The sequence below is a fragment of the Crinia signifera genome, chromosome 4 (genome assembly GCF_055691185.1).
Source record: "Crinia signifera chromosome 4, ASM5569118v1, whole genome shotgun sequence".
In the NCBI taxonomy this organism is placed as follows: domain Eukaryota; kingdom Metazoa; phylum Chordata; class Amphibia; order Anura; family Myobatrachidae; genus Crinia; species Crinia signifera.
In genome coordinates this window covers 304,462,004-304,534,092 of record NC_139220.1, presented here as the reverse complement: position 1 = coordinate 304,534,092, position 72,089 = coordinate 304,462,004, and the positions used below count along the sequence as shown (strand labels likewise).

The 72,089-nt window shown below is 42.2% G+C and overlaps 2 protein-coding genes across 2 annotated transcripts in view; both read left to right on the top strand.

The window, feature by feature from the left end:
• LOC146073283 (uncharacterized) overlaps positions 1 to 1,319 on the top strand; it is a 58,739-nt gene extending 57,420 nt beyond the window's left edge. Inside the window, exon 6 of the mRNA XM_083180463.1 lies at positions 1,072 to 1,319. Within this exon, the coding sequence (XP_083036589.1) occupies positions 1,072 to 1,139 (68 nt within the window). The 3' untranslated portion in view covers positions 1,140 to 1,319. The remainder of the gene's footprint in view (positions 1 to 1,071) is intronic.
• Positions 1,320 to 17,811: 16,492 nt separating this feature from the next.
• On the top strand, positions 17,812 to 59,028 carry LOC146073282 (uncharacterized). Its single transcript, XM_083180462.1, has 5 exons — positions 17,812 to 18,625; positions 25,252 to 25,418; positions 26,543 to 26,605; positions 32,323 to 32,385; positions 58,151 to 59,028. The coding sequence occupies exons 1-5, from the start codon at positions 17,812 to 17,814 to the stop codon at positions 58,919 to 58,921; spliced, it is 1,878 nt and encodes a 625-aa protein (XP_083036588.1). The 3' UTR covers positions 58,922 to 59,028.
• The last annotated feature ends 13,061 nt before the right edge of the window (positions 59,029 to 72,089 follow it).

The window sequence follows — 72,089 nt, the reverse complement described above, 5'->3', positions numbered from 1 at the left end:
GAAATACATTTTCTTGATATTTCCATATATGTAGAAAACAATGTAATACAGAAAAGGAACTATAGCAAGTCCACTGACTTGCACGCATATATTCAGGCCACTAGCTGCCATCACCCAAATTGGCTCAAATCGATACTTGAAGGCCAATTTAGGTGCTTAAGAAGTAATCGCACAGAGAAAAGTGTGTACATAGACCAAGCAGCAACGATGGGGAATAAATTCAAGTCATCAGGGTATGAGGGGGAGAATATTGACTGTATCAGCAATAAAGTGGCTGAATTGGACAGGACAAAACTCCTAAAACCAGCAGAAACAACTAAAGAAGAGAACCCATCTAAATTCCAGTGGGCCTTCATCACAACATTTAACAGTCAGTACAAGTCTTTTGAACGGACACTCAAAAAACATTGGGGGATACTGAAAAAGGACCCAATAATTTTGAAACTCATACCCGATCGGCCCAAATGTATATATAAAAGAGCCCCCACGATAAGGACGCAATTGGTCAAAAGTGCAGTTCCCCCGAATAAGTCCATGACCACGATAAAATCTAAAGGTTTCTTTAGATGTGGACTTTGTTTGGGGTGTAGGGGGATACCTGGAGGATCATCCAAAACTACAGAAATAACTATTAATCACAAAGTATTCAAAATTGATAATTTTGTGACGTGCAATGTTATCTATGCAATAGGGTGCAAATGCAACCTGTGGTACATAGGCATGACATCTAGGCCTTTGAAGGGGCGAATTAGTGAGCACCTTAGAAATATAAAAAATGGTTTAAATACCCACGCATTATCAGAATATTTTAGGTTGCATCACAATTGCAGCACAAAATATATTGTGACTTTTTGTGGGTTAAAACAAATTAAGGAGAATTGGCAACAGAAAGGGCTGGCAAAACAGCTAGCAAGGGCAGAAATGCAGATGATCTATGATATGAATACATCGATGCCCGGAGGCCTAAACTCTGACTTTAAAATTAAATGGTTTCTTTGATTCATTGTGTTTTAATGTATGCCATTTTTATGTAATATTAATTGTATTTTTGACATTTGTATTTTTGCCTAGAGAAAATTATCCATGCATATACAGATTATGTAAAGAAACCAGGGAGTTTAGCAGCGGCTGCAATATAAGAACGGCACAGAAAGAGTGGTTGCCTAGCAGCCGGGAGTGATAAACAGGAAGTACGGCGGCAGTAGAAAAGGCTGCCGGGATTTGAAGTCCACTCCATCCCACAGTGACGTCTAAGCCGGAAGTGACGTACCGGAAGTTAGGTAGCGGCACCCGACACTCTGCTACGTCAGAGAGCCGGGGTTGCCGGGGTTACCCTGGACGCTGCCATCGGGCGGCGTCAGGAAGCCCGCGTCCCAGCAAAGGACTATGGGACATGTAGTCGTTTGTTGGATTAATTAGAGTCCGGCTGAGACGCGGGAAGGATTTAGTATTTAAATGGACCATATGCAGACTTCTAGTACACCTTGAAAAGTCCTCTGTTTAGAGGAAGAAACGCGTTGGTAATTTTGCATATGGACTGGTGAGACGGACTGGAAACCGGGAGAGTGCGGCAGCACCAGGAGCCCAGCTGGCATACCTAGACAGGACTGCTCACATAAACTCATTTGGAACTGCTCGCATACCAGTTCCTTTTTATCCAGTAATCCTCAGTATCTTTCTCACCTAGGATTCTGCTCATGCACTTTAAACAGTGCTGTGTTTATCGTTGTGTATTTTGGATATTTTATGTGTTTTTCTGTCATGTTTTATCTGAAGTGTATTAAATGAAGTAATGGTTTGAAACATACTTCACTATTGCATGTATCTATTTTTTCACTTTTATGTGAATTACCACCGGAGAAATCCAGGTGAAATCAAGACTCCAAGCGTATTCCTATTTTCTTTTTTGTGGTGTTGGTGAAGGTTTGAATGGACCTGGTTATTGGAATATCAGGCTATTGGCTGCTGGATGCGCGATAGACCAGTCTATTAATCTATAAATTATTTTTTTAAATTGGTTCACACATTGGTCCCTTTGCATTTTTTGTTTTACTCTATATATCTACCACGGAGGGATAAAGGAGATCACCTTGGTGGGGATGTTTAGGCTGAACCGCAGTAACCTCTTGAGCTTATATGAGCAGGTGAGAGATGATTTGGAGGCTTTTGGGGCTGCCAACTATGCAGTGTCTGGGTTGCAGAAATTTAATGTGTACCCTCCACTTCTTGGCAACTGGCACCACACATTTTTTGAGCTCATGGTCATTGTTTGGTGTCACAAGCCACTTTCTCAAAGAATTTTAATCAGGTGTTATAAGCTTTGAAGAAGCTGTGGTGCACATATATCACATTCCCATGTTCTGAGTCCGAGTGGCAGGACCTGAAGGTGGCATTCAATTGGCTCTCAGCATTCCCTAATGTGCTGGGAGCCATAGACTGCACCCGCTTTGGGATTTGGGCACCACACAAGAGGGGGTACATCTTCGTCAACAGATGATGGTGTCACTCCCTCAACATGCAGGTGGTGTGTGACACTAACCTCAAAATATTCAGGGTGGTTGCAGGCTGCCACCTGCCATGATGCCTACATGCTGTGACACTCATGTAAAGAACCAGTAAGTATATTAATTAATTTCCTTTTAATTTCTTCTAGCAGGTAAGTGTATTAACTGGAGGAATGTCAATGGAAATGTTTCTTTCTTTTATATATCAGGTATTTTATTTTACAAGTTAAAACATTAAAAGGTATATGAAATAAACATTATATTAATACAGTAACAAAGATAGTTACGATTATAATGGACACAAAATACAGAACTATAAGCCAATGTATATATAGATATTCAACATAGATATACTGTTACCATTTTCAAATGACATAAAAAATGAATATATTATCACTATTATTTGCTAAAATACTACTTTATTATTGCGCAATAATATACCTGCCGCAGCTGTAAACTTTTATTTAGTCTCTCTATGTATTAGGTAGTCCCTATAACGTTAAGGGGGATACAAGGGAGGGGGGGTAGTAATCCGCACACTGTTGGATTTTAATCCTACTGATTTAGAGGATTTTGAAGGCCGCCTATTTTTTTAATTTTCTGTAGGGGGGTGCTATCCTGGCAAGTTGGGTACAATATATGAAAAAGATGAAAAAGATTTGCGCTATGGATGCACACCTAAGAAGAGGTGATTTTTTTTTAAAAGTGGGTAATTTATTAAGTTTTCTTTAAAAGATAAGGGGGAGTTTGATCTGTGTTCGTTTAACCCCTTCCCGACATTTGACGTACATTTACGTCATGGCCGGGAGGTACTTCCCGACACATGGCATAAATGTACGTCATGACTTCTAACTGTCACTGCGTCTAGAGACGCAGTGACAGTTAGGTGATGTCTGCTGTCCCTGACAGCAGACATCCCCCCTCGCCGCCCAGGGGGGGCAGGGGTGCCCCCCCCGGTCGGCGATCGCTGTGATTGGCTGTTCAAATCTGAACAGCCATTCACAGCGTTTCCTGTGTTACCGGCGGCTAAGCCGCTCGGTAACACAGGGATCGGTGGTGATCGGTGCTGTCAGGTACAGCACCGATCACCACCGATGTGCAGCCCACCCCTCGCACCCGCCGGGCACTCACCCGGCAGCAGCAGCGGCTCCCACGGCTCCCCCGGAGCGTCTGGAGCGCACGCAGCGCTGCCATCCTCCCCCCTCCCCCCCGCAGCAGCAGCAGCAGCATCAAGCTGCTGAAAAAGTTGTAAAATAAAATATATGCACTGAAAATATATGTATATATATATATATATATATATATATATATATATATACACACACATATATATATATATATATATATATGTGTGTGTATATATATGTATATATATAAATATATATATATATATATATATACATATATACACATATATATATATATATATATATATATATATATGTGTGTGTGTGTGTGTGTGTGTGTGTATATACCCCACCGATCGCCAGCCCCCCCCCCCCTCCCACCCGGCAGCCCCCCTCCCTCCCACCCACCCGGCTGCCGCAGCGCCAGCACCCCTCCCACCCCCCCGCCAGCCGCAGCGCCAGCCCCCCTCCCAAAGCTGGTGACTAAAATGGGGTCACTTGTGGGGGGGTTCCACTGTATTGGTGCTTCGGGGGTCTTGCTAATGCGACATAGCACCCACCATTCATTCCGCCACCAAAAATCACTCCTTCCCTTCTGAGTCCTGCCATGCACCCAACTGGTATTTTTTGGTCACACGTGAGGCATTGCCGTACTCGGGATAAATTGGGGCACAGATTTTGGGGTGCTTTGTCTCCTTCATTCCTTGTGAAAATAAAAAATTTTGAGCCAGAACTGCATTTTTGTGTAAAAAATTACATTTTTTTACACAAAAATGCAGATCTGGCTCAAAATTTTTCATTTTCACAAGGAATGAAGGAGACAAAGCACCCCAAAATCTGTGCCCCAATTTCTCCCGAGTACGGCAATGCCTCATGTGTGACCAAAAAATACCAGTTGGGTGCATGGCAGGACTCAGAAGGGAAGGAGTGATTTTTGGATTTTGCAGCACAGATTCTGGTTGAATGACCCCCGAAACACCCATACAGTGGAACCCCCCCACAAGTGACCCCATTTTGCAAACTACACCCTTCAGGGAATTCATCAAGGGGTATAGTGTACATTTCAAACCCCCAGGGGTTTCACCAATTTTGATACAACTGAGCTGTGAAAATGAAAAATTTATTTTTTTCATTTTCACTGCCCAGTTGTACCACAATTGGTGAAACCCCTGGGGGTTTGAAATGTACACTATACCCCTAGATGAATTCCCTGAAGGGTGTAGTTTGCAAAATGGGGTCACTTGTGGGGGGGGTACCTAACTTTTAGCATCTTATGGTGCCTAGAAACCTACATGGTTCCTAAAAAATAATCTCATAAAAAGGAGGCTCCAAAATCAAGTAGGTGCTCCTTCTATTATGAAGCCTGTGGTTTGGTCACCGTGCACACTAGGGCCACATATAGGATATTTATGAAAACCAAAGAATTGGGGGAATCAATTTTTAGTCACATTTCTCTAGTAAAATGTACTGTGTTCCTTAGAAAAATGTATTAAATTTGCAAATCTGCAAAAAAAATGAAATTTTGAAATTTCACCTACACTTTGTTTTAATTCCTGTGAAACACCTAAAGGGTTAACAAACTTCCAAAATGCTGTTTTGAATACTGTGAGGGGTGCAGTTTTTGAAATGGCATCATTTATGGGGGTGTCTCACATACAAGTCCCTCAAAGTCACATCAGAACTGAACTGGTCCCTAAAAAAATCAGTGTTTGAAATTTTCTTGAAAATTTGAGAATTTGCTATTCATATTTGAAGCCTCCTAGTGTCCAAAAAAATTAAAAGGAAGTTGAAATAATGATGGCAACATAAAGTAGACATATGGTCTATGTTAGTTATTAACTATTTTGAGTGGTATGATTATTTGTCTCACAAGCAGAAAATTTAACATTTTGCAAATCGCTAAATTTTCCATTTTTTCACGACATTTTGGTATTTTTCACAAAAAAACACAGACTGTATCGACCCAAATTTACCACTAATTTGAAGTACAATGTGTCACGAAAAAACAATCTCAAAATCACTGGGATAAGTAAAAGCAAAAAAAAGTTATCCCCACTTAAGTGAGACATGTCAGATTTGAAAAAATGGCTCTGTCAGGAACGCAAAAACTAGCTCTGTCAGGAAGGGGTTAATCTATAGGCTCACGGATAATGTCCCACCTTATTGGTTGTGAAAATGTTTAAGGGGTTAAACATATTGTGACACACATTGGACAAACATACATATAGTGTGAAGTGCCTATACCGCACTTATAAAGAGTGAGAAAAGTGTGTTTATAGATTAAAAATAGGCCTTTGGTTCTAAGTCTATTATGTTCCTGTTTGCCACACAGCAACAATCTACCTATATTCCTATGTGGTTTAAAGTAATGCACTGTTTCAAATGAGTGGCATGCAGCCCAAAAGAGTATCTATTGTGTTATTTATCCCAAAAAATGTATGGACATTCAGAAAATGATGTAGGATCTCTCTTATTATGGAGATCACTTGCAGTGCTGTTGTTCTAGATGTGTAAATGACACCTGTATTAGATTTTCTGTTGGTGCTTTGTTTATAATATAGCAGTAGTCCCATGTGAGTTATAATTAGGTTATTGTATATGATTTATGTTGTGTCTATTCTGCTGGTTTTGTTATCACTGGTCTTGTACCTCTGCAGGCTATCTCAATAGTTTTATATGCTGCTTTGCAATATGTTGGAGAGAGATAATCTTTATGCTGTTTTGGTAATAATCTATGGCCCTCTTGTGGCCAGGGAACACAATTTCACTAGCATATATATTGTAACCTTTTGTTGCATTAAACTCTATCTGTATTATGGCTAATTACTCTCTTCTGGATAGGGTTAATTGCTATTCACAATATAGGGGTTTCTCCTTCCCTTGGGAGGGTATACCTTTATTGAGCACCGTTTAGGTGACACTTATATTAGAATTTTCTGTGGGTGCTGTTATTTGTAATGCAGCAATAATCCCATGTACATTTTAATTAGGTTTGTTAAATATGATTTATGCTGTTGTTGCTCTGCAGGTTATATAGTCACTAGTACTGATTTTATGTATCTGCAGGCTACTGTATCTCATTTGTTCTGGTCACTCTTTACACAATTTAGGATATCAGCATGTAATTTCTATGCTGTCATCCAATATATGTTGAGGGAGATGGTTCTTTCACTTTACTGGTGGTAGTCTGCTGACCTCCTGTGGTCAGTGTACAGAATTACATCTACATATATATTCAACCTTTCATAACATGGTCTCTATCTTAAGCAAATAGCTCTCCTCTAGATAGTTATGCACCATTGCCCTCAAGATTATTACATGTGAGCTAGTACAGTTTATATCATACACATCTGGTTATAATAACAGTATTGACTTAGAACAAAGGCCTATTGTTCCTTCCGACACGTGTTTCACAACATGCTTTATTAAGGCAATGATAAAGCATGACTGCCCTGCCCAGTTGCTCACCCTCCTTCTGACACAGGTCATGTGACATGCTACAGACTTTCTGTGCAGCTTCTGAGGCTGCTGGGAATTATTCACCACTGTAAACAAATTCACCATAGTGTGCTTCACCATGACAGTACATGTAAACATTACATTACAAGTACAGTATACATTGTAAAGTAGGTTATTACACTTGTATTGTGTATTGTTTATGCACACACATATTACACTCAGCCCTCTGGGCCCGCTTCCATCAGCTCACCATGCCCGAGGGCTGGCTACTTGGTAAGTACATTTTCACTTTATATCCATGTATTTGCCTCTATCTATAGTGTAAACTGCAATTGTATAACATGTAAAAAGTAGGGAAAATTCCATCCTAGTGATATACTTATGTAGTGAGTTTTACTATAAATCATGTACATATAAATTATATTTTAGATGGCATGTTGCTAATGGCAACCAGGGTTGGCGACAGTGGGGTCAAGGTGGACAAGTATGATGGGCTCCAGCAATCTAAAGTGCCCCAGAGCTTCCATGCCCCGGCATGGCCATCACATGTACTAGCTGGCCTATCAGTGACCTTTGCTGCTCGGCCGTCTATTGTGCACTATCTGTGTGTGGTTGAGTCTGACTGACTCACTGTGTGCCACTGCTGATTGCACTGAGGGATCCAGGTGGCAGCCCAGACTTTTAATACAGGATCTGCTGGTAATGTTTAAACACGTATTACCCCTGATTGCTCTTTGAACATTACCAGCAGATCCTGTATTAAAAGTCTGGGCTGCCACCTGGATCCCTCCTCAGCCTTGCAAAACATCTTGCTGAGTGTGAGGGCGGACTGAGCATTGGACTATACCAGAGTTAATTGTGGCTTTTCATCTATAGCCCAGACACCTATATTTCTGAACGGGACTGGTAACTATACAACATGTATATAAGTTTGAGATCTGAGCCCATCTATATATATATGTCAAACATTGTTTGTGTTAAATGTTGTCTGTCGAGTCTGTCTTGTTTTATTCATGAAGTGCACTTCTCTCATTATGAGTCCTTTTTATTAATTTCATGTATACAACTGTCTTTTTAAAATAAAAAATTTCATACTTTGGAAGATTAAATTGCAATCTGTTTATTCTCTGAACACAGCTGCTCCTCCTGTTGGTGCATGTCAGCCTAGGCTGCTTGCACTATTAGCTGTATCCTCATTTACAACAATAGGAGTGTGGGATGTGTCATATATTGGTGAATGAGAATGAATGAAACATACATGGACCTGTTGGCAGAGTAAGGATTATAAGTATATGACTACAACTGACAGAAATATTAATCTTCCCTGTACTTGACCATGAAGAGATTTCTTTTGGAATGATTAATATGTAGTAGATTGAAACTGTATGGGATTGCCCAAAGGCTACTTACCTTCCTTGATATAATGGTATATTGACTTATGGGCCCCATACATCAGCAATTAATTGTGACAATCCTCTGTTCTGGAGATGATTGTCACAATTAACCTTTAATGTGTGGGCTCCCCCTTTTGGCAATCCCAATCAAAAATTAATAGGGATCACCAATCGATTGCTGAATCAGATTTTTATACATGTTTAACAACATGAAGTTTTATTGAAGTTTCATTTTTGTATGTGTGGGAATTATAACAGGAAAAATCTGCCGATCACTGAAACAAATCTGTAATGTGTGGGCAAGTCAAATAGATTGAATAAACCATTTATCTGGGGGGGGGGGGGAAATAACTGGATCTGAGAAGCAATTAATTGTGATTGCTGATGTATGGGGCCCATTACTATATAATCAGCACCATTAAAGAACCCACAGGTAATTGTTTTGAAGTCCCATTAAGTATACGAATCTTTAAAACAGACTAGATTCTCATAGAACAAAAACACAGTGCGTAAAATTTCAATCTCAAAAAAATTGAATTATTTTCAACACTTTTCACATTCTACCCTATATTTTGCTGGCTTTTATCAATTTTAGCATATGTACTAATAAAAGTTACATTTGATAAAGAAAAGTATAATTTTGTAATGATTCCATACAAGACGAGTCTTACAAATATAGATTAATCCAGTAAATGCCCCAAGATAGGAACCCTTTTTTCTTTTGCTTTTGGGATATTTGCTAACCAATGTTAATAATGACAGCTTGACTAGATAAGCAGTTAATTATCTTCTTCCTCCTTTTATTGTCCCATAAGCAAATTTTCAAATCTATTGGCAAACTGTTATGCCTATGGCGGTCCCATGTACTTGTAATAAAAAGTATGCATCAGACAGAAAATAATTATTTAAAATAATACATTTTAAGTAATCCATAATAAGTCTGCCATATATATCTACTGGTCCAACATCAGAGTTTAAGAAGTAGACTAAAGCTGCCACTCTATCTTTATGGAGAATATTAGTATAAAGTAACATTACATGTTAATAGAATATTGCTTTTCCTTTCAGTGCACAAAATTGAGTTGTGGTCACCGGCCACTGCACCCAAACCTAGACATGGTGAGTTCAGTGATATCTTGTATATAGATAGAAAGATAGATAGATAGATAGATAGATAGATAGATAGATAGATAGATAGATAGATAGATAGACATAAAATATATGTATGTTTGTTATTATTACCAGTGATTCATTGTAGACTTCCTTCTGATATGTATAACATTTTAGTGCTGACTTTCTGCCTGGACAATAGGTGACTGCTATACAAAAGCTTCCATTGGTGATATAACAGGAGGCCAGAGGCTGCTGTGATCTAATTACAATACAAGGTGTTACCCTGCCAGGGTGTAATTAGCATTTCCCATTGTAGTAAGTGACTTTAGGAATATTTATACCTCATTTACAAAACGAAGAGCTGGGCAGGAGGATCAGCTGTGGTGAATGACTATATACTAATGTTATGTGACCCTAATTTACATGTCACCTCTCAGTGTAAAGCTGGGTACACATATATACAATTGTCGGGCCGTTCTTTCGTTCTGGGTCGGACAGCCGTTCAATTGTATATGTGTGTACACTGTCCCGTACGAGCGATAAATGACAAAAAACTGTCTTGACCGTCCATAGTCGGTCGGTCGACAGTTCTTTGCTGTTTAATTTTCATCCGACAGGATGGCCTCATATCGGTACAAAAGTGCAGTGTGTACGCACGTTCGACCGATATGCTGCCGTCCTTGCGACTATACTGCCAAAGCAGGAACGCCCATGTGGGCGTTCCATAGCTGCAGCATCTCTGGCAGGGTGACTAAAAAAAAAAAACAGCGTGGGGTCCCCCCCACAGCCGTAACCAGCACCAGGCTGAAGAGCTGGTATTAAAAAATCAGGAAACCCGACAAATAGGGCTTCGCTGATTTTTTAAAACTAGCCCCAGGCTCCAGGTCCAGGGCTGTTCCCAAAATACGGGGGACAAAATGACCAGGGGTCCCCCGTATTTTAAGAACCAGCCCCGGGCCAAACCAGCCAGCAGGGTAATGCCACAGCCGGGGGGAGACTTATTATATAAGGTCCCGCAGCCAAAGCATTCAGCCCTCTGACCGGTCAGCCTGGCCAGGGGTCCTGGGGGAGTGGGGACCCCCCCAATAAAGGGGCCCCCCCTCCAGGACTTACATGACCAGGCTGAAGCCTGGTGCTGTCCCCAGTGGCCCTGTGCGGTGGCCAGCGGGCTGATCATTGTGTAAAAAAAATAGAATAAAAACTACTGTATTGTTTTTTCCTGTGGAACTTTGAGTCCCAGCAAGCCTCCCCCGCATGCTGGGACTTGGAGAACCACAAGTCCCAGCATGCGGGGCATTAAAGGGCCCGCTGGCACTTGTAGTTCTACAGAAAAAAAAAATAGTTAAACAAATACACACTGACACATTAGAAAAATAAAAGTTTAATACATACATACATACATTACACAAACACACTGATACTTACCTATCTTGAGCCCGTCTGTAGGTCCCAGGGTCCGGTCCGGTCGCTTGGTTCCGGGGCCTTGGTTCTGGGGCTTGTCCGGGTCCGGGGCTCCAGGGCTGAAGAGTCCGGGGTCCTGAATCCGTAGTAATCCAAAGGGGTACCTGGGGAAGGAAATCCTACTCACCTGTCCTCTGGCGTCCACCCCGGCATCTGCTGTTGAAGTCGCGCTGCTCCCAGCTGCAGTGGTACCCGCTCTGCCTCCGCTCTATACTAGAGACGCAGAGATCCTTCTTCCTCGGCGTCTCTGCTCAAAATGATTTCTGGCCAATCAGGAGCCAAGAAAGTTGGATGAACCCTCCAATAATATCCCTGCAATAGTATTTATTTATTTATTTACAGTTTCTTATATAGCGCAGCAGATTCTGTTACAGTTCTTATATAGCGCAGCAGATTTCATTGCCCTTTACAATTGTAAACAGAGATAAACAAACAGGGTAACAACAGACAGATTTGGAGGTAGGAGGGCCCTGCTGCAAGCTTACAATCTATAGGGACATAGGAGGGAAACACAAGGACAGGCACCAGTAATTGCGTAGCTTGTAGGTCCAGAAGGGAAGCTATATAATACATAAGTAGAGGGTTTTGCGTATGGAACTTAAATATGATAGGCTTGCCTGAAGAGGTGAGTTTTCAGGGAATGCCTAAAAGTTTGGAGGCAGAGGAGAGTCTTATTGTGTGTGGAAGGGCATTCTATAGGATAGAAGCAGCCCGATGAAAGTCATGTAATAGCGAATGGGAGCTAGTGATCCATGCAGACGAGACATAGATCTTGTTCAGAGCAGACATTTTATTTATAAATATATTTATGTTGCTCTCCTGACATATGGGGAGCTGCTACAATTGACCCCTAATACACTAGCATACAGCTACTACTGACCCCTAATACCAGTGGCCCACACAGACCCCACAGTCCGGGAGGTGCTGAGTAAGTGTGGGCACCAGGAGTCTGCCGGGCTATCTGCATTGCACTGCTGCCAGCACCTGGGACCAACCTTACCTCTCTGCTGCCACCGGGACCAAAAATCTACTTGTTTCTTGTCTGCAGTCCCAGCTCTGCTCCTGACAGGCTCCTGCAAATGAAAATGACCCTCACAAAATGTCCTCCTTCTTACAGCACACACTTTTTGAGGATGCTAGAGGAGGCGGAAGCCTCCTCTATCATCTTTAAAAATAGTCTGTTGTTAGGGGCAGCCATTTTATGAGGGTCATTTTCATTAACAGAAGCCTGCCAGGAGGAGAGCTGGGACCCCAGACAAGAATATCGGCGGGTCCCGGCAGAGGTGAGCAGAAGAGTAAGCAGTGGGGTTAGTGGTTGGAGGAGGGTGGCAGGTTTTATTTTAAGGGGGGGGGGGCGATAAAATTTCTGGTGGGATGACGCCAAATTTATAGTTACACCACTGCCTAATACACTAATATACAACACACAAAGGAGTGCGGCTATTGGCTCTCTGAGCTGATGGCTATGTCCCCAGCCCCTCAGGCTGCAGAATAGACGCTAGGGAGGAGAAGGGAACGAAGGTGGCGGAGGAAACAGGGTAAGAGGAGGTATGAAGGTGGCGGAGGAAGCATAGTGGGAGGAGGGATGAAGGTGGCAGAGGAAACATGGTGGGAGGGGGGATGCAGGGTGGCGGAGGACTTTGTGGAGGAGATGGGAGTTTTAATATACTGATACTGATTATCCAGTTTTCTAGCCACTGTTCAGGGACAGCTCCCTCTGTTTTTTCTGGGACCCCCACAATTCTAATATTATTGCGGCATGCCAGCCCTTCCATTTCTGACAACTGGTTCTGCAGCCCTACAACTGCACTTTTTAGTTATTTTACTTGTGCCTCAATCAGGGACTGCCTATCTTCCATTTTTTATATTATTTGCTCAGTCTCTTCTACCCTCTCTTGAACTTTTTGTACATCTTGTAGCAACAGATCTATATCTGCTTGAGTTTTTTCAATTTTTTCTCCCAATCGGGCTGCACTACCTTTAATTGCGTCCAGTAGTTTTTGCATCATTGTCTCTGTTATAGGCTCTGCCAATGCAAACTTTCATAATACTGAGGTATTTGGGGACAGTGAGTATCATGTTTCTTTTTCGTTAATGCTAGTCTGGGGATTATTGCTTCTCGCAAACCTTTCCAGCTTGGCCACAGCTGCAGCCTGTCCTGTTTTCCCCATCTTATGGCTCTCACCCAATGACTTACTGGATCAAGTATCACCCTGTGACACACAGATCTTTTATTATTCTTTTCCCCCTTTTTGGGGGGCTACATGTGCCCCCCAACTTATTTGTCCACACCTCCTGCTACATGCAATAGCTCACATGGGCTTTCAAGGCACCTTTCTACAATTCTATGATACAGAGGGTAAAAAACAGCTTTTTACAGTCTTTAGGGTTCTCACGACTTCCACTGCTTCTTAGTATCTCAGCTGGTACTTCTGCTTTATAGGATTTATTCACTTGGTATGTTTCCACTTGCTTCCAATGGAAGACTCACACCCCGGCGCTTGCCACATGCACCAGAGTAGGTGCGGTTTCCTGTGCCTCAATCGTATGGGTCTTCTGTATAACTGCAAGGTCACCCTGTATTCAGCAGTGCTACTTTAGCAATGAGGGCAGAGTTCCCACTAACCTGTGCACATGTGCGTGTGCACACAACTTGCCGAGCATGCGCAAAGACAGTACAACAGAGCGCAAAAAGCAGCAGTGGTCCCCTTTTTGCAGTTATGGGCTAAATCAATGTATGTTTCACCCATTAACTACATCATGTGCTGTGTTTTGAATGTTTAATATCATTTTGAAGAAAAGTTAACACAAATGCTGAACGTCGTTTTCCAGTTATATATAAAGGTGACGCACAAAAATAAAAATTTCCTGCCAAAGTTGCACAGCCAAAATCTTTTGCCGCACACAGCCTTCGTAAAATTAGAGGGAACATTGAATGAGGGTGGGTAATATGTGCAGCTCAAAAAGGATTCTAGACTGTTCCTGTCCTGGGCATCCCCATCAAGGCCAGTGAGGGAGCAGGGATCCCGGCAATGACAGACCCCCAGTTACACCAGGCAGGGCAGCCCTTTTACCCACCAAGTGTGACCACCCCACCTTCCCAGTTCACCAAGATATAAGGTTCAACTTATTTGAAGGCAGGGGTTGCCCTGGTGATGAAATCCATACTTATTGCGGTTGCCCAGCAAGGGGTACCTCTGTCCTCTATGATCGTGGGGGTTCATCAGGGGACCGGGCAGTTGCAGTGCACTTCCTGTTGCCCAGCATCAGCATCCTGTGTTCAGGGTCTCTGCAAGCTGACAAGCTGTGCACCACATGCGGGACCGGGAGGGCGCCGAGAGGACACCGGAACAGATGTCACATGCCTGGGGATATCTAGGGGATATCTATTCCACCTCCTCAGCACCTCTGTCTTGTGGTAGCACACCCCATTGCTCCAGACTTCTGCCCTACACCATCTGCTCTGAGGTCATGCCCCAAGACTGGCCCCGGCTTCCCTGTACTTGAGCATGGAAAGATTTCTTATGGAATCATTAACTTTAAGTATGGGTTGATTGAAACTGTATGAGATTGCCTAAAAGCTACTTACCTTCCTTGATATAATGGTAAACGGACTTATATAATCAGCACCATTAAATAACCCACAGATAATTATTTTTGGAGTCCCATTAAATATAAGAATCTTTAAGACATAGTAGATTCTCATAGAACAAAAAAAGAGTGCACAAAATTTCTTAATTATTTTCAAAATTTTTCACTTTCAACCCTATATTTCGCTGGATTTTAGCAATTTTAGCATACTAATAAAAGAAATGTTTTATAAAAAAGTATTTGTTTGTCTGTAATGATTCCATACAAAACGATTCTTGCACATATAGATTAATCCAGTGAGCTCCCCAAAATAGGAACCCTTTTTATTTTTGCTTTTGAGATATTTGCTAACCAATGTTAATAATGACAGCTTGTCTAGTTAAGCAGTTCCTTACCTTATTCCTCCTTTTTATTGGCCATAGCTAGTATAGTAAATTACTCCCTTAAATGTACTGGTTCTCAAAAATTCCCATAAGCAAATTTTCAAATCTTAGGGCAAACTGTTATGCCCATGGCGGTCCCATGTACTTGTAATAAAAAGTATGCATCAGACAGAAAATAATTATTTAAATTAATACATTCTAAGTAATCCATAATAAATCTGCCATACATATCTATTGGTCCAGCATCAGAGTTTAAGAAGTGGCCTAAAGCTGCCACTCTATCTTTATGGAGCAATTTAGTATAAAGTAACATTACATATTATTTGAATATTGCTTTTCCTTTCAGTGTACAAAAGTGAGTTGTGGTCACAGGCAACTACACCCCAACCTAGACATGGTGAGTTCAATGATATCTTGTATATAGATAGATAGATATACATAAATGATGTATGTTTGATATTATTAGCAGTGAATCGTTGTAGAGTTCCTGCTGATATGTAGAACATCTCAGTGCTGACTCTCTACCTGGACAATAGGTGACTACTAAACAAAGGCTTCCATTGGTGATATAACAGGATGCCAGAGGCTGCTGTGATCTAATTAATATACAAGGTGTTACCCTGCCAGGGTGTAATTATTATTTCCCATTGTAGTAAGTGACTTTAGCAATATTTACACCTCATTTACAAGACAAGGAGCTGGGCAGGAGAAACTGCTCTGGTGAAAAACTAAATACTAATGTTATGTGACCCTAATTTACATGTCACCTTTCATTGTAAGAATTCCTTCTGGGCATCCTGGGAACTACTGGGGAGAGATGGGGAGGAGTGACTATAAATAGGCTGTATCAGGCCACTGGGAGCTGATGGAGGAGCTGCTGGATCAGTTACTGGTTAGAGAGTTGGGAGGACAGAGGAGTAAGAGAGAGACAGAGGAAGGATCCCAAGAGTAAGGTCATTATATTATACATAAGAATATACTGGTACATGAACAAACCTTTGTAGATATTATTGCACAGATATTGGGGGGACATTTACTAAAGGATATTTGTAAATAAAATAGGTGTATTTGTATCCAGAAATACACTTATATTTGACATTTACTATCCCGAAAATACGGCAATTCGTATTCGTATTGATGTGCTATTAATACGAATTGCCATATTTTCGGGATAGTAAATGTGAAAAATATGTGTATTTCTGTATCCAAATACACCATTTTTTTCAAATGTCCTTTAGTAAATTTCCCCCATTGTCTTTTTATCAATTTTTAGTCTATATTTGTGATATCTATTGATAAATAATACACTGCAAAAAACTTCTACAAATATCTAGATATTACAGTATATTACACAATTTAACATTATCATATGGAACATTGTATGGTAAGATATACTTGAAGAAGTATGACAATCACTGTGAGTTCAAAATAAATGTGTAAACATATTAATATGAATTTATAGTTTGTCAGTGACATTGGGGGAAGTTTAATAGCATGAGAGATTCAGAAAGTGAGAGGCTTGGTAAGAAATCTCCAGTTTTTTTTTAAAGCAGCGATTTGATTTTACTGTGTTAATGATTGCCGCTTTAAAAAAACTGAAGATTTCTTACCAAATCTCTCACATACTGAATATCTCATCCTATTAAATTTCACCCTTTGTGTAAGCCAGTAATGTAGCAGCAGTAAAGTATTCTCTCTCATTAATGTAGTAATGAAGGAATTCCTTCTTGAATAACCATATGAAGATACATTTTTATCTATGACCATCCAACTACTAATTGGATTATGCTGTACAATGGTTTTGTTTTACAAAAGTGACCAATGATGTAACCTTATACATAATTTATCACACAATTAGTAAATAAATAATATGTGAGATGTAGGTCACTATGTAATAGTCTCAGCATTGAGACTGGTCTGATCCATAAGCTTGATTCCTAATTACGCTCAAGTAACAAATTAATACAATTTGGCAAATTTACCTTAAACCAACTTTTTAGAGGCAGGTCTTGTAATCATATACAGAAGAGATATCATCCTACCCTTTTTTTATATTACATTCTTCATATATAAATAAACAAAGAAAACATATACATAGTGTAGTAGTCCTTATACACAGTTCCCCACCCCTGCTTTATAGATGCATGGTCACCATGGCTAGCGCATCACAATGCTCCTCCCCCTCTTTCATTTGGCTTATAACAATACAGCATAAGTTTGTAAATAATCAAATGTGACATTTGAGGCAACTCTCCCTTATTCACAATACAATTTATTGTTTGCATATTATATGATGTATTTTACTGAGAGGGACACTGTATTTTTAGTCGCTTTATTCCTTTACCCATCTTTCCCTATTTTATTTTTTGTTCACGCTCTTTCCCCTTCCAAAATATATGTACGCTTATTTGATCACTATATACGGAAATTTGTTCAATAAACAGATTATGCCAAAAAATATATATATATATAAATTGTAAATGACTTGGACATATTTAATATGATATATAAAAATACATCATGTTCTATATATAAAGTAGCACTATTACAGTAATAGTAGAATTACCACAGAACAGCTTTTAAAATATATTTTCTTTTTTCTTGCAGGACAAATAAGTAACAGGATTTTCATTTGAAAGACGCCGTGGAAATTAACACAGCAATCAGATCAATCCACCTACAGGCACCATTTATTCCTGCAAATCTGGGGGACTGAGCTATTCTCATTTTCTGCATAGGAGAAACCTTCTGCTGCTAATTTGTATCTCATTAATACACAATGAGTCTGACAGGAGAGAGACCACATCTGTGCTCTGAGTGTGACAAATGCTTTACATATAAATCACAGCTTCTCATCCATCAGAGGAATCACACAGGAGAGAAACCACATATGTGCTCTGAGTGTGACAAATGCTTTACATATAAATCAGAGCTTCTCAGACATCAGAGTCATCACACAGGAGAGAGACCACATCTGTGCTCTGAGTGTGACAAACGCTTTACACGTAAATCACAGCTTCTCATCCATCAGAGGAGTTACACAGGAGAGAGACCACATCTGTGCTCTGAGTGTGACAAACGCTTTGCATATAAATCAGAGCTTCTCACACACCAGAGGAGTCACACAGGAGACAGATCGTATCTGTGCTCTGAGTGTGACAAATGGTTTACATATAAATCAGAGCTTCTCATCCATCAGAGGAGTCACACAGGAGAGAGACCGTTTACATGTTCTGAATGTAGCAAGTGTTTTACAGTAAAGTCACATCTTGTTACACATCAGAGGAGTCACACGGGAGAAAAACCATTTAAGTGCTCTGAATGTAGCAAGTGTTTTATCCAGAAGCCACATCTTGTTATACATCAGAGGAGTCACACAGGAGAGAAACCATTTAGTTGCTCAGAATGCAGCAAGTGTTTTACCAGTAAGCGTAATCTAGTTAGACATCAGAGGAGTCACACAGGAGAGAGACTATTTAGTTGCTCAGAATGTAGCAAGTGTTATACAAGTAAGCATCATCTAGTTACACATCAGAGGAGTCACAGTGGAGAGAGACCATTTAAATGCTCTGAATGCAGCAAGTGTTTTACAAGTAAGCGTAATCTAGCTACACATCAGAGGAGTCACACTGGACAGAAGTCATTTACATGCTCTGAAGATCTGAATGTATCACGTGTTCCTCATGTTCCCTTGTATCCCTGCAATGGGGATGATACAAATGTCTGTGGGAGGCAGCTTTCAGTGCTGGTCACCTAAGAGAGAAATTGAATTGTTGTTGCATTAGGGCACAAATATCTGATGGCACCGTCCACTCTCAGCCTCCTGAGACGATCAGCAGCAATATGTCAAAAGTTACCTGTATGGGTGCCCAAATATCACTTTTTACATCATGCCCATAACTTCAGATGGGTTATCTGTGTTACATTGCTATATTCATTCTGTTTGGCTGCAATTAGCATAATAATAAAAGAACATTAATTTAGGACTCCTGATCTCCTATTACTTTAGATGGGAGATCGGTTGTGCAGAATACAGTTGAATCCCTTCGATATGATTGCATATGAGGTCATTTTATTTTAGGAAACAATTTGTATTATATCAATCTGTCTTGTTAAAGACCAGTGAGGAGAAACATCTGTAGTTGATCCTCTGCACCAGTGACTGTAATAAACATTGTGTAGGGTGAACCCTCCAATAATATCCCTGCAATAGTATTTATTTATTTACAGTTTCTTATATAGCGCAGCAGATTCCGTTACACTTTACAATAGTAGACAGTGATAAAACAAACTGGGTAACAACAGACATACTTGGAGGTAAGAGGGCCCTGCTGCAAGCTTACAATCTATAGGAATTTAGGAGGGAAACATAAGGACAGGCACCAGTGATTGCATAGCTTGTAGGTCCAGAAGGGAAGCTATATAATACATAAGTGCCTCAGAGGGTTATGCATATGGAACTTAAATATGATAGACTTGCCTGAAGAGGTGAGTTTTCAGGGAATGCTGGAAAGTTTGGAGGCAGAGGAGAGTCTTATTGTACGTGGAAGGGCATTCTATAGGGTGCGAGTAACCCAATGAAAGTCCTGTAATAGTTAATGGGAGCTGGGGATCCATGCAGAAGAGACATAGATCTTGTGCAGAGCAGACATTTTATTTATAAATATATTTATGTTGCTCTCCTGACATAAGGGGAGCTGCTACTATTGACCCCCTAATACACTAGTATAAAGCTACTATTGACCCCTAATACCAGTGGCATAACAATAGCCCCACAGACCCCACAGTCCGGGAGGTGCTGAGTAAGTGTGGGCAGTGGGAGTCTGCGGGGCTATCTATGCGCTGCACTGCTGCCAGTGCCTGGGACCAACCTTACCCCTCTGCTTGCTTCTGCCACCGGGACCCACATATCTACTTGTCTCTTGTCTGTGGTCCCAGCTCTCCTCCTTGCAGGCTTCTGTTAATGAAAATTACCCTCATTAACAGGAGCCTGCCAGATCATTAACCCCTTGGGTGGTTCTTTCAGCACACACTTTTTGATGATGCTAGAGGGGGTGGAAATCACACTATGGTAGGGGAAGTACCGTAACAGAAAATAACCCCACTGGGGAAATGCCAAGTAATGGCACAAAACCCAAACTTACTCTGATCTGTACTCAGATCGCAAAGTCCGGTAGCATTCGGAATTCAGAAATCCAAACGTGCTCATCCCTACTTTGTGGCTAATGGGTGTTTCTGCTGCATGGCGTGTTATACAGTGGTCTTTATGATTTGCATTTTATCTTATTTTAGGCTGCTGATAGATAAATATTATGTTGATTTATTATTTTATTTTAGTGTGTAGGCCATTTGATGATGTGGGCTCCTTCATGTGACAAATAATAGTATTAGTTTTGTATACCACTAGGTCATGCCTTATTTGATATTGTAGGTCCTGTGTCAGGAGGCAGCTTGGGGTGGGCATTTTTATCCATGCATAAGATAAACATTATTTGTCCATCAGAAGGCTTGTCACGTAGCGACAGCTACTGGGCGGTGGGAGCAGCACCCTGAGTCTCCGCAGGAAGGCAGGGAAGTGACATTGTTACATCACTAACCTGCCAACACTATCAGTGAGGCTGCACCTGCCCAGCACAGGTCACATGCACACTAGCAGCTGGGCGGGGCTAACACTCACTGTGGCAGTTATCTCAGCACTGAGGGATGGAGGACGTGGTCTCTGTCTCTCTGACTGACACACTGATCTCTCCTCATATGGCATATTGTAATAATGGACATAAAACCCATGGTATAGTCTGGTCAGTGTCCACTACTCCCTCATCTGAGAAAAAGTATTTATCAGAGGGATGAGAAATCCTTCAGCCATAATACCTGATGGCCAATTTACCTCACATTCTGAGGTAACACTATGATCCAACGTGACTGCTGGCCAATGTCACTGACACTTCCTAATAGTTCCAACACTACTAAATGGGAACCCTAATACACGATTGCAGTGATGGATCTATGTGTGATGACGCCTGTGCGTACCTCCCAACTGTCCTGATATTTGGGAGACAGTCATGATTTTTTGTATCTGCCCCACCTGTGGCAGCCATAGTGCTGCTCAGCTTAGCGCCTAACCTATACCCCTCAAACTGAGCTTGTGTTTCCTGTCCGGGGTACATGAAGTGCATAAAGTTCTAAGCAGGCATTCAGGTCTACACCTATAGAAGAGTATTATATGGTGCTGAGGAGTCTCATAGGCCGGCCTGATGTGCCAGCTCTCTTCTCCCAGATATTGCTGCAGTTATTAATGTATTATTGGGGGACTAGTTATATGGTGCTGAGGAGTGTCATAGGCCGGCCTGATGTGCCAGCTCTCTTCTCCCAGGTATTGCTGCAGGTATTAGTGTATTATTGTGTGACTAGTTATATGGTGCTGAGGAGTCTCATAGGCTGGCCTGATGTGCCAGATCTCTTCTCCCAGGTATTGCTTCAGTTATTAATGTATTATTGGGTGACTAGTTATATGGTGCTGAGGAGTCTCATATGCTGGCCTGATGTGCCAGCTCTCTTCTCCCAGATATTGCTGCAGTTATTAATGTATTATTGGGTGACTAGTTATATGGTGCTGAGGAGTGTCATAAGCCGGCCTGATGTGCCAGCTCTCTTCTCCCAGGTATTGCTTCAGGTATTAGTGTATTATTGTGTGACTAGTTATATGGTGCTGAGGAGTCTCATAGGCTGGCCTGATGTGCCAGATCTCTTCTCCCAGGTATTGCTTCAGTTATTAATGTATTATTGGGTGACTAGTTATATGGTGCTGAGGAGTCTCATAGGCCGGCCTGATGTGCCAGATCTCTTCTCCCAGATTTTGTTGCAGTTATTAGTGTATTATTGGGTGACTAGTTATATGGTGCTGAGGAGTCTCATAGGCCTGCCTGATGTTCCAGCTCTCTTCTCCCAGATATTGCTGCAGTTATTAATGTATTATTGGGTGACTAGTTATATGGTGCTGAGGAGTCTCATAGGCCGGCCTGATGTGCCAGCTCTCTTCTCCCAGATATTACTGCAGTTATTAATGTATTATTGAGTGACTAGTTATATGGTGCTGAGGAGTCTCATAGGCCGGCCTGATGTGCCAGCTCTCTTCTCCCAGATATTGCTGCAGTTATTAATGTATTATTGGGTGACTAGTTATATGGTGCTGAGGAGTCTCATAGGCCTGCCTGATGAGTCAGCTCTCTTCTCCCAGGTATTGCTGCAGTTATTAATGTATTATGGGGTGACTAGTTATATGGTGCTGAGGAGTCTCATAGGCCGGCCTAATGTGCCGGCTCTCTTCTCCCAGGTATTGCTGCAGTTATTAGTGTATTATTGGATGACTAGATATATGGTGCAGAGGAGTCTCATAGGCCGGCCTGATGTGCCAGCTCTCTTCTCCCAGATATTGCTGCAGTTATTAATGTATTATTGGGTGACTAGTTATATGGAGGTGAGGAGTCTCATCGGCCGGCCTGATGTGCCAGCTCTCTTCTCCCAGATATTGCTGCAGTTATTAATGTATTATTGGGTGACTAGTTATATGGTACTGAGGAGTCTCATCGGACGGCCTGATGTGCCAGCTCTCTTCTCCCAGGAATTGCTGCAGTTATTAGTATAATATTGGATGACTAGTTATATGGTGCTGAGGAGTCTCATAGGCCAGCCTGATGTGACGGCTCTCTTCTCCCAGGTATAGCTGCAGTTATTAATGTACTATTGGGTGACTAGTTATATGGTTCTGAGGAGTCTCATAGGCCGGCCTGAATGTGCCGGCTCTCTTCTCCCAGATATTGCTGCAGTTATTAATGTATTATTGGGTGACTAGTTATATGGTGCTGAGGAGTCTCATAGGCCGGCCTGATGTGCCAGCTCTCTTCTCCCAGATATTGCTGCAGTTATTAATGTATTATTGGGTGACTAGTTATATGGTGCTGAGGAGTCTCATAGGCCTGCCTGATGAGTCAGCTCTCTTCTCCCAGGTATTGCTGCAGTTATTAATGTATTATGGGGTGACTAGTTATATGGTGCTGAGGAGTCTCATAGGCCGGCCTAATGTGCCGGCTCTCTTCTCCCAGGTATTGCTGCAGTTATTAGTGTATTATTGGATGACTAGATATATGGTGCAGAGGAGTCTCATAGGCCGGCCTGATGTGCCAGCTCTCTTCTCCCAGATATTGCTGCAGTTATTAATGTATTATTGGGTGACTAGTTATATGGTACTGAGGAGTCTCATCGGACTGCCTGATGTGCCAGCTCTCTTCTCCCAGGAATTGCTGCAGTTATTAGTATAATATTGGATGACTAGTTATATGGTGCTGAGGAGTCTCATAGGCCAGCCTGATGTGACGGCTCTCTTCTCCCAGGTATAGCTGCAGTTATTAATGTACTATTGGGTGACAAGTTATATGGTTCTGAGGAGTCTCATAGGCCGGCCTGAATGTGCCGGCTCTCTTCTCCCAGGTATTGCTGCAGTTATTAGTGTATTATTGGGTGACTAGATATATGGTGCTAAGGAGTCTCATAGGCCTGCCTAATGTGCCAGCTCTCTCCTTCCAGATAGTGCTGCAGTTATTAGTGTATTATTGGGTGACTAGTTATATGGTGCTGAGGAGTCTCATCGGCCAGCCTGATGTGCCGGCTCTCTTCTCCCAGGTATTGCTGCAGTAATTCGTTTATTATTGGGTGACTAGATATATGGTGCTGAGGAGTCTCATAGGCCGGCCTGATGTGCCAGCTCTCTTCTCCCAGGTATTGCTGCAGTTATTAATGTATTATTGGGTGACTAGTTATATGGTGCTGAGGAGTCTCATAGGCCGGCCTGATGTGCCAGATCTCTTCTCCCAGATATTGCTGCAGGTATAAGTGTATTATTGGGTGACTAGTTATATGGTGCTGAGGAGTCTCATATGCCGGCCTGATGTGCCAGCTCTCTTCTCCGATATTGCTGCAGTTATTAATGTATTATTGGGTGACTAGTTATATGGTGCTGAGGAGTCTCATAGGCCGGCCTAATGTGCCGTCTCTCTTCTCCCAGGTATTGCTGCAGTTATTAGTGTATTATTGGATGACTAGATATATGGTGCAGAGGAGTCTCATAGGCCGGCCTGATGTGCCAGCTCTCTTCTCCCAGATATTGCTGCAGTTATTAATGTATTATTGGGTGACTAGTTATATGGAGGTGAGGAGTCTCATTGGCCGGCCTGATGTGCCAGCTCTCTTCTCCCAGATATTGCTGCAGTTATTAATGTATTATTGGGTGACTAGTTATATGGTACTGAGGAGTCTCATCGGACGGCCTGATGTGCCAGCTCTCTTCTCCCAGGAATTGCTGAAGTTATTAGTATAATATTGGATGACTAGTTATATGGTGCTGAGGAGTCTCATAGGCCAGCCTGATGTGACGGCTCTCTTCTCCCAGTTATAGCTGCAGTTATTAATGTACTATTGGGTGACTAGTTATATGGTTCTGAGGAGTCTCATAGGCCGGCCTGATGTGCCGGCTCTCTTCTCCCAGGTATTGCTGCAGTTATTGGTGTATTATTGGGTGACTAGATATATGGTGCTGAGGAGTCTCATAGGCCGGCCTAATGTGCCAGCTCTCTCCTTCCAGATAGTGCTGCAGTTATTAGTGTATTATTGGGTGACTAGTTATATGGTGCTGAGGAGTCTCATCGGCCAGCCTGATGTGCCGGCTCTCTTCTCCCAGGTATTGCTGCAGTAATTCGTTTATTATTGGGTGACTAGATATATGGTGCTGAGGAGTCTCATAGGCCGGCCTGATGTGCCAGCTCTCTTCTCCCAGGTATTGCTGCAGTTATTAGTTTATTATTGGGTGACTAGATATATGGTGCTGAGGAGTCTCATAGGCCGGCCTGATGTGTCAGCTCTCTTCTCCCAGATATTGCTGCAGTAATTAATATATTATTGGGTGACTAGTTATATAGATGTGGAATGTGTCTCCTCTGTAGAACTGTAAAAGGACCAATCACAGAAATCACCATTAATGGCGTGGATATGAAAATTAATGAATTCATCACATGTCATTCAAAAAATGTGGTTTATTATATTGAGTGCAAGTGTGGTTTATTCTATGTGGGCAAAACCACCAGAAACTTAAAAACATGTCTAGCAGAACATGTGTACAACATTAGAAAATAACTTCTAGTCCACACAGTGTCTGCCCATTTTAAAGATATCCACAACTCAAAGGAATGTGAACTAAAATCCTTTGGAGGTTTAGAACAGGTTTCTTCAACCTGGTGGAACAAAAACATTGAAACTAAACTTGCACAAACTGAAATGAAATGGATTTTTAAATTAAAAACCCAAGTTCCCAATGGTCTTAATGGTGATTTCGAGGTTAAATGGTTCTTATGATTGTTTTTACCTGACATTGTTTTTACTTGACATTGGTTTTATCTGACATGTCTTTTATCATCTTTTCTAATATTATCTTTTTTATTATTGTTTTTATCTTTTTTACTTTATGTTTATGCGGACTGATTACGTGCTGCTAAGGACATTTATCGGGACATTACAGTGCAATCTAGAACATCTGGCTGCTATATTTTTGCACTTCAAACTTGGACCAAAGTTTCGGACCTGAAAAGGAGAGAAGATGGACTACATTTATACATTTACTTAATACAATTATAATAATCTGTTGTTCTATTTATGTCATCTCAAAAATGTCCTGTGTATTAAGTGGAACGCATATTTGCTGTTTAAAGTGGAACGCAAGGGGTATCTGACGTGGGTGATTCATTTACCAGCGCACAGATCTGCCTTGTGGAACGCAGACTTCCGGGATTGCTGAGATGCACGCTCCTGGAAGCTGTCATATGACGCACTTCCGGTCAACGTGACCGAGGAACGGAATTTGGGGCCTTTTTTTCTTTATTTAAACAGCTCCAGCCACGGATTACAGTATGCTCCTGATGAAGGACCACCAGGTCTGAAATGCATTGAGCAACTGTACCCGTGGCTGGAGTGACAGTACCGCAATTGAAAAGACCACCGAATCCTGCTTGGGCACCCCACAGTTCCGAACACCAGAGGACTTGCTATTTGGCATCCAAGTCGGAAACACAGGCAGTGGTTGGTGAGATCTGCTCGTTTTTTATCACCGGCTGGTGATTACATGCTTGTTTTAACCCATTCTTGCGAGTGCAATCCTTGAATAAATTGTTCCCCCCTGTGTCATAAAGGAGTTGCACTCTGTCATTTATTTTCTAGAAAAGCACTAAGGGATCAATACATCACTTGTGAAAAAGAACTGGGTATTTGATATCTCCACATAAGAGAAATTTTGTCACTTTAAAGTGTAAGTGTCGATTTATTATATCTCTCTGACCTCAGCACCAGGAACACTGACACTTTTTTCTGTTGTGCTATTTGTTTCAAGTTTTGGTGTAACTTGGTTTGTGTTCCCAGCAGCTTTGGTATATCTTGCACAATTTGTACATACTGTTTTTTCTCTTCAGACTAGTTATATGGAAGTGAGGATTCTCATAGGCCGGCCTGATGTGCCGGCTCTCTTCTCCCAGGTAAAGCTGCACTTATTAATGTAATATTGGGTGATTAGATATATGGTGCTGAGGAGTCTCATAGGCCGGCCTGATGTGCCAGCTCTCTTCTCCCAGGTATTGCTGCAGTTATTAATGTATTATTGAGTGACTAGTTATATGGTGCTGAGGAGTCTCATAGGCCGGCCTGATGTGCCAGATCTCTTCTCCCAGGTATTGCTTCAGTTATTAATGTATTATTGGGTGACTAGTTATATGGTGCTGAGGAGTCTCATAGGCCGGCCTGATGTGCTAGCTCTCTTCTCTTAGATATTGCTGTAGTCATTAATGTGTTATTGGGAGACAAGATATAAGCCTGTGAAAATGATGGCTCCTACAGTACCTCCAATCTCTGTCCTCACAGCTCCCTATCTCCATAGCCAGAAAGTGTGAAACAGATCAGTTTGCTTTTACTTTGTGATAAGGAGTAATTTGGTTCATCGAATTGCCTCTAGTGGTCACTGGTGATAAATCACCTCAATAAAGTGAGAAGTAGGTAGGGTTTTATATACAGATATAATCCTGGGTTATTTTTGCTAGTGGAAAAAGGGTATAAGCAACAATTGCTGCAACATTTGCTAAGCTGAGCAATTGTGTCAGAGTCTTATAGGAATACAATGATAAATAGTAAGGACACTTGCAATTGCCCCATCTGATGTCTAAAAGGAAAATATCTGTTTTATTGATGTGTATGTTGGGTTACAGCAAACATAAACATAAGGTAAAGCTAAACATAAAAAGTACAATCAGCCTCAAAATGAGTCAAAGTAATAGACATATATTAATATTTCCCTAAAGGCCCATACACACTAGAAGATCCCTGCCGAATCTGATGTTAGTGACGGCCAGGACCCAGATGGGGGGAGCATCGCAAGTGCATACACACGTGAGGAGTCAAATGGTGAGCTGCAGCATGACCATCGTTAACGAGGTCTCTCGTCTGAACATGTTTGGATGAGGGAACAGGTCATTAATGATGCACGGGATCACGCATAGCTAACAATGTACAGTGAATACATTAGGTGTGTATGGGCCATTAAACATATATGTACTGATGTAAAAGTTAATAAAATGAAAAGTCATCCAAACTTTAAGTGGACATGCATTAGGTTTATAGGCAGTAGGTTGACACAGACAATATGACAACACTTTTTTTTACTTTTTAATACTTTTCCATCAGTGGACTGTGATTGGGAGGAGAGAAGTGTGCCAAGTGGTAGCAGTAGCGGGGAGAGGAACCTGGCTAATAGCATGACGAGTAACTGAGGTCACTAATTGGGGTCCATGTGTCATGTGTTGTATACCAGGGTATTATTGGTCAGTAGTAGTGCCCCCTTGTGGCTGTAATTAGGAGGAGAGAAGTGAGCCAAGTGGTAGCAGTAGCGGGCGAGGAACCTGGCTAATAGCATGACAAGTAACTGAGGTCACTAATTTGGGTCCATGTGTCATGTGTGGTATACTAGGGTATATGGTGCTGAGGAGTCTCATAGGCCGGCCTAATGTGCCGGCTCTCTTCTCCCAGGTATTGCTGCAGTTATTAGTGTATTATTGGATGACTAGATATATGGTGCAGAGGAGTCTCATAGGCCGGCCTGATGTGCCAGCTCTCTTCTCCCAGATATTGCTGCAGTTATTAATGTATTATTGGGTGACTAGTTATATGGAGGTGAGGAGTCTCATCGGCCGGCCTGATGTGCCAGCTCTCTTCTCCCAGATATTGCTGCAGTTATTAATGTATTATTGGGTGACTAGTTATATGGTACTGAGGAGTCTCATCGGACGGCCTGATGTGCCAGCTCTCTTCTCCCAGGAATTGCTGCAGTTATTAGTATAATATTGGATGACTAGTTATATGGTGCTGAGGAGTCTCATAGGCCAGCCTGATGTGACGGCTCTCTTCTCCCAGGTATAGCTGCAGTTATTAATGTACTATTGGGTGACTAGTTATATGGTTCTGAGGAGTCTCATAGGCCGGCCTGAATGTGCCGGCTCTCTTCTCCCAGATATTGCTGCAGTTATTAATGTATTATTGGGTGACTAGTTATATGGTGCTGAGGAGTCTCATAGGCCGGCCTGATGTGCCAGCTCTCTTCTCCCAGATATTGCTGCAGTTATTAATGTATTATTGGGTGACTAGTTATATGGTGCTGAGGAGTCTCATAGGCCTGCCTGATGAGTCAGCTCTCTTCTCCCAGGTATTGCTGCAGTTATTAATGTATTATGGGGTGACTAGTTATATGGTGCTGAGGAGTCTCATAGGCCGGCCTAATGTGCCGGCTCTCTTCTCCCAGGTATTGCTGCAGTTATTAGTGTATTATTGGATGACTAGATATATGGTGCAGAGGAGTCTCATAGGCCGGCCTGATGTGCCAGCTCTCTTCTCCCAGATATTGCTGCAGTTATTAATGTATTATTGGGTGACTAGTTATATGGTACTGAGGAGTCTCATCGGACTGCCTGATGTGCCAGCTCTCTTCTCCCAGGAATTGCTGCAGTTATTAGTATAATATTGGATGACTAGTTATATGGTGCTGAGGAGTCTCATAGGCCAGCCTGATGTGACGGCTCTCTTCTCCCAGGTATAGCTGCAGTTATTAATGTACTATTGGGTGACAAGTTATATGGTTCTGAGGAGTCTCATAGGCCGGCCTGAATGTGCCGGCTCTCTTCTCCCAGGTATTGCTGCAGTTATTAGTGTATTATTGGGTGACTAGATATATGGTGCTAAGGAGTCTCATAGGCCTGCCTAATGTGCCAGCTCTCTCCTTCCAGATAGTGCTGCAGTTATTAGTGTATTATTGGGTGACTAGTTATATGGTGCTGAGGAGTCTCATCGGCCAGCCTGATGTGCCGGCTCTCTTCTCCCAGGTATTGCTGCAGTAATTCGTTTATTATTGGGTGACTAGATATATGGTGCTGAGGAGTCTCATAGGCCGGCCTGATGTGCCAGCTCTCTTCTCCCAGGTATTGCTGCAGTTATTAATGTATTATTGGGTGACTAGTTATATGGTGCTGAGGAGTCTCATAGGCCGGCCTGATGTGCCAGATCTCTTCTCCCAGATATTGCTGCAGGTATAAGTGTATTATTGGGTGACTAGTTATATGGTGCTGAGGAGTCTCATATGCCGGCCTGATGTGCCAGCTCTCTTCTCCGATATTGCTGCAGTTATTAATGTATTATTGGGTGACTAGTTATATGGTGCTGAGGAGTCTCATAGGCCGGCCTAATGTGCCGTCTCTCTTCTCCCAGGTATTGCTGCAGTTATTAGTGTATTATTGGATGACTAGATATATGGTGCAGAGGAGTCTCATAGGCCGGCCTGATGTGCCAGCTCTCTTCTCCCAGATATTGCTGCAGTTATTAATGTATTATTGGGTGACTAGTTATATGGAGGTGAGGAGTCTCATTGGCCGGCCTGATGTGCCAGCTCTCTTCTCCCAGATATTGCTGCAGTTATTAATGTATTATTGGGTGACTAGTTATATGGTACTGAGGAGTCTCATCGGACGGCCTGATGTGCCAGCTCTCTTCTCCCAGGAATTGCTGAAGTTATTAGTATAATATTGGATGACTAGTTATATGGTGCTGAGGAGTCTCATAGGCCAGCCTGATGTGACGGCTCTCTTCTCCCAGTTATAGCTGCAGTTATTAATGTACTATTGGGTGACTAGTTATATGGTTCTGAGGAGTCTCATAGGCCGGCCTGATGTGCCGGCTCTCTTCTCCCAGGTATTGCTGCAGTTATTGGTGTATTATTGGGTGACTAGATATATGGTGCTGAGGAGTCTCATAGGCCGGCCTAATGTGCCAGCTCTCTCCTTCCAGATAGTGCTGCAGTTATTAGTGTATTATTGGGTGACTAGTTATATGGTGCTGAGGAGTCTCATCGGCCAGCCTGATGTGCCGGCTCTCTTCTCCCAGGTATTGCTGCAGTAATTCGTTTATTATTGGGTGACTAGATATATGGTGCTGAGGAGTCTCATAGGCCGGCCTGATGTGCCAGCTCTCTTCTCCCAGGTATTGCTGCAGTTATTAGTTTATTATTGGGTGACTAGATATATGGTGCTGAGGAGTCTCATAGGCCGGCCTGATGTGTCAGCTCTCTTCTCCCAGATATTGCTGCAGTAATTAATATATTATTGGGTGACTAGTTATATAGATGTGGAATGTGTCTCCTCTGTAGAACTGTAAAAGGACCAATCACAGAAATCACCATTAATGGCGTGGATATGAAAATTAATGAATTCATCACATGTCATTCAAAAAATGTGGTTTATTATATTGAGTGCAAGTGTGGTTTATTCTATGTGGGCAAAACCACCAGAAACTTAAAAACATGTCTAGCAGAACATGTGTACAACATTAGAAAATAACTTCTAGTCCACACAGTGTCTGCCCATTTTAAAGATATCCACAACTCAAAGGAATGTGAACTAAAATCCTTTGGAGGTTTAGAACAGGTTTCTTCAACCTGGTGGAACAAAAACATTGAAACTAAACTTGCACAAACTGAAATGAAATGGATTTTTAAATTAAAAACCCAAGTTCCCAATGGTCTTAATGGTGATTTCGAGGTTAAATGGTTCTTATGATTGTTTTTACCTGACATTGTTTTTACTTGACATTGGTTTTATCTGACATGTCTTTTATCATCTTTTCTAATATTATCTTTTTTATTATTGTTTTTATCTTTTTTACTTTATGTTTATGCGGACTGATTACGTGCTGCTAAGGACATTTATCGGGACATTACAGTGCAATCTAGAACATCTGGCTGCTATATTTTTGCACTTCAAACTTGGACCAAAGTTTCGGACCTGAAAAGGAGAGAAGATGGACTACATTTATACATTTACTTAATACAATTATAATAATCTGTTGTTCTATTTATGTCATCTCAAAAATGTCCTGTGTATTAAGTGGAACGCATATTTGCTGTTTAAAGTGGAACGCAAGGGGTATCTGACGTGGGTGATTCATTTACCAGCGCACAGATCTGCCTTGTGGAACGCAGACTTCCGGGATTGCTGAGATGCACGCTCCTGGAAGCTGTCATATGACGCACTTCCGGTCAACGTGACCGAGGAACGGAATTTGGGGCCTTTTTTTCTTTATTTAAACAGCTCCAGCCACGGATTACAGTATGCTCCTGATGAAGGACCACCAGGTCTGAAATGCATTGAGCAACTGTACCCGTGGCTGGAGTGACAGTACCGCAATTGAAAAGACCACCGAATCCTGCTTGGGCACCCCACAGTTCCGAACACCAGAGGACTTGCTATTTGGCATCCAAGTCGGAAACACAGGCAGTGGTTGGTGAGATCTGCTCGTTTTTTATCACCGGCTGGTGATTACATGCTTGTTTTAACCCATTCTTGCGAGTGCAATCCTTGAATAAATTGTTCCCCCCTGTGTCATAAAGGAGTTGCACTCTGTCATTTATTTTCTAGAAAAGCACTAAGGGATCAATACATCACTTGTGAAAAAGAACTGGGTATTTGATATCTCCACATAAGAGAAATTTTGTCACTTTAAAGTGTAAGTGTCGATTTATTATATCTCTCTGACCTCAGCACCAGGAACACTGACACTTTTTTCTGTTGTGCTATTTGTTTCAAGTTTTGGTGTAACTTGGTTTGTGTTCCCAGCAGCTTTGGTATATCTTGCACAATTTGTACATACTGTTTTTTCTCTTCAGACTAGTTATATGGAAGTGAGGATTCTCATAGGCCGGCCTGATGTGCCGGCTCTCTTCTCCCAGGTAAAGCTGCACTTATTAATGTAATATTGGGTGATTAGATATATGGTGCTGAGGAGTCTCATAGGCCGGCCTGATGTGCCAGCTCTCTTCTCCCAGGTATTGCTGCAGTTATTAATGTATTATTGAGTGACTAGTTATATGGTGCTGAGGAGTCTCATAGGCCGGCCTGATGTGCCAGATCTCTTCTCCCAGGTATTGCTTCAGTTATTAATGTATTATTGGGTGACTAGTTATATGGTGCTGAGGAGTCTCATAGGCCGGCCTGATGTGCTAGCTCTCTTCTCTTAGATATTGCTGTAGTCATTAATGTGTTATTGGGAGACAAGATATAAGCCTGTGAAAATGATGGCTCCTACAGTACCTCCAATCTCTGTCCTCACAGCTCCCTATCTCCATAGCCAGAAAGTGTGAAACAGATCAGTTTGCTTTTACTTTGTGATAAGGAGTAATTTGGTTCATCGAATTGCCTCTAGTGGTCACTGGTGATAAATCACCTCAATAAAGTGAGAAGTAGGTAGGGTTTTATATACAGATATAATCCTGGGTTATTTTTGCTAGTGGAAAAAGGGTATAAGCAACAATTGCTGCAACATTTGCTAAGCTGAGCAATTGTGTCAGAGTCTTATAGGAATACAATGATAAATAGTAAGGACACTTGCAATTGCCCCATCTGATGTCTAAAAGGAAAATATCTGTTTTATTGATGTGTATGTTGGGTTACAGCAAACATAAACATAAGGTAAAGCTAAACATAAAAAGTACAATCAGCCTCAAAATGAGTCAAAGTAATAGACATATATTAATATTTCCCTAAAGGCCCATACACACTAGAAGATCCCTGCCGAATCTGATGTTAGTGACGGCCAGGACCCAGATGGGGGGAGCATCGCAAGTGCATACACACGTGAGGAGTCAAATGGTGAGCTGCAGCATGACCATCGTTAACGAGGTCTCTCGTCTGAACATGTTTGGATGAGGGAACAGGTCATTAATGATGCACGGGATCACGCATAGCTAACAATGTACAGTGAATACATTAGGTGTGTATGGGCCATTAAACATATATGTACTGATGTAAAAGTTAATAAAATGAAAAGTCATCCAAACTTTAAGTGGACATGCATTAGGTTTATAGGCAGTAGGTTGACACAGACAATATGACAACACTTTTTTTTACTTTTTAATACTTTTCCATCAGTGGACTGTGATTGGGAGGAGAGAAGTGTGCCAAGTGGTAGCAGTAGCGGGGAGAGGAACCTGGCTAATAGCATGACGAGTAACTGAGGTCACTAATTGGGGTCCATGTGTCATGTGTTGTATACCAGGGTATTATTGGTCAGTAGTAGTGCCCCCTTGTGGCTGTAATTAGGAGGAGAGAAGTGAGCCAAGTGGTAGCAGTAGCGGGCGAGGAACCTGGCTAATAGCATGACAAGTAACTGAGGTCACTAATTTGGGTCCATGTGTCATGTGTGGTATACTAGGGTATTAGTGGTCAGTAGTAGCACCCCCTTGTGGCTGTAATTGGCAGGAGAGAAGTGTGCCAAGTGGTTGCAGTAGCGGGCGAGGAACCTGGCTAATAGCATGACAAGTAACTGAGGTCACTAATTTGGGTCCATGTGTCATGTGTTGTATACCAGGGTATTATTGGTCAGTAGTAGCGCCCCCTTGTGGCTGTAATTGGCAGGAGAGAAGTGTGCCAAGTGGTAGCAGTAGCGGGCGAGGAACCTGGCTAATAGCATGACAAGTAACTGAGGTCACAAATTGGGGTCCATGTGTCGTGTGTTGTATACTAGGGTATTATTGGTCAGTAGTAGCGCTCCCTTGTGGCTGTAATTGGCAGGAGAGAAGTGTGCCAAGTGGTAGCAGTAGCGGGCGAGGAACCTGGCTAATAGCATGACGAGTAACTGAGGTCACTAATTGGGGTCCATGTGTCATGTGTTGTATACTGGGGTATTGGGGGTCAGTAGTAGTGCCACCTTGTGGTGGTGATAGTGGAAAATTATGTTTACATGTAATCAATGCTGTTACTTCACCCTCACATTGCTTATTACACTAAACTGGTGCAGATGATCAACTATCGATGTTTTCTCTCTCTAGTCTCTAACCAGGTTCATTTATATAAAACACTGTTACATTCAGAAAATATAAATGTCCTTACTTGTAACAATATTGATGTGATACAAGTAATCTAACTTAACAAAATCCTGATACAATCAGGGCCTCAGTGTGACTCCTCATGTGATTAATAAGTGATGAATTTCTAGCAAAACACTTGTTACATTCAGAGCAAGTAAATGGTTTCTCTTCTGTGTGACTCCTCTGATGTCTAAGAAGATTTATCCAATGCGAAAATAATAATAATAATAATAATAATAATAATACTTTTATTGTCATCAACTGTCCACATAAAAATATGCACAATTAATGAAATTCCAAGTGTAAACAGCAGCATATATCAAAGCAAAGTAAGTAAAAACGACATCAGGACATAAGACTATGAATCAGTAACACCAATAATCCCATTGTTTATTTAAAGTGCAAACTGCTGCAGGGAAGAAACTCTCCCTGAACCATCTAGTTTTACATAAAACTGAACGGTATCTCCTGTTGGATGGCAGTAAAGAGAACAGCCCTTCACTGGGATGAATGGGGTCCCTCAAGATACCCTTAACCTTTGATAATAGATGGTTTTCATATACTTGTTGGATACTTGGTAGAGCTACTCCAATTATTTTAATTGCCGTCGAGACAACTCTCTGAAGCGATTTACGCTCAGAAGCAGAGCAAGTTCCAAACCATGCTTAAACACCGTAGGTTAAAACACTTTCAATAATACCAGGATAAAACTTCACCAACGTTCTATTGCACATGCCAGATAAACGTAGATAAACACTTGCTGCATTCAGAACATGTAAATGGTTTCTCTCCTGTGAGACTCCTCTGATGTATAACAAGGTTGGACTTCTGGTTAAAACACTTGCTGCATTTAGAAAATAAAAATGTCCTTACTAGTAAAAATATTGATGTGAAATAAGTAATCTAACTTAACAAAACCCTGATACAATCAGGGCCTCAGTGTGACTCCTCATGTGATTAATAAGTGTTGAATTTCTAGTAAAACACTTGCTGCATTCAGAGCAAGTAAATGAGTTATTATCTCTTGTGTGACTCCTCTGATGTCTAAGAAGATTTATCCTCTGGGAAAAAGACTTGCTGCATTCTCTCCTGTGTGACTCATCTGATGTATAACAAGGTCGGACTTCTGGGTAAAACACTTGCTGCATTCAGAGCAATAAAATGGTTTCTCTCCTGTGTGACTCATCTGATGTATAACAAGGTCGGACTTCTGGATAAAACACTTGCTGCATTTAGAGCAATAAAATGGTTTCTCTCGTGTATGAATCCTCTGATGTCTAACAAGGTCGGACTTCTGGATAAAACACATGCTGCATTCAGAGCAATTAAATGGTTTCTCTCCTGTATGAATCCTCTGATGTCTAACAAGGTCGGAATTCTGGATAAAACACTTGCTGCATTCAGAGCAATTAAATGGTTTCTCTCCTGTGTGACTCCTCTGATGTCTAAGAAGGTCGGCCTTCTGGGTAAAACTCTTACTGCATTCAGAGCATTGATATGGTTTCTCTCCTGTGTGACCCCTCTGATGTATAAGAAAATGTATCCTCTGGGAAAAACACTTGCTACATTCAGAGCATTTAAATGGTTTCTCTCCTGTGTGACTCCTCTGATGTTTAACAAGGTTGGACTTCTGGGTAAAACATTTGCTACATTCAGAGCAGGTAAACGGTCTCTCTCCTGTGTGACTCCTCTGATGGATGAGAAGATTTGATTTACATGTAAACCATTTGTCACACTCAGAGCACAGATGTGGTCTCTTTCCTGTCAGACTCATCATGTATTAGATGAGAAACAAAGTTGCTGCAGACGATTTCTCCTATCCAGAAAATGAGAAGAGCTTTAGTGAATACTTCAGAGGTGCAAGAAGAATTTATGTCTGTAGGTGGCTTGATCAGGGAACAATGTTTCTTTTCACAGCGTCTTGTTAGTGAAAGTCTTGTTACTTTTTGTCCTGAAAGAGAAAGTGTATTTTTAAAATGATAAATATAATGGAGACAATTATTTATATTACAGTAACAGTGTTACTTTATATAAGGAACATGATGTATATTGATTTACACTAACAAATATGACCCAGTCATTTACCATTGTTTTTATATTTGTATATGTCATCAAATTGCTATATCCCTGATTCCAGTCATATTTGCAGAATGGAGAACTCTCTCATCCTGCAGCAGATAATCATACCGAGTATAATACCCAGTCACATGTGCAGCATGGAGACCTCTATCATCCTGCAGCAGATACTGATACCGAGTATAATACCCAGTCACATGTGCAGCATGGAGACCTCTATCATCCTGCAGCAGATACTGATACTGAGTATAATACCCAGTCATATATGCAGCATGGAGACCTCTATCATCCTGCAGCAGATACTGATACTGAGTATAATACCCAGTCATGTGTGCAGCATGGTGACCTCTATCATCCTGCAGCAGATACTGATACCGAGTATAATACCCAGTCATATGTGCAGCATGGAGACCTCTATCATCCTGCAGCAGATAATCATACCGAGTATAATACCCAGTCATATGTGCAGCATGGAGACCTCTATCATCCTGCAGCAGATACTGATACCGAGTATAATACCCAGTCATATGTGCAGCATGGGGACCTCTATCATCCTGCAGCAGTTACTGATACCGAGTATAATACCCAGTCATATGTGCAGCATGGAGACCTCTATCATCCTGCAGCAGATACTTATACTGAGTATAATACCCAGTCATATATGCAGCATGGAGACCTCTAGCATCCTGCAGCAGATACTGATACTAAGTATAATACCCAGTCATATGTGCAGCATGGAGACCTCTATCATCCTGCTGCAGATACTGATACTGAGTATAATACCCAGTCATATGTGCAGCATGGAGACCTCTATCATCCTGCAGTAGATACTAATACCGAGTATAATACCCAGTCATATGTGCAGCATGGAGACCTCTATCATCCTGCAGCAGATAATCATACAGAGTATAATACCCAGTCATATGTGCAGCATGGAGACCTCTATCATCCTGCAGCAGATACTAATACCGAGTATAATACCCAGTCATATGTGCAGCATGGGGACCTCTATCATCCCGCAGCAGTTACTGATACAGAGTATAATACCCAGCCATATGTGCAGCATGGACACCTCTATCATCCCTCAGCAGTTACTGATACCGAGTATAATATCCAGTCATATGTGCAGCATGGAGACCTCTATCATCCTGCAGCAGATACTGATACTGAGTATAATCCCCAGTCATATGTGCAGCATGGAGACCTCTATCATCCTGCAGCAGATACTGATACAGAGTATAATACCCAGTCATATGTGCAGCATGGAGACCTCTATCATCCTGCAGCAGATACTGATACTGAGTATAATACCCAGTCATATGTGCAGCATGGAAACCTCTATTATCCTGCAGCAGATAATCATACAGAGTATAATACCCAGTCATATGTGCAGCATGGAGACCTCTGTCACCCTGCAGCAGATACTGATACTGAGTATAATCCCCAGTCATATGTGCAGCATGGAGACCTCTATCATCCTGCAGCAGATACTGATACCAAGTATAATACCCAGTCATATGTGCAGCATGGAGACCTCTATCATCCTGCAGCAGATACTGATACAGAGTATAATACCCAGTCATATGTGCAGCATGGAGACCTCTATCATCCTGCAGCAGATACTGATACTGAGTATAATACCCAGTCATATGTGCAGCATGGAGACCTCTATCATCCTGCAGCAGATACTGATACTGAGTATAATACCCAGTCATATGTGCAGCATGGAGACCTCTGTCATCCTGCAGCAGATACTGATACTGAGTATAATCCCCAGTCATATTTGCAGCATGGAGACCTCTGTCATCCTGCAGCAGATACTGATACTGAGTATAATACCCAGTCATATGTGCAGCATGGAGACCTTTGTCATCCTGCAGCAGATACTGATACTGAGTATAATACCCAGTCATATGTGCAGCATGGAGACCTCTATCATCCTGCTGCAGATACTGATACTGAGTATAATACCCAGTCATATGTGCAGCATGGAGACCTCTATCATCCTGCAGTAGATACTAATACCGAGTATAATACCCAGTCATATGTGCAGCATGGAGACCTCTATCATCCTGCAGCAGATAATCATACAGAGTATAATACCCAGTCATATGTGCAGCATGGAGACCTCTATCATCCTGCAGCAGATACTAATATCGAGTATAATACCCAGTCATATGTGCAGCATGGGGACCTCTATCATCCCGCAGCAGTTACTGATACCGAGTATAATACCCAGCCATATGTGCAGCATGGACACCTCTATCATCCCTCAGCAGTTACTGATACCGAGTATAATATCCAGTCATATGTGCAGCATGGAGACCTCTATCATCCTGCAGCAGATACTGATACTGAGTATAATCCCCAGTCATATGTGCAGCATGGAGACCTCTATCATCCTGCAGCAGATACTGATACAGAGTATAATACCCAGTCATATGTGCAGCATGGAGACCTCTATCATCCTGCAGCAGATACTGATACTGAGTATAATACCCAGTCATATGTGCAGCATGGAAACCTCTATTATCCTGCAGCAGATAATCATACAGAGTATAATACCCAGTCATATGTGCAGCATGGAGACCTCTGTCACCCTGCAGCAGATACTGATACTGAGTATAATCCCCAGTCATATGTGCAGCATGGAGACCTCTATCATCCTGCAGCAGATACTGATACCAAGTATAATACCCAGTCATATGTGCAGCATGGAGACCTCTATCATCCTGCAGCAGATACTGATACAGAGTATAATACCCAGTCATATGTGCAGCATGGAGACCTCTATCATCCTGCAGCAGATACTGATACTGAGTATAATACCCAGTCATATGTGCAGCATGGAGACCTCTATCATCCTGCAGCAGATACTGATACTGAGTATAATACCCAGTCATATGTGCAGCATGGAGACCTCTGTCATCCTGCAGCAGATACTGATACTGAGTATAATCCCCAGTCATATTTGCAGCATGGAGACCTCTGTCATCCTGCAGCAGATACTGATACTGAGTATAATACCCAGTCATATGTGCAGCATGGAGACCTTTGTCATCCTGCAGCAGATACTGATACTGAGTATAATACCCAGTCATATGTGCAGCATGGAGACCTCTATCCTCCTGCAGCAGTTACTGATACTGAGTATAATACCCAGTCATATGTGCAGCATGGAGACCTCTATCATCCTGCAGCAGTTACTGATACCGAGTATAATACCCAGTCATATGTGCAGCATGGAGACCTCTATCACCCTGCAGCAGATACTGATACTGATGTATAATACCCAGTCATATGTGCAGCATGGAGACCTCTGTCATCTTGCAGCAGTTACTGATACTGAGTATAATACCCAGTCATATGTGCAGCATGGAGACCTCTATCATCCTGCAGCAGTTACTGATACCGAGTATAATACCCAGTCATATGTGCAGCATGGAGACCTCTATCATCCTGCAGCAGATACTGATACTGAGTATAATACCCAGTCATATGTGCAACATGGAGACCTCTATCATCCTGCAGCAGATACTGATACTGAGTATTATACCTGGTCATGTATGCAGCATGGAGACCTCTATCATCCTGCAGCATATACTGATACTGAGTATAATACCCAGCCATATGTGCAGCATGGAGACCTCTATCCTCCTGCAGCAGATACTGATACTGAGTATAATACCCAGTCATATGTGCAGCATGGAAACCTCTATAATCCTGCAGCAGTTACTGATACTGAGTATAATACCCAGACATATGTGCAGCATGGATACCTCTATCATCCTGCAGCAGTTACTGATACCGAGTATAATACCCAGTCATATGTGCAGCATGGAGACCTCCATCATCCTGCAGCAATACTGATACTGAGTATAATACCCAGTCATATATGCAGCATGGAGACCTCTATCATCCTGCAGCAGATACTGATACCGAGTATAATACCCAGTTATATGTGCAGCATGGAGACCTCCGTCATCCTGCAGCAGATACTGATACTGAGTATAATACCCAGTCATATGTGCAGCATGGAGACCTCCATCATCCTGCAGCAGATACTGATACTGAGTATAATACCCAGTCATATATGCAGCATGGAGACCTCTATCATCCTGCAGCAGTTACTGATACTGAGTATAATACCCAGTCATATGTGCCGCATGGAGACCTCTATCATCCTGCAGCAGATACCGAGTATAATACCCAGTCATATGTGCAGCATGGAGACCTCTATCATCCTGCAGCAGTTACTGATACCGAGTATAATACCTAGTCATATATGCAGCATGGAGACCTCTATCATCCTGCAGCAGTTACTGATACTGAGTATAATACCCAGTCATATGTGCAGCATGGAGACCTCTGTCATCCTGCAGCAGTTACTGATACAGTCTATTAAAGTTTCCATAGGAATTGTATTATTCCCATACTTTGTGCAGGTGACACATAGAAGCATTGAATGTGACAGCAGAATGGAACCTTGCTGCCTATCTAGTCTGCCCCTGTCACAAAATAGAGACTGTCAGTGCTCCCCAGTCGCACATTGCGTTACCTGCAGTGCTCTGTGAAATGCTGGCCATCAATGGCTGCCCCATCTGGCGTCCTGCTGTTGCCTCTGCGGCATTTGTTTACAGCAGCCTTTCATCCTGCTGCACATCCCTGTGGGCACACCAGGCTAACCTTGGCACCAATCTTCTTCATGGACAGTGCCATGACACTTCCTGGGCACCTGCAAGACCCAGTCATGACTTACTCTCATGCAGGGGAATGCCTCAGCCAATCATCTCATGATCAGCCCATATAAATCCCAGCTCAGGGAACAGATTCATGTCAGTGCTTTGCTGTCTATCAGCCTGTAGTGGACTCCTGCTTATCTCTGCTTCCAAGATATAGTGCAATTATCAGCTTTAGCTGTTCTGCTGCTTATTAAGGACAGTTTCTCCTATTATCAAGCTCCTTTAAGAGACAGTACAGACAGATCCATCTGCAGCTTCACTCTAGACAATCTGGCTGTCCTGACCTGCTGGCGCTCCCAGCTTCAAGCAAGCCTGCTCCCTGCAGTTCTGGTATCCCCAGCTTCAATCTAAACCTGGTTTCTGCATTGCTGGAATCCCCAGCTTCAAGCAACTCTGCATTCCTGTATCCCTGGAATCCCCAGCTTCAAGCAACCCTGCTTCCTGTATTGCTAGTGTCCCCAGCTCCAAGGAAGCCTGCAGTCCTGCATTCCTGCATCACTGGTCTCCCCAGTTCCAAGTAATCCTGCACTCCTGCAACACTGGTGTCCCCAGCTCCAAGCAAGTCTGCACTCCTGTATTGCTGCATCACTGATGCCCCCAGTTCTAAGCAATCCTGCACTCCTGCATCACTGGTGTCCCCAGTTCTGAACAAGCCTGCACTCCTGTATTCCTGCATCACTGGTGCCCCCAGTTCTGAACAAGCCTGCACTCCTGTATTCCTGCATCACTGGTGCCCCCAGTTCTGAACAAGCCTGCACTCCTGTCTTCCTGCATCACTGGTGCCCCCAACTCAAAGCAAGCCTACACTCCTGCATCACTAGTGTCCCCAGTTCTGACCAAGCCTGCACTCCTGCATCACTCGTTTCCCCAGTTCTGACCAAGCCTGCACTCCTGCATCACTCGTTTCCCCAGTTCTGAGCAAGCCTGCACTCCTGCATCACTGGTGTCCCCAGTTCTGAACAAGCCTGCACTCCTGCATCACTGGTGTCCCCAGTTCTGACCAAGCCTGCACTCCTGCATCACTGGTGTCCCCAGTTCTGAACAAGCCTGCACTCCTGCATTGATGGAACCCCCAGCTACAAAGAACTTTTGACTTCATGTCATTCAGCCATTGACTTGATTTCATTTAGTCATTCATTTCTTCATTCAACCATAGATACTTATCTGTATCCATATGCATGAATAAATCTTACATAAAACCTGACAGCTTCTGTCATCGTGCATCCAGCCAACTGGGTATCAGCTCTCATCTGGGTTTACAAACAAACTCAGCCCTGCCCACCCCTTCTGTTGTTACATCAAACCCTATGTGTAGCTTATTTCTCTGTAAGGATAACCATAGGTCTGTCCCATGCATGTATAAATCGCTCTACTCTAATAGCCTCTACATTACTCATGTCCTGCCAAGAACCTTACATATGTGTGCACGTTTAGGAGGAAGTGGGCAGGCAGCTGACATATGGTGATCTCAGCTTCCTGCCCCCTGCATGTCTATCACAGTTGCATTAGCATGAGAACGCCCAGCATCGGCAAATGGTAAACCTGGCTCTGAGTGAACTAGAAACTGACATTGTGACAGACTGCTCTATAGTGTGTATATCTGTGTATACAGCTGCTGCACAATTCCCCAAGTGCTGTGATCTGGTGCTGCAGCGGTAATATGGGACGTTGGAGAAGTAAGTGTTATACATGTGGGCAGGGGGTGCAAGGTTATTTATTAACATTATGCAACAACTAAGTTATTCCAGCTGCTGCATATCTGGTTCATACTTACATTAATTTCCCTAATTCTTCCTAAATATCTAATACTATAGGATAAGTTATTTTAAATCAAAATATTAATGACCAGATAATACAATAGGTAGAATATAATGTTATCAGTAACATATCCTTTCATATATAATTATATTGTTATACTAAAGGTAAAACTTTTTAAGTATATATAACAAGACAATACTGTATACAAAGGTTTGTTCATGTATCAGTATATTACCATGTATAATATAATTACCTTACTCTGGGGATCCTTCCTCTGTCTCTCTCTCTTACTCCTCCGTCCTCCCAGCTCTCCAACCAGTAACTGATCCAGCAGCTCCTCCATCAGCTCCCAGTGGCCTGATACAGCCTATTTATAGTGACTCCTCCCCATCTCTCCCCAGTAGTTCCCAGGATGCCCTGCAGGAATTCTTACACTGAGAGGTGACATGTAAACTAGGGTCACATAACATTAGTATACAGTCATTCACCACAGCAGCTCCTCCTGCCCAGCTCCTTGTCTTGTAAATGATGTGTAAATATAGCTAAATTGACTTACTACAATGATAAATGCTAATTACACCCTGGCAGGGTAACACCTTGTATAGTAATTAGATCACAGCAGCCTCCGGCCTCCTGTTATGTCACAACAGGAACCTTTTGTTTAGGAGTCACCTAATGTCCAGACAGAGAGTCAGTAGAAAGTCCTGCCCTTCATTTGAGCAACAGGAACCTCACAATGTTTCAGTGCTATATTATAACAGAAATAGACATATATACAAAATCTATAAAATAAATAGACATATATATACAAAACCTGATAAAAAAATATTTTAAAATAAAACACTGCTGTTGTAATGTTGCTTGTAATACTCTTTATATTATACTTTCACTAAAAACTTCCATTACATTTACTTTTAATCATACTTACCTACTTTCTGGCTGCCCTTTCCAGGAGAGGGCAGCCAGGTCAGGGAGGGCGGGGCTGCCAGGAATAAAAGGGGGGGGGGTATGGCCAGAGAGATAACTCCATTTCAACCATATTCCCGAAATGCAATGCTGTTTTAAGGAATTGCACTGTGGTGGTCAGGGCTAAAATGGTGCTATTAGCATCATTTGACCCGTGGACCCCCCCGAGGGATACTATTGAGACTTATAAACTGCTTTTTCAGCCACATTCTTATATTTAATCCACTGTTTCAACTAACTGCTGTATATCATTAAGACTTATAAACTGCTAACAATTTTGGCGATTCATATCTATACAGCAGATCTGTATTTCTTAGGGTGCATACACACTGTACAATTTTTTTTAACCAATTTGGTTGAAAGACATTTCCATTGAACCCAATGTCCTGGACTAAAGATGTTGACGAAAAATATTGACGACAGACGAAAGAAGAAAGATCTAGATACAGTTTATAGGCTCTTTTTGAAAGATATTCAAATTGAGCTGCATGCACAGTTGACGAACAATCTTGATGAACAACTGGCGGGTATACGCATCCTCATTCATCGTTTGTTTGTTGACAATATCTTTTGTCAACATCTTTCATCCAGGACACTGGGTTCAATGGAAATGTCTTTCAACCAAATTGGTCAAAAAAATTGTACAGTGTGTATGCACCTTTACAATTACTGTTCAAAACAGGCTATTATACATCTACATTTTTTGTTACTCCACTTAGAACGTTTACAATTGACAACAAGTATCCTTGCATGTAATTGTTCACTACTTTCCTTTACTCTGTGTAGGAGAGACTTTCTGGTAGCGCATTTCGGCCCTGCAATGCTGCTGTATCAGTGTTGACTTAACACTACTCACAGAAGTGTCCTCTTTACATTTATCTATTTTCTGTCTGTGTCAACTTCTTCTCTCACCCTCCGTCCGCTCAAAATATTATTTGAAGACATTGGGAAGCAGAAAGAATTGAATCTAACAGACTGTACTTCCCTTTTCCCATCTCCCTAAGGATACCTATTGTGCCACAATACTTTAAACAAGGGTTTTCTAACCCATTAACCCTCACTACCACCAATGGGTATTATTGAGACTACTGTACTTTATTCTTAAACTTGATTATTAACGAAATTGCAACTAATAAACACGCTGGACGTGTCATCTGCTATCCTATTTAAGGACACAAATCAATCATACACCAACAGTGTATGTGTGAATTAATAACACCACCAACTGCCACTGTTCAGATATAAATATTTTGATTATTCAGTGGCAACAATGTTTTGATCACAATTCTAGAAGTATATATTGTCTATTAACTTCCTATGACAAAATGTATATTATGGATAAAAGAAAAAATTTGAGCCATTATTTTAAATAATTGGTATTAAAAGCTAAGTTTTATTTCACTCATTATCTCTTACTATACAAAAGTGTGCCTTCTGCAAGGAATCCGTTCTGTGAAAGGCTGCCCACTTCCTTTTGTCGTCCGTTTATCCCTTTCTGAGTATATAAGTACTTGATTACTGGGGTCACCTCCAACATCACTTAACGATCGTATATTATCAATATTATTACTAGTTACATTGGTTCTTCTAAATTATTTGTCCTATGTGTTCATTGTCCTGTGCATGATACTATTTTCCTTTGCCCCATGGAGATATAACCTGTATTACACCAATATAAAATCATCTGAATAAAGGCTCTGATAAATAAACTGAAGGTGAATACAACCGATAATTGTATATATGTGCTTATGTGTGTGTTCATCTACCCAAAATGTATTTTGTGAATTTCAGTGCATAAGAGTCACAAGTCACCTGTCTGATATATTATATTAATGATTAAATCAATAATTTACCAGATATACAGGTGAACAATAAGTGATTGCTCGTGGAATTAGAACAAAGGCAGCCCTGTTATAGTTATACAATAACACAAGAGAGACATAAAACACTGCACTGGAACAACATTAGTGCGGCTATACTGAGAATCTGCAATAAGTGGCAACACTGTATCACAGCTAGAGCTACATATAAATGTAGCTACATATTAAAGAATCATCAGACACTGTGATAATATATGATATACATTTATTTCAATGTGCTGCCAGATAATATAAAAAATTAAAATAAAAATGAAAGCAATTTATAATAATCAGTGCAGAAACCGCACAATGTAATCAATTTAAGTCCTCACATCTTTTCATTGAAATTGAAAAAAAAACGCACAATACGGCATATTCTAGGTAACAGACAATCTGTAACTATTTATGACAATAGGAGTTTGGGATTTACCATATATTGGTGAATGAGAATTAATGAAACATACATGGAACTGTTGGGGGTAGTGATTATACATATATGACTACAACTGATACAGGAATATTCTTTAATCTCTTAGGGCAGTGGTTCCCAAACTGTGTGCCGTGGCTCCCTGGGGTGCCTCAGGACACATGTAGGGGTGCCACGGCTTGGTGGTCTAGGACCAACTCAAATTATTAGTGGTTAATTATTTATGAGCAAAACCAGTGCTGGTAGTTGGCAATCATAGAATGTGTACCAACAGAAGCAAATCCTGCCCTTTACCACATAACTGCCACTAAGAATCGCATATAAACCCAGTCAAAATTAAAAAAAATTGACCTAGGGGTGCCGTGAAAAAAAGTCTGATTTTCTAGGGTGCCGTGAATCAAAAAAGATTGGGAACCCCTATCTTAGGGGTTTATTCTAGTTCATTCTTTCTGACAAAATCCTTCTTAGATGGACAAAACCATGTGCACTGCAGGGGGGCAGATGTAACATGTGCAGAGAGAATTAGATTTGGGTGAGTTATTTTGTTTCTGTACAGGGAAAATACTGACTGCTTTATATTTACACTGCAATATAGATCTCACTTTGAAGAAAAACCCCACCCAAATCTAATTCTCTCTGCACAAGTTACATCTGCCCCACCCGCAGTGCACATGGTTTTGTCCATCTAAGAAGGATTTTGTCAGAAAGAATGGACTAGAATAACCCCCTTAATTATTTTCAACACTTTTCACATTTTACCTTGTATTTTACTGGCTTTCAGCAATTTTAGCATATGTACTAATAAAAGTTACATTTTATGAAAAAAAAGTATATTTTTGTCTATAATGTTTTCATGCAAGATGAGTCTTACAAATATAGATTAATCCAATGAGTTCCCCCACGATTGGAACCCTTTTTCCTTTTGTTTTTGAGATATTTGCTAACCAATGTTATTACAGCTTGACTAGATAAGCTATTCATTACTTTATTCCTCCTTTTTATTGGTCATTGTTAGTATAGTATAATACCCCCTTAAATGTACTCATTCTCAAAAAGTCCCAGAAGCAAATGTTCAAGTTTTGGAGCTAACTATTCTGCCCATGGCGGTCCCATGTACTTGTAATAAAAAGTATGCATCAAACGGAAAACAATTTTCTAAGTAATCCAAAATAAATCTGCCATGTATTTATACTGGTCCAGCATCAGAAATTAGGAAGTGTCCTAGAGCTAGCACTCTATCTATATGGAGAATATAAGTATAAAGTGGGTGTGGTATAACACCCTGACAGTCGGGATTCCGACACGCATTAGACCGACATCATAATCCTGACTGCACAGAGGCAGGAGCGCAACGAAGCCCCTTGCGGGCTCGCTGCACTCACCATGCTGCGGGCACAGTGGCTCGCCACCTATTTTGATCTCCCTCTATGGGGGTCGTGGACCCCCGACGTTGGGGTAATGACTGTCAGGGCGCTGTCCAGCACCCATATAAAGTAACATTACCCATTAATAGAATATTGATTTTCCTTTTAGTGTACAAAAGTAAGTTGTGGTCACAGGCGACTGCACGCCAACCTAGAAATGGAGAGTTCAGTGATATCTTATAGATAGATAAATAGATATATAGAAGTAGAAAGACAAAATGTATGTATGTATGTTTGTTAGTATTAGCAGTGAATCATTGTAGAGTTCCTGCTATTATTTAGATCATCTTTCTGCCAACTCTCTGCCAGGACAATAGGTGACTCCTATACAAAAGCTTCCATTGGTGACATAACAGGATGCCAGAGGCTGCTGTGATCTAATTACAATACAAGGTGTTACCCTGCCAGGGTGTAATTAGCATTTCCCATTGTAGTAAGTGACTTTAGGAATATTTACACCTCATTTACAAGACAAGGAGCTGGGCAGGAGGAGCTGCTGTGGTGAATGACTGTATACTAATGTTATGTGACCCTAATTTACATGTCACCTCTCAGTGTAAGAATTCCTGCAGGGCATCCTGGGAACTACTGGGGAGAGATGGGGAGGAGTCACTATAAATAGGCTGTATAAGGCCACTGGGAGCTGATGGAGCAGCTGCTGGATCAGTTACTGGTTGGAGAGCTGGGAGGACGGAGGAGTAAGAGAGAGACAGAGGAAGGAACCCCAGAGTAAGGTAATTATATTATACATTAGAATATATTGTTACATGAACAAACCTCTGTAGGTATTATTGTACAGTTTTTGTTTTGTTATCATTAATAATCTGTATTTGTAATGTTTATTGATAAATAATTCTCTTCAAAAAGCTTCTTAAAATATCTAGACATTACAGTATATTACACAATGTTACAGTATCATATGGAACACATTAGTGACATATACTTAAAGAATTATGACAATTACTGTGAGTTCATAATGAATATACACATATATTAATGGGCATTTATAGTCGGTCAGTGACAGTGTATAAGCCAGTAATGTAGCAGCAGTAATGTATTCTCTGTCAGTACTGTGCCATAATGTCTGTCAAATATTCTTATTCCTTATCAGGACTATGGGGGTTATTCTGGTTCACTCGCAAAGGCAAATTCCTTCTCAAATGAACAAAACCATGTGCACTGCACGGGGGCAGGTGTAACGTGCAGATTTGGGTGAGTTATTTTGTTTCTGTGCAGGGTAAATACTGACTGCTTTATATTTACACTGCAATATAGATCTCACCAAAATCTAATTCTCCCTGCACAACTTACATCTGCCCCACCTGCAGTGCACATGGTTTTGTCCATTTTAGAAGGAATTTGTCTTTGTGAGTTAACCAGAATAAGGGCCTGTATATGTACAGTGTTATATATTGTTCATCAGAAATGAAAAAAAATCCTGCATTAATTCTCTTGTTTTATAAGTATAATTGAAATCAATAGAAAATATGACATAAAATACTAGGTAAAAGCACTCCAACCTTAGACATGGGCATATTCATTTCATATCACAAATTATTTAGTTAGATTTATTTTAAAAGAAATGTCCTGATTAAGCATTAACCAATGACTGCAGCAATAGCAGTGTCGGTGTGTACAGAGACAATGGTGGTGTGCTGGTGGATCAGCTGACAGTAGGTGTGACAGGGTATGTGTAGCATGTGATACACATCTATGGTCACTTCAGGAGGGATTGGCATAGCTATAATGGGTGCAGGGTGTGTAGTGTATGAAGAGGGGTATTTTGTTTGCTCAAGAGAGGGCAAACACTAGAAAGAAAAAGGCTTTGTGGGCGCACTCTTATTTATGTATATATGTAGTTAATTTAAAACATAACTTTTAATTCGATCTGTTAATATAAGATAGCAGAAATTTTTTTAGGAATTTTTATAGAGAAAAGTGTGATAGAAATATATGAGGTTAGATACCAATTAATAATGGCAAAAATGTTTTTTGCATAAAAATGTTGTGTGATGGTCCTATTGGCTTTTCACACTTTATTCTCCATTCGGCGCATCACGTCCTTATCGGCATTGATATATGGACAATGCGATTATGGGCGAAAATGAATGGTTTGGGTCCCTATTTGGTTTTAAATAACCCGTAGGGATATATGTTGCCCCAGCAACTGTTCTGATGGTATTTTTGCAGCTTGTATTGCTTATGCAGTAGGCGTGTCCAGTACAATTTAATTAGGGATACCTCTATTGATACCACACCAGGGGTTCTTCTGGGGTCACCCACAGGAATACTAGTCTGGCCCGTCACTGCTTAGCTTCCAAGTTCGGGAAGTTTTTGGGCAGTTCCAGTGAGGTATGGTGGTATTTTATTGAGGATTAATTCCCAAGATCACAATTGTCTGGTTAACTGCGTCAAAGCGTTAATAGCTGACTCAATACCTGATTCTTATTGGCCACCTTTCGATTTACCAGCTGAATATTAGTAATCAATGTTACTTAAACCGTCCGCATCACGTAGTAAAAGATGGGGGGGGGGGGGAGAAAGAGTAGAAAACAAGGAGGGGGGTGGGGGGGGAGAGTAAGATTGGGAGAGGGATTAGAAAAAAGAAGGAGTGACAGATTTGATAGAAAAAAGGGCACAGTGGAAAAAACAGAGAGGAAAAAGAAGGTAATTAAATGATATGAGAGGCTGGATCTGGATGGTAAATACAGACAGTATTGCCTCTTGTGTATCACTTTCCTATGTCCCTGCGGTCAGGGTTTAAAGTCCTAGGTGTTGGTAGGGTTAAATACCCGTACACTGAATTTAGGTAGCCTGTTAAATCAGGTAGTGCGAATTTAAGTGGGTTTGAACCAGTAATTATAATTGTATCCACAGTGTTGCAGTCTCTTAATTATTGCTCCGTTCCTATGTAGATTATAGTAAAATTTTCTAACAGAGATCCCTCCAATTGAGTGCCTGGCTCAGTTCCAATAATGGATTTTTAGATACATTTGTACTGGTAAAGTAACATTGTAACCGTTGCTGCTTGTGATGTAAAAAGGTAGCTCGATCTCAATGAGAAATTCATTAGCTGCTGGCAAACAATTGGTTGATGGAATACAGATTGTAACTCATGCAGTAGTTTGTTACAGAGCTTTAGTAGTTAAGTTAGAAAAAGATGGAGAGAAGTGTAACTCCACTGCAGGACGCAGCTGGAGGACACTTGTACCTGGGACGCCGGCTCCGGGCGTCAATGCTTCAGGTGAGGGTAGGGTCACTGTAGGGGAGTCTGATGGCGCTTACTGAAGAAGCCGATCCCGGCGAAACACGTGTCTAGCGGACACCCCAGCAACCTCAGCAGCGGCGTGACCAGCACCAGAGACTCCCCTACAGAGACCCTACCCTCACCTGAAGCATTGACGCCCGGAGCCGGCGTCCCAGGTACAAGTGTCCTCCAGCTGCGTCCTGCAGTGGAGTGACAACTTCTCTCCGTCTTTTTCTAACTTAACTACAAAAGCTCTGTAACAAACTACTGCATGAGTTACAATCTGTATTCCATTAACCAATTGTTTGCCAGCAGCTAATGAATTTCTCATTGAGATCGAGCTACCTTTTTACATCACAAGCAGCAACGGTTACAATGTTACTTTACCAGTACAAATGTATCTAAAAATCCATTATTGGAACTGAGCCAGGCACTCAATTGGAGGGATCTCTGATAGAAACTTTTACTATAATCTACATAGGAACGGAGCAATAATTAAGAGACTGCAACACTGTGGATACAATTATAATTACTGGTTCAAACCCACTTAAATTCGTACCACCTGATTTATCAGGCTACCTAAATTCAGTGTACGGGTATTTAACCCTACCAACACCTAAGACTTTAAACCCTGACCGCAGGGACATAGGAAATTGATACACAAGAGGCAATACTGTCTGTATTTACCCTCCAGATCCAGCCTCTCATATCATTTAATTACCTTCTTTTTCCTCTCTGTTTTTTCCACTGTGCCCTTTTTTCTATCAAATCTGTCACTCCTCCTTTTTTCTAATCCCTCTCCCAATCTTACTCTCCCCCCCACCCCCCCTCCTTGTTTTCTACTCTTCCCCCCCCCCCCCCCCATCTTTTACTACATGATGCGGACGGTTTAAGTAATATTGATTACTAATATTCAGCTGGTAAATCGAAAGGTGGCCAATAAGAATCAGGTATTGAGTCAGCTATTAACGCTTTGACGCAGTTAACCAGACAATTGTGATCTTGGGAATTAATCCTCAATAAAATACCACCATACCTCACTGGAACTGCCCAAAAACTTCCCGAACTTGGAAGCTAAGCAGTGACGGGCCAGACTAGTATTCCTGTGGGTGACCCCAGAAGAACCCCTGGTGTGGTATCAATAGAGGTATCCCTAATTAAATTGTACTGGACACGCCTACTGCATAAGCAATACAAGCTGCAAAAATACCATCAGAACAGTTGCTGGGGCAACATATATCCCTACGGGTTATTTAAAACCGAATAGGGACCCAACCATTCATTTTCGCCCATAATCGCATTGTCCATATATCAATGCCGATAAGGACGTGATGCGCCGAATGGAGAATAAAGTGTGAAAAGCCAATAGGACCATCACACAACATTTTTATGCAAAAACCCTTTTTGCCATTATTAATTGGTATCTAACCTCATATATTTCTATCACACTTTTCTCTATAAAAATTCCTAAAAAAATTTCTGCTATCTTATATTAACAGATCGAATTAAAAGTTATGTTTTAAATTAAATACATATATATTCATAAATAAGAGTGCGCCCACAAAGCCTTTTTCTTTCTAGTGTTTGCCCTCTCTTGAGCAAACAAAATACCCCTCTTCAGTTGCTATACTGAAACCGTCGGGGCACCACCAATTACATGACTATTAGAATACACTCGTCATAGTCTTAATATTGGTTTCTCCATAAATTGCTACTTTATCACTACTTGTCAGTGCTGTTCCAACCCCCACCTTGCAGCTGTGTAGTGTATGCACAGCTCCCAGTATATAGGCCTCAGTATTGTACATTGCCAGTATATGCCTGACATTCATTACCATCCTTCTCACCATTGATGTGTGCTATATTTATAGATAAAAGGTCAATTACTGGTTATTATTAAGTAACCAGATAAACTGAGTAAAAAAGAAAAGAAGTGGCGGTGATGTTGATGAAATAATCACACAAATATTTAATGTTAATTAAAACAACATTGCATGTGGCAATTATATACAAAAATACAATAAAAAATATATACAATGAAAAAAATAATAAAAAATGCAATAAAAAGATAAGTCAATAACTGGACCAGAGGCTGAATAGAGTGGACCCAATGGGTAATGCTTGAAGAGTGATAGCTTCAGTTCCTGTGTTCTAGCTTCCTGTTTAGTTCCTGCTTCCTGTGCAGGTCCCCATCTCTATTTACCAGCTGTCAACCCCATCACATCAATTGGGGTTCTGACCCTCCGTGGCCCCACAGTCACATCCATTTGAGGACCATTTCACACTACAGTCCTTGGAACTAGATGACAACTGCCATCAGTGGTAACTATCAGCCCACAGGGCAATCGGAATTTCTCAGTTACCTAATCCCTCTTCAAGCATTACCCATTGGGTCCACTCTATTCAGCCTCTGGTCCAGTTATTGACTTATCTTTTTATTGCATTTTTTATTATTTTTTTCATTGTATATTTTTTTTTATTGTATTTTTGTATATAATTGCCACATGCAATGTTGTTTTAATTAACATTAAATATTTGTGTGATTATTTCATCAACATCAGCGCCACTTATTTTCTTTTTTACTCTGGTTACTTTGGGGCTGACTACCCCTTCATTAAGTGGCTGCTCTTGGCATAGCACCCGTGGTAGCGCCTGTCCGTGCACCCTAGGGAGCACTTTGGTAACCAGATAAACTGAAATGAATAATCCAGCTGATGGGCTGAGTGACCCCAATGCTTGGTTATAGATACATGCAGAATACATATGATACAGTGTATGACATGCACACGTCTGATATACTACAGTGATGAATGCTGATTATAGGTATATATAGAAATAAAACAACACAAACCACACAGTAAATATATGGGAGATCATTCCAGAGTCACATAATATACAGAACTACATGACGGATACGTGAGCTTACAGGGAAAATGATACAAATAAGAAACAAATATCCTGATTGGAGCAGTCTCTTCCATGGAATAAACAGACACAATTGTTATTATAGATCTTTATTCACTGCAGGAGCAATAACGTAATAGCATTACCAAGGACACACATATATATAGGGATACAATTACCCCTGAGATATGATATGTACTAGGCAGTGGCCATCTGTATTTTAGAACACTCTTTCTTTTTCTATATCTCACGTACTATACTTTAATATTTCTCCAAGTTTTATCGTTGAATTAATAAAAGTTATATTTTATTTATATTGTTAGATTTTCAGTGCACCTGGTTATAAACTTACTGTTCCGGGTTGGGTGTTCTGCTCACTAGGCTGTGTATATTTGGAGCCCACCAAGAAGATTAATGCTGCCCTGCCACCCGCCAATTGCACCCCCCATCTGGATCCCCTCACTAGGCTGCAAGCAGATGTGTTCACATTACATTTGCTCACGTGCTCACAGAGAGGAAAAATCATTGATTGGTTGCTCACCATCACATGACTTTTAGTCTGTTCCCAGCAGAAGAGTTGCCCAGGACTTAATATTCTGTTGCACATTGAGGAGTGTGAGCAGGGGCAGTTCATCAATGTGCAAATATTCTGTTGCACATTGATGAACTGCCCCTGCTCACACTCCTCTCCCAACTGCCCCTGCTCACACTCCTCTCCTACCTGCCCCCCTGCTCACACTCCTCTCCTAACAGCCCCTGCTGACACTCCTCTCCTAACTGCCCCTGTTCACACTCCTCTCCGAACTGCCCCTGCTCATACTCCTCTCCTAACTGCCCCTGCTCATACTCCTCTCCTAACTGCCCCTGCTCATACTCCTCTCTTAACTGCCCCTGCTCATACTAATCTCCTAACTGCCCCTGCTCATACTCCTCTCCTAACTGCCCCTGCTAATACTCCTGTCCTAACTGCCCCTGCTCATACTCCTCTCCCAACCAGCCCTGCTCACACTCCACTCCTAACTGCCCCTGCTCACACTCCTCTACTAACTGCCCATGCTCACACTCCTCTCCTAACTTCCCCTGCTCACACTCATAGAATTTGACGGCAGATAAGAACCATTTGGCCCATCTTGTCTGCCCCTTTTTTTACCCTTCAGGTAATCTCAACCCTTTTTAATCCTTATTTCTTTGTAAGGATATTCATATGCCTATCCCAAGCATGTTTAAATTGTTCTACTGTCTTAGCCTCTACCACCTATGATGGGAGGCTATTCCACTTATCCACTACCCTTTCTGTGAAGTAATTCTTTCTAACATTTGCCCTGAACCTACCTCCCTCCAGTTTCAGTGCATGTCCTCGTGTTTTATTACTTGTTTTCCTTTGAAGAAAATTTCCCTCCTGTACTATGTTAAATCCCTTGATATATTTGAAGATTTCTATCATGTCCCTCCTTTCCCTTCTCTGCTCCAAACTATACATGTTAAGATCTTTTAGTCTATCCAGGTAAGTTTTGTGATGTAGGCCACGCACCATTTTAGTTGCCCTTCTTTGTACAGTCTCTAATGTATTTATATCCTTCTGAAGATATGGTCTCCAGAATTGGATACAGTATTCCAGATGAGGCCGTAACAATGACCTCACACTCCTCTCCCAACCAGCCCTGCTCACACTTCTCTCCTAACTGCCCCTGCTCACACTCCTCTCCTAACTGCCCCTGCTTACACTCCTCTCCTAACTGCCCCTGCTCATACTCCTCTCCCAACCAGCCCTGCTCACACTCCTCTCCTAACTGCCCCTGCTCACACTCCTCTCCTAAATGTCCCTGCATACACTGCTCTCCTAACTGCCCCTGCTCACACGCTTTTTCTAACTGCCCCTGCTCACACTCCTCTTCTAACTGCCCCTGCTCACACTCCTCTCCTAACTGCCACTGCTCACACTACTCTCCTAACTGCCCCTGCTTACACTCCTCTCCTAACTGCCCCTGCTCATACTCCTCTCCCAATCAGCCCTGCTCACACTCCTCTCCTAACTGCCCCTGCTCACACTCCTCTCCTAACTGCCCCTGCTCACACTCCTCTCCTAAATGTCCCTGCTCACACTCCTCTCCTAAATGTCCCTGCATACACTCCTTTCCTAACTGCCCCTGCTCACACTCCTTTCTTAACTGCCCCTGCTCACACTCCTCTCCTAACTGCCCCTGCTCACACTCCTCACCTAACTTCCCTGCTCACACTGCTCTCCTAACTGCCCCTGCTCAAACTCCTCTACTAACTGCCCATGCTCACACTCCTCTCCTAACTGCCCTGCTCACACTCCTTTCCTAACTGCCCCTGTTCACACTCCTCTGTTTACTACCCCTGCTCACACTCCTCTCCTAACTGCCCCTGCTCATACTCCTCCTAACTGCCTCTGCTCATTCTCCTCTCCTAACGGCCCCTGCTCACACTTCTCTCCTACCTACCCCTGATCACACTCCTCTCCTAACTTCCCCTGCTCACACTCCACTCCTAACTGCCCCTGCTCACACTACTCTCCTAACTGCCCCTGCTCATACTCCACTCCTAACTGAATCTGCTCACACTCCTCTCCTAACTGCCCTGCTCTTACTCCTCTCCCAATCAGCCATGCTCACACTCCTCTCTTAACTGCCCCTGCTCACACTCCTTTCCTAACTACCTCTACACACACTCCTCTACTAACTGCCCATGCTCACACTCCTCTCCTAACTGCCCTGCTCACACTCCTCTACTAACTGCCCATGCTCACACTCCTCTCCTAACTGCCCTGCTCACACTCCTCTCCTAACTTCCCCTGCTCACACTCCTCTGTTTACTACTCCTGCTCACACTCCTCTCCAAACTGCCCCTGCTCATACTCCTCTTAACTGCCTCTGCTCACTCTCCTCTCCTAACTGCCCCTGCTCACACTTCTCTCCTACCTACCCCTGCTCACACTCCTCTCCTAACTGTACCTGCTCACACTCCTCTCCTAACTGCCCATGCTCACACTCCTCTCCTAACTGCTCCTGCTCACACTCCTCTCCTACCTACCCCTGCTCACACTCCGCTACTAACTGCCCCTGCTCACAATCTTCTCCTAACTGCCCTGCTCACACTCCTCTTTTACCTACCCCTGCTCACACTCCTCTCCTAAGCAGCCCTGCTCGTACTCCTCTCCTAACTGCCCCTGCTCACACTCCTCTGTTTACTACCCCTGCTCACACTCCTCTCCTAACTGCCCCTGCTCATACTCCTCCTAACTGCCTCTGCTCACTCTCCTCTCCTAACTGCCCCTGCTCACACTTCTTTCCTACCCCTGCTAACACTCCTCTCCTAACTGTCCTGCTCACACTCCTCTCCTAACTGCACCTGCTCACACTCCTCTCCTAACTGCCCATGCTCACACTCCTCTCCTAACTGCTCCTGCTCACACTCCTCTCCTACCTACCTCTGCTCACACTCCGCTACTAACTGCCCCTGCTCACAATCTTCTCCTAACTGCCCTGCTCACACTCCTCTTTTACCTACCCCTGCTCACACTCCTCTCCTAAGCAGCCCTGCTCGTACTCCTCTCCTAACTGCCCCTACTCACACTCCTAACTGCCCCTACTCACACTCTTCTCCTATCTGCCCCTGCTCACACTCCTCTCCTTGCCATCCCTGCTCACACTCCTCTCCTAACTGCCCTGCTCATACTCCTCTACTAACTGCCCCTGCTCACACTCCTCTCCTAACTGTCCCTGCTCACACTCCTCTCCTAACCAGACCTGCTCACACTCCTCTCCTAACTGCCCCTACTCACACTCCTAACTGCCCCTACTCACACTATTCTCCTATCTACCCCTGCTCACACTCCTCTCCTAACCACCCCTGCTCACACTACTCTCCTAACTGTACCCTGCTCATACTCCTCTCCTAACTGCCCCTGCACACACTCCTCTCCTAACCAGTCCTGGTCACACTCCTCTCCTAACCAGCCCCTGCCATTAATTAGATGTATTTGTTAGTGTATATAAATACATCATGTTCCATATGTAAAGTAGCTCTATTACTGTAATAGTAGAATTACCACAGTACTGTTTTAAAAAAATATATATTTTTGTCTTGCAGGACGAATAAGTAACAGATTTTCTTTTGGAAGATTCAGATCAATCCATCTACAGACACCATTTATTACTACAAATCTGGGGGACTCACTAAAGCTACTCTCATTTTATACATAGGAGAAACCTTATACAGATCATTTTTTTCTCAGCTTATACATGATGAGTCTGACAGGAGAGAGGCCACATCTGTGCTCTGAGTGTGACAAACGCTTTACATATAAATCAGAGCTTCTCAGACATCAGAGGAGTCACACAGGAGAGAGACCACATCTGTGCTCTGAGTGTGACAAACGCTTTACATTTAAATCAGCGCTTCTTATACATCAGAGGATTCACACAGGAGAGAGACCACATCTGTGCTCTGAGTGTGACAAATGCTTTACATATAAATCACAGCTTCTCATCCATCAGAGGAGTCACACAGGGGAGAACCCGTTTACATGTTCTGAATGTAGAAAGTATTTTACACAAAAGTCACAACTTGTTCTACACCAGAGGAGTCACACAGGAGAAAAACCGTTTACATGTTCTGAATGTAGCAAGTGTTTTACTCAGAAGCGATTACTTGTTATACATCAGAGGATTCACACAGGAGAGAAACCATATAAATGCTCTCAATGTAGCAAGTGTTTTACCCAGAAACACAGCCTTGTTTTACATCAGAGGAGTCACACAGGAGAAAAACTATTTACATGTTCTGAATGTAGCAAGTGTTTTACCCAGAAGCCAAATCTTGTTATACATCAAAGGATTCACACAGGAGAGAGACCATATAAATGCTCAGAATGCAGCAAATATTTTACCAGTAAGAAAAATCTAGTTACACATCAGAGGAGTCACACTGGACAGAAGTCATTTACATGCTCTGAGGGCCTGAATGTATCATGAGTTTCTCAAGTTCCCTTGTATCCCTGCAATGGGGATGATACAAATGTCTGTGGTGGCAGCTTTCGGGTCTGGTCACCTGAGAGAGTAATTGAGTTGTTGCTGCATTAGATCACAAACATCTTCTGGCACCGACATTTCCACTCATAGCCGGCTGAGGTGGTTAGCAGAAATCTGTGAAAAGTGACCCAAATGTCACTTTTATCATAATCCCCAAAACTTTAGAAGGGTTTAGCTGCATTACACTGCTACACTCAGTCTGTTTGGACTCAATTAGCATAATTAAAAAAGAACATTTAAATTACAACTCCCGATCTCCTGTCACTTTAGATGGGAGATCGGCTGTGCAGAATACAGTTGAACACCCCCCCCCCCCCCCCCCCCCCCGATATGATTACATGTGAGGAACTTTTATATTCGGAATGTAACAATTTGTATTATATACATTTGTCTTGTTAAAGACGAGAGGAGAAGCATCTGTATTTGATCCTCTGCACCAGTAACTGTAATAACCATTGTGTAGGGTGAACCATCCATTAAAATACTGGAATTTATCACAATATGACATTGGGTATGGTCTTATTTTAGCATTTAACATAAAACCATAAAAATAAGAATTATTGTTGAAATATGCAATTGGAAGGAATACAACCCATAGGGAAAGGGCAACTTATGTTTGTCCCAAGGATGAATGAAGGTATAGGCTCGAAGAGATGTCAATCAATCAAATGCGAGGTTCATATCTTCCTCTGCTATAAAACACCCTCTAGCCCGGCAGTCGGGTTTGCCCAGATGAAGCTTACTGCAAAATGCACATAAGCAATCAGTAGTTCTGTGTATTCAGGAGCTATGTTTTTTAATATGTGCACTGTGTTTTTGACTGTATAATACTAAATATAAAATATAATCAAACTGATCCTCAGTGTTGGAGGCACTAGCCAAGCATATGGGACCGCTGTCTGATCTGCTCCAATAACTATTACAGTTGTGAAGACGCTCTAGAACATGTGTAATAACAGAGAAAATTCAGCAATTATAGTAAAGCACAAAGTAAAAACACAAACCAATAAATGTGTGCAAGCATATCATATATATATGTATCTGTGCTAGGTCACATGCTGTTACCAGCACAATTATATCACTGTCAGACCTTTATCACAGATAGCATTTAGTATTTAATACCTGTAGACCTGCTGGTGCAGACCCATTGAGAACATTAATAGAGTCAGATGAGACACACTTAGCACTTTGTGTCTGCAGGAACACAGCGCAGACATGCTGAGAATCAGCAATCATCTGTGACATGCATATGGAGTAAGTGCCGATGGATGAATAGAGCGGGGCAGTGTCCCATAATAATTAGCACTTAGTTACTGTACTGTGCCATTATAACATAAACTATTGTGTGCCCATTGAAATATAACCTTTATTACACCAATATAAAATCATCTGAATAAAGGCTCTGATAAATACATTGTAGGTTAATACAACTGATAATTGTATATATATGTGCTTATGTGTGTGTCCATCTACCGAAATCTATTTTGTGAATTTCAGTGCATAAGAGGCACGTCACCTGTCTGATATATTATATTAATAAATACATCAATGATTTACCAGATATACAGGTGATCAATAAGTGATTGCTTGTGGAATTAGAACAAAGGCGGCCCTGTTATAGTTATACAATAACACAAGAGAGACATAAAACACTGCACTGGAACAACATTAGTGCGGCTATACTGAGAATCTGCAATAAGTGGCAACACTGTATCTCACCAATCGATGCAAAAATAAGGCAGGATTTATTATACTTTTAAAAAAGAAGAGGGAAAGGGACCGTTTGTGGAGAACGCACTAGTAGTCAATATTACAATAAAATAAAAGTTTTAATAGGTTTATATGGAAATTGGAATCACAGCAAAAAATAGAGGTAAAAACATCAACATACAAACACATAGACACTTAGTGTGCTCAAATGAAAGAAATCTGTGCATTAATATTACACAGAAGTCCACCTGAAAGATGCTTGTTGCATTGTGGCCAGTGATATTATTCTTGTGCCGTGACCTTAATGGGTCAGAAGGAATAAACAAACCCCACAGGGTAACTCACATATACATTTTGCAGAATATACTGTAGGGTACATTAATTATAGTTTATGGGTCCAATTTGTGTACAGGGTCTCAAGGAAAAATCCCTGTGTTTTCTTAAACATTTTTATATATAATAAACCTTTAATGCCCTCTGCTGGTTAATTATTGGGGGTTACACAGATTTTCAAGAAATATCCCTGTAGTTTATTAGTCAATTGTATGTATAATACACCTTTTTACTGTCCTCTGCTGGTCATAGAGGATATCTCACTTAATTTTTATAGTTTGTATGTAGTTTGTATGGTGGTATACAAGTTTATTTTATTATAGGGTTTCAGAGGATATTTCTGTGTTTTATCAATCCCTGGTGCGTATAATGGACCTTTAGTGCCCTCTGTTGGTCACTGAGAATGTCACACTCAGTTTTTATGTGATTATACAGTGGTGTACAGGTAACTTAGAGAAAGGTAGACCTTTGGTGCCCTCTGCTGGTCGTTTGAAGATATCACACTCAGTTACTATTGCACTGATATAATATCACATATATTCCTTTGTGTGATTATCCCACAGAGCTTTCTATCTTTCACCTATATTTCAATTAGGGTATTATAGCTTTACTTCGGGCTCTGGGAATCCTATATTTCAGTGCTAATACAACATAAAATATCACATTTCATCTCAGGCTAACAAGCATTTCAAGATGGCTCTATGCCAACGTATACGTTTCACTGTCTAACACAGCTTTGTCAAGCCCAACCTGTGTGTCCCAACTTGCTCTTATTTATTCATATTCGTCTGCCAATAAAAAGGTGTTTTAATGTCACATGTTTATTTGGTCCTATCATGGACCCAGATCATCTCATTATCATGGCTCTCTCCTCATATCTCATTAGGCATTCCGCCCCTGATCATCGGCGTCCGTGGTCAAGTGACCCAGTGTCCACATCACATGAATGGCGTCCCACATCACGTGACCATCCGGCATCTCTAAGTCCTGTATATATGTCCGCCCATGTGATTAGATCAGTGGATCACATGGGTGGTCAGGTGATGTGTCACCGGTTTACTGTGGCCAATCATTGGGATTGTTTTCCCCTACCCGGAAGTCACTTGCTATAGTACTACTGTAACCCCGGCCCTGGAACTAGTACATTAAATAACATAAGTATGAATTTTATTAATATTGCCGCTACATAATAAACAGCAACGTTCATATCATTGCTGTTCATATCACTGAAGTCTGCAGTGTCATATTATCTATTTCTTGTGCCATATGCATTTTTCTTAGTATGGTGGCAATAATAGCTTTTATTTCTCATCCTCTATTACATCGTATATTTATGTACATACAGTATGGTGGTTTGTTTCTAAGCTCCAGTTTGCATATATAGTGTAGATAATGTAGATATGAGTGTTCCTTAGTGAGTCCCATTAGTGGATCCCAGCTATCATACATTACATGTATCTAATGTGAGCATGTACAAATATGGGTATTCATTAATAATTCCCAGCTATCATAAATTGTAGATGTAAGTATTTATTTATAATTCTCAGCTGTCTTAAACTGTCATGAATTGATTGGTAGTGAAGGGAATATTGAAAATGAATACATGTAATGTGTATGTAATATTATATTTCTGCCCAGGGAATCGAATATATTTGGAAGTTAGGTGATATTTAGAATAAAGTATGGATTATAACCTGTTAGTACGCTTTCCTCTACTCCACCATGGCAGCCACATATGGGTTTTCCTCCACTTAGGTAGATATCTGGAAAGGGAAACAAGAACAACCAAGAAAATAGACACTGCCACCTATATAAGGACCGCCCCTTCTTGGCTCTGTGTCTTAATTATACAGCTTTCCAACATAACTATACAATACCACATCAAGGGCTGGGAAAACTGCTGCCATGGTGGAGTAGAGGAAAGCGTACTAACAGGTAATAATCCGTACTTTCCTCTACCTCCCCATGGCAGCCACATATGGGTAATACCATAGCAGTATGTTCAACAGGGTGGGAAAAAGAAAACTACAATATAATAATAATAATAATAATAATAATAATAATAATAATAACAATCAGAAATAATGATAATAACTGAAATACAAGGTTATCTTCACCTCCTTCATTCTTCTTTTTCTCTCTCTCTCTCTTATTCCAGTTATATATATATATATATATATATATATATATATATATATATATATATATATATATATATATATCTGCACTGAAAATCTTCCTCCCCAGTTTAGCATCACTGGTGGCTCCTACATCTACTCTGTAGTGTTTTAAAAGGTATGAGCTGCAGCCCAGCATGCTGCTTTGCAAAGGTCCTCTATGGAGGCTGCTCCCTTTTCTGCCCATGATGCGGCAACTGCTCTCGTTGAATGGGCTTTGATCCCTTTCGGTACTTCCATTTTCCTTCTCTTATATGCCTCGGCTATACATTCTTTCAGCCCGTCTTTCCAGGGGGTCCGGGAGGGGGAACTGATTTCTGGGACCCTCACGGCCTTTCCAGGAGGGTAGGCAACCCTGCTTTTAATCACTAAGGATTCTGGAATAACCAGTGGTGCAAGTAGGAAAAAGGTCTTAGTGGTACTGTGCCGCATGCCAAAGGCGCGCGGCGAAAAATGGGCGTGGTCAGGGGGTGTGACCAGGGGTGTGGTCATATGACACTAGGGGGAGTGGCTGGAATATTGCACGCCGAATGCACACGGCCAAAGTTTACACAGTAATGCCTGTTACGCGTCACACACCCAATACATATGACCCATGCCATAATGCCCACACGCACCCACCTCCCACCGACAACATCTCCGCCACCACCCATAGCACCCCACGCAATACATCCTTTCACAGGTTAAAGGGGCGCAGCCCCTTACAACTTAGTATACAACATTATTAGTGAATATCAGAAGGGGTGGATCCAGCTGTTGATCCATTCAGGTCCACATACACAAAATACATACACATATATACACAGAATAAACATACTGTAAACAAAAAGACAAAGGCAAGGGAGACACAGGAGAGAGAGATAAGTGGAGAGACAGAGAGAGAGAGAGCGCGAGAGATAAGTGGAGAGAGAGAGAGATAAGTGGAGAGAGAGAGAGATAAGTGGAGAGAGAGAGAGATAAGGAGAGAGAGATAAGTAGAGAGAGAGAGAGAGAGATAAGGAGAGAGAGATAAGGAGAGAGAGAGATAAGGAGAGAAAGAAAGATAAGGAGAGAGAGAGAGAGAAGGAGAGAGATAAGGAGAGAGAGATAAGGAGAGCGAGAGAGATACCTCATCAGCAGCAGCAGCAGAGGTGCCCGGGAGCTTGGACAGGTCTGGTGTTATCTCTCCAGGTAGCAAGGAACACTGGGGGCGGCGGCGGAGTCCTGGGGACGGCTGTCATGGTATCCCCTACATCCGACAAGACTGCTGGGGCCGTGGAAGGAGCGGCGGTCCGGGTGCAGGGTTATGGGGAGGAGAGGAAGGGAGGAGGTGCTATCTGCCATTGCAGCTGTCAGCTTGTCAGGTCAGGTGGTCCGCGTAGCTCCCGTCCGCGGCCCGCACACCTGACCCACGCCGTTGTGCTGTTTACAGACTTTAAACAGCGGCGGCAGCATGCAATGCATGAGAAAAGTCAGCGCAGCCAATCAGCCGCTTAGCCTCAGTTACAAGGTGCCTTGTAACAGAGGCTAAGCGGCTGATTGGCTGCGCTTATTTTTCATATAACAGAGGCTGTGGTTGGTTAAAAAATGACAGCCGGCCCCCGGGCACTGAAATCATACCCGGGTGCCCTGCTGCAAATGATAGGAGATGACGGCCAGGGAAACTGCATCCTGCAGGGAGGGGAGGGAGAGAGAAGCGCAATGCGCTCCCCTCCGCTCCAAAAGCAATTAGCTGTGGTGGGGCGGCGAAAACCACGCCCCCCGCCACTGACATATGCGCGCATGCGCATTAAACACTTTGGGGCAGATTTGTTATGGCGGTACGGGGTACCGGCAGTATTTCTTTTAACGGTATGCCGTACCACCCCGTACCGCCATACTTGCAGCTCTGGGAATAACACAAAAATATTCTGAATCTCCAATTTGAATTTTATATTATTTATGGATTAGTAGAAGCATAGAAAATTACAACTTTTTAAACTATATAACTGGTTTGTGGATTCTCAATAATACATTAGTAATAGAAAGTAACAGATTTACAACAAATAAATATTAATCACACATTATGAAATTAATAATTTCATTAATCACATTGTGACATTGGGTATTGTCATATTTTAGCAATTAACATAAAACCATAAAAATAAGAATTATAGTTGATATACGCAATTGGAAGGAACACAACCCATAGGGATATAGGGCCTTATTCTGGTTGGTGCGGCCGGGCCGTACGCGTACGTTCCGGGGTTTTTCATGATCTGCGCATGCGTACATTCGCTAATGCGCAGGCGAGAACACTCCACAACGCTTACGGACGGGTCTCTCCGTGTGAAAAAACCTGTACGCGAGTGTACGGGCATTGGGGGCGGCATAGGGGCGTGTTGAGGGGAGCGGCCGAAATAATGAGGGAAAATGGGCGTAAATATGGGAGTACACGGGGGTGTGCACCAAAAATGAGCGGTGCTACTACCGCACGATCGCCTAAAGCACAGTTCATTTCGGACACAAAACAGGCGGCCGCCAACCGCCACCTCAGACCACCCCTACAGATACCGCATGCCTGCGTGCGCCTGGGTTTGCTAATTTACGCTGATTACTATTCAAACACATACACCTGAATGTAATAACCAATGCTGCAGTCTATTAAGTCCAAACCATGATTTCACTACCTGCAAGCCACACACATCACTCAAACACATTGGAAGCTTATCTTTCTATACTTCTCTACATTTAAAGGTTTGTTTAATTTAAGGTAAGAATCTTTTTAAGACCTGCTTATATATGCTAAGGTAGGTATTTGTTAAACAGTTAGACACATTCACTACGTGCTTTCATAGACTTTACACAGTAGCACACTCAATCTACACAAGTCGACATGTGTCAACGTGTTCACTCTAATACAAACAAAGGTTTTGTATTTATGATACAATAACATAAACCACATCTAACACCTACAAAGGATGTTTCAGCAATGTTTTAAGCCCATGCCCACTATTTTGCACATTAATTAATTTAATCACTTAATTAATTTTCATAATTATAGTTGAAAGGCAAGATTTGCAGGTCCATATATGTGAAGGGTATGCCAGCGTACACGGACGTACGCTCACTCTCACGAGCGGTGACATAAGCTGAGTTTTCTATTGAAAACAATAGGGACCCGTCCGTGCAAGCTGGCGTACGCTCAGATAGCCGCAAGAAGTCGGTGGGAAGACGGACGAGAGACGTCCGTAAACGGTGGTGTACGCTCAATTGTACGCCAGTTGTCGGAGTGTAAGGGCTGGTCCGTCCGTGTACGTTGGCGTACGCTCAATTGTACGCCACTCCCCTTCGACGTTGTTTCTGGCCGTACGTATGCGGCTGATTTGTGGGTGGACTTAACCCCAACGGCCGCGTACGGATAGCGTACGTTAATAGCGAACGTACGCACGTTTGGCCGCTACGATCTGAATAACCTCCATAGTAACTTATGTTTGTCCCAAAGTAGAATAAAGGGATAGGCTAGAAGAGCTGTCAATCAAACAAATGTGAGGTTCGGATCTTCCTCTAGCCCGGCAGTCAGGTTTGCCCAGATGAAGCTTACTGAAAAATGCCATAAGCAATCAGTAGTTCTGTGTATCCAGGAGCTATGTTTTTTTTTTAATATGTGCACTGTGTTTTTGACTGTATAATCATAAATATGTACTAAGTGAAACTAATCCTCAGTTTTTGAGGCACTAGCCAAGCATATGGGACCACTATCTGATCTACAGGGACCACTGTCTGATCAACTGATATCACAGCTGTGAAGACGCTCTAGAACTTGTTAAATTAATAGGGAAATGCCAGTAATGAAAGTAAAGTACACTGAGTGAAAACAGAAACCAATAAATGTGTATAAGCATATCATATATATGTGGCTGCCCTAGTTCACATGCTGTTAGCAGCACAATTATATCGCTGTCAGACCTTTATCACAGATAGAGGTTTGTGCTTTTTTGGAGGGACTTGATCCGGACTCCGGCTGCCTGTAGATTATCACTAAGGTCACCCTCAAACCTAAAAGTTTGACAGGACTGTGTAAAGTTGGTGTGACAATCGAGATGGGCACCAGAAGTTAAACGTATGACAGGGTTTATTGATAAAGAAACATAAAAAAGATTTCATAAAAACATATATGAAGCATATAAAACATGTACAATCACATGTAAATATGAGATCTTCTTACCCCTAAGGGTATTTGGAGCCACCAAGGATGGGATATGGCAGGATGCAGTCCGGATAGTGCACCCTGCTTGAGGCTCCAAATACCTTAGCACTGGGCTGGGTCCTAGTTCAGGTTGTGGATAACAGTCACTGCCGATGTGTTTCGAGCATCAAGGTGCTCTTCTTCCTGGGCGAAGTGACTGGTATCCACCTGGACTGGTATTTATTGTAGAAATGGGCAGCGTGTGTCACTTGTGACCAGAAGTGCATCATTGTCACTTCTGGTCTGGCGGTTCTGGTTTGGGGATCCTTAAATAATATAAAAACACATAATGTGGCTGAAAAATATCCGTCATATAAGGGGGGCATGTCCTGGCTCTCTCCCCCACTGTTTGTATTTAGTTCAGCTTTGCTGCGGTGAGTATGCCGCAACTTCCGGGTGCTGGGTCTTGATGATCACTTCCGGTCCCAGCTGCCTGGTTGGCAGTGTGTGTTCTCTGGGTTGGCGGAAGTTCTGCCAATAGATAGGACTTGAAAATGCATTTTCTTTGAGTGTTGTTAGAGATGGATTCAAGGAGTTTCTTGTATTGTTTCCGTGCAAAGGAAAAGCAAGGGAGAAATGGTGTTATTTTATAATGGGTGATATAAACATAAAAATAAAAATGAATAAGAAAAAAAATATTAACAAGATAAATAAAAACAAATAAAATAAAAATAGAAATAAAAATAAATAAAAATAGATAAAAAATGAAAAAATTGTGAAAAATATAAAAAAGTATAAAAAAATAATATAAAAAATAATAATATAGAAAATAATAAAATGAAAATAAAGATTATAATAAGGTGATGAGTATAAATATGAATAAAAATACAAATAAAATAAAAATAGCAATGCCAAACTAAATACAAACAGTGGGGGAGAGAGCCAGGACATGCCCCCCTCATATGACGGACATTTTTCAGCCACATTTTGTGTTTTTCTATTATTTAAGGACCCCCAAGCCAGAAGCCGCCAGACCGGAAGTGACGATGACGTACCAGTGACCCGCAACGCCCATTTCTACAATAAATACCAGCCCAAGGTGGATGCCAGTCACTGAGCCCAGGAAGAAGAGAACCTTGATGCTCAAAACACGTCGGCAGTGACTGGTATCCACACCCTGAACTAGGACCCAGCCCAGTGCTAAGGTATTTGGAGCCTCAAGCAGGGTGCACTATCCCGACTGCATCCTGCCATATTCCATCCTTGTTGGCTCCAAGTACCCTTAGGCGTAAGAAGATCTCACTATTACATGTGATTGTGCATGTTTTATATGCTTCATATATGTTTTATGAACACTTTTTATGATTATTTATCAATAAATCCTGTCATACTTTTAACTCATGGCACCAATCTCGATTGTCACCCCAACTTATGTTGTGTATTATCACGGCGCCGCCTTACTCTACATTGTCTGCATAGCCCAACAGCAGCCTAACGCAGTCAGCATAGTGTCCCCATGGCAGCTCTGCATAGTCAGTGTAGTGTCCCCGTCAGGAAGCGTAGTCACCGTTCTGTCCCCTGCGAGCTGCAGCTCTGTCCCCGTCATCCCTTGCATGCCTAGTGATCACCTCTCACACAGTGCTGGTAACAGCCAGATCCTCTGCACTGGCAACCGCCGGCGGTGAGGCGATCATATGGGCAACCCTGCCTGTGTCCGCTTCAGGGAGATGGACAGGATTAGGGGTTCGGTAGCACGTGTGTCTCATGCACAAAGGGGGGGTTCGGTAGCGCATGTGTCTCATGCACAATAAAGGATGCATTTGACAGTGCTCTATGCTACATACTGTCAAATGCTTCCATTTCAAACCCCCACTATCCACGCCAGCCCAAAGTGTGGCAAGCGGATGCGGTATGCGTCCTCCCAACCTGTTCATACCCCCATCATTGATGTCAGCATGGAGTTGATATTATAAAGTGTGGCGAGTGCAGCGATCCGACGCAGAATACAAGTCAAATGATATGTGTGCGCTCGTCACGCTTCGGGCTCGGTGGCTCACTGCGCTCGACACATTTTAGAACATCAACTCCACACCGACGTGGATTATGGGGTATGAACAGGTCAGGAGGACGCGTAACGCATCCCCTCACTGTGCTTCAAGCTGACATGGATGTGGGGGTACTTTAGGAAAACATTCACACCTGTCATGTCAGGCAGGTTAAAAATTGTTAGTGGTTTCCACACAATGTAATAAGCGATGACACAATGCTGACTGACTACGCTAACTGTGTAACGCTAGCTGACTACGCTAACTACATAAGCTCTGTCTAGCCACGAAAGTACTGACTACGCTGGCTGCAGGAACACCACGCTGATACTGACAGGGACGATGACTACCCTGACTATGCTGCCTACGTAACTGGCACTGTGATAATACACAAGTACCGCATCTAGTTCTCAGTACCTGTAGACCTGCTGGTGCAGACCCATTGAGAACATTAATAGAGTCAGGTGAGACACACTTAGCACTTTGTGTCTGCAGGAACACAGCACAGACACGCTGAGGGTGGGCAATCAGCTGTGACATGCATATGTATTCAGCACCGATGGATGAATAGAGCGGGGCAGTGTCCCATAATAATTAGCACTTAGTTACTATACTGTGCCGCTATAACATAAACTCTTATGTGCCCATGGAGATATAACCTGCATTACACCAATATAAAGTCATCTGAATAAAGGCTCTGATAAATAAACTGAAGGTTAATAACAACTGATAATTGTATATATATGTGCTTATGTGTGTGTCCATCTACCGAAATCTATTTTGTGAATTTCAGTGAATAAGACGCACGAGTCACCTGTCTGATATATTATATTAATAAATACATCAATAATATACCAGATATACAGGTGATCAATAAGTGATTGCTTGTGGAATTATAACAAAGGCAGCCCTGTTATAGTTATATAATAACACAAGAGAGACATAAAACACTGCATTGGAACAAACTTAGTGCGGCTATACTGAGAATCTGCAATAAGTGGCAACACTGTATCAAAGCTAGAGCCATATATAAATGTAGCTACATATGAAGGAAACTACGGACAATATATGATAGGCGCAGAGATGTTTCCTCGTTGGCGTCTCTGCACAGAATGATTTCTGGCCAATCAGGAGCCGAGAAAGTCGGCTCCTGATTGTCCAGAAATCATTCTGAATACAGACGCCGAGGAAGAAACATCTCTGCGCATCTAGAGCAGAGATGTTTCCTCCTCGGCGTCTCTGCACAGAATGATTTCTAGCCAATCAGGAGCCGAGAAAGTCGGCTCCTGATTGGCCAGAAATCATTCTGAATACAGACGCCGAGGAAGAAACATCTCTGCGCATCTAGAGCAGAGATGTTTCCTCCTCGGCGTCTCTAGTTAGAATGATTTCTGGCCAATCAGGAGCCGACTTTCTCTGCTCCTGATTGGCCAGAAATCATTCTGTGCAGAGACGCAGAGGAGGAAACATCTCTGCGCCTGTCAAAGTCCTGCGAGCCGGGTACCAGATGGGAGCAGCGCTGTCACCGGAGAGGATGCCGAGGTCATCGCCGGGGACCAGGTGAGCTGGATTTCCTTCCTTAGGTACCCCTGGGGACTACCTCGGATCCCGGACCCCGGATTCTGCAGCCCAGGAGCCCCGGAACCCCAGGACCAGCCCCGGAACCAGGACCAAGGCCCCGGAACCGGACTCTTCTGCCCTGGAGCCCCGGAGGCCGGACCCAGGATCCAGGGACCAACCTACGGGCTCAAGGTAGGTAAGTATCAGTGTGTGTGTGTTTTGTGTGTATTAAACTTTTATTTTATTTTTATTTTTTGTTAACTATTTTTTGTACTGCAGAACTACAAGTGCCAGCGAGCCCTTTAATGCCCCGCATGCTGGGACTTGTGGTTCTCCAAGTCCTAGCATGCGGGGTAGGCTTGCTGGGACTCATAGTTCGCCAGTACAAAACAATAGTTTTTATTCTTTTTTTTTACACAAGCCATCAGCCCGATGCCCACCGCCCAGGGGCATCGGGGACAGCCCCGGACTATCAGCATGGGCTGGTAAGTCCTGGAGGGGGGGGGACCCCTTCATTTGGAGGGGGGTCCCCACTTCCCCAGGACCCCTGCCCATGCTGACCAGCCAGGGGGTTAATGCTTTGGCCGCGGGAGCTTATATAATAAGTTTCCCCCGGCTGTGGCATTACCCTGCTGGCTGGTTGTGTCCGGTGCTGGTTCTTAAAATACGGGGGACCCCTAGTCATTTTGTCCCCCGTATTTTGGGAACCAGCGCCGGACCTTGAGCCTGGTGCTGGTTTCATGAAATCAAGGGGACCCCTATTTGTCGGGGACCCTGATTTTATGTCACCAGCACCGGCTCAGTGAGCCCGGGGCTGGTTATGCTCGGGCGGGGGACCCCGCGCTCGTTTTTTTTTTTTTTTACTTTGCGCTGTCCTGCAAACGTGCAATTTTCAGACATGAAAATAGCACATTTTCAGGACTAAAGACAGCACACCACTTCGCCGCAAATCGCCACTCTTCGCACTTTTCAGCCTCCAATGCGCATCACATTAAATATGCGAATTTTTACTGAAAAGTGCGATTTAACAAATGGCGATTTGCGGCGATGTGGTGCGTGAAAAAAACATGCGCATTTAGCACAAACCATAGAATGTCACCCATTATATTCTGCCCCCAGTCATGGCTTGGATGGCCAGG

Coding starts and splice junctions, on each gene's coding strand:
- LOC146073282 (XM_083180462.1), top strand. CDS start 17,812: ATGAGTCTGACAGGAGAGAGACCACATCTGTGCTCTGAGTGTGACAAA. Junction 25,419..26,542: donor GTCTTAATGGTGATTTCGAG/GTTAAATGGTTC, acceptor TTTTCTCTTCAG/ACTAGTTATATGGAAGTGAG. Junction 26,606..32,322: donor TGCCGGCTCTCTTCTCCCAG/GTAAAGCTGCAC, acceptor TTTTCTCTTCAG/ACTAGTTATATGGAAGTGAG.